Source organism: Amblyomma mixtum, chromosome 2 (assembly GCF_055824585.1).
Source record: "Amblyomma mixtum isolate Tamu chromosome 2, ASM5582458v1, whole genome shotgun sequence".
Classification (NCBI taxonomy): domain Eukaryota; kingdom Metazoa; phylum Arthropoda; class Arachnida; order Ixodida; family Ixodidae; genus Amblyomma; species Amblyomma mixtum.
The window spans coordinates 3,726,319-3,798,407 of record NC_143013.1 but is presented as its reverse complement, the minus strand read 5'-3'; the positions used below and the strand labels follow the sequence as shown (position 1 = coordinate 3,798,407).

Below are 72,089 nucleotides of genomic sequence, written 5' to 3'. Positions count from 1 at the left end.
ATGTGCTCAAGGAATTACTGGACAACCTAGCACGTGCGTTACGTGATTCAAAAGATTATTTCTTCAACACATCCCTTCAAAATTTTATAAAAACCGAGCCAAGTAAGTTTTTGAATTATATTAGTGAAAAAAAGAAAGCAGTCACAAAAATTTTGGTGGACAACACTACGGTATGCGATCCAAAGGCTATTGCTCAGCATTTTAATAGTTATTTTCAAAGTGTATTTTCTGCGCCGAGCACATGTACCGACAATAGCCGAGTGTATTATCCCGCCGAAGTGAATTTTATTACTTACCCTGGTGTCTTTTCCATGTTGCTGAACCTAAAAACCAAAACATCATGTGGCCCTGACAACATTCCAAACGCATTTCTGCGACACTATGCCGAAACTCTGGCTAAATTTCTTGTCATAATTTTTCGCGCTTCAGTGTCAATAGGTAAAATACCCGATGACTGGAGGACAGCCCGGATTGTTCCCGTTTATAAAAAAGGAGACCGTCTTCTCTTGCAGAACTACCGTCCCATATCATTGACGTCCCCATGCTGTAAGCTATTAGAACATATAGCTGCACACTGTATGAATGAATTTTTAGAAAAAAATCGCGTACTAACAAGCTTCCAGCACGGGTTCAGAAAAGGATTCTCAACGGTAACACAGCTAATTACAGTAATAAATTCATTTGCTTCCTTTATAGATAATAAAGGCCAAATTGATGCAATATTTCTGGATTTTAGCAAGGCATTTGATAAAGTTCCTCATGATAAACTAACTTTTAAAATGAAAGAAATTGGCATTCCTGATATTTTAGTGGCATGGATTACCGCATACTTAAAAGACCGCAAACAGTTTGTTGAAGTGGGTGGACGACGTTCGGGCTCTCTTCCAGTTTCATCCGGTGTTCCCCAAGGAAGTGTCTTGGGCCCTCTGCTTTTTCTTTTGTATGTGAATGATATTGTTCAAGTTGTTAACCCACCAGTGCATATTCGATTGTTCGCTGACGATTGCGTTCTATACCGAGAAGTTACAAATAAGGAAGATCAGTGTGACCTGGACAGAGCTTTGAACAATGTTTTCGAATGGTGCGACCGATGGGGCATGATTCTGAATGCTGATAAATGTGTTTATATGCCGATGACCCGATAAACCGTACGTCATAGCCACACATATAAATTAGGCTCTCTCCCTCTTAAACAAGTATCCAACTACAAATACCTAGGAGTAACCATAAGTAGCAACCTATCGTGGAACTTGCACATAAACAATATCTGCTCAGCTGCATTTCGAAAACTGTGTTGCTTAAGGCATAAACTAAAAAATGATCCTTCTAACATTAAGCTACTTTGTTATTCTTCAATAATTAGACCTAAACTGGAATATGCATGCATAGTGTGGGACCCGTATACTAAATTTAACGTAAAAAATCTGGAAAGAATACAGAGAAGAGCCGTCAGGTTTATTTTAATAAATATGCAAGGACTGACTGCCCAACCACTTTAATGGAGATTAATAAAATTGAACTACTTGAACATCGGCGAAGAAAGCTTAGGTTAGAATTTATTTCTCTCTTATTACATAACAAACTTGGCTTGGATCCCTCATCATACTTAACGCCGGCACCAACCAGACAAACTCGTCAACACCATCCCACTTCTCTAACCCCTATATTCGCTAGAACAGACACCTACAAGTTTTCGTTCTTTCCACGCACAATAACAGATTGGAATCAGATAGTTAAATCATTGTCTCATGAGTTTTAACCAATTATTGCTGTATTGTGTAGTTATTTTTTTTTTTAACTGTTGCGTTTTTGCCGTTTGATTGACTTGTTCGCCCATCCTGCTTGGACTCAGTGTCCGCAGTATTTTGTATATAAATAAATAAATAAATAAATAGGCCCCAAAAACATTTCTTACACTTCAAACGTCGACCTTACGTGTTAGGACATGCCATCGAGCCAAGCGGACGTTTGTGCCATGATCAGTGAATTGCTACATCTGCAAGCAAGGCGGAACTATTAAACAACGAAATTATTTGGGACGCTATGTTTGTTTGAGATACAGCTCACTTCAGCAGTCTCTTAAAAAGGACATTGAGGTCATGCCTTACGCTATAAGATTTGTACCAGTAATGAAGGACACCGGAATTCCGTGTGCACTTTTCCTGTTAATAAGCCTACTTAGCGTGTGAAGAAGCTGTATGCTTGATAAACATGCACAATCGCCACTTTCGGCGAGGTCACTGTTCAGAGAACAGTTCATTTTAGCTCAGAAGGTATTTGCTGCGAAAGTTCCGCCTCCTGACTGATTGCCCTTTCTTGACGTGCGCGCCTTCAGGAATATTTATGTGCGGGCAGAGCAAGGGAGTGATAGTGACATGAAGCCGTATGCCGAGGTCGCGGAATTCGACCCAGTCAAGTAAGGCAAGACGAGGCCAGCGAGGTTCCTGATATTCCACGCGGCAACAATAAAAAGAATATTCGAAGATGGCTGAGTAGCCTAAGGCATCAGTAAAGGAAGCTTCTCTGTTGCGCCCGCCGCCACTGGCTCGATTGCCGCTCACGGTTAGAGTATTGTAGTTGGTTTCTTCACTGCTTTAGCAGTTTAGTCTCCTTTCTCAAAAATTCAAAAAATTCCGTGGGGTGTGTGTGTGTGTGTGTGTGTGTGTGCGTGTGCGTGTGCGTGTGCGTGTGCGTGTGCGTGTGCGTGCGCGTGTGTGTGTGTGTGTGTGTGTGTGTGTGTGTGTGTGTGTGTGTGTGTGTGTGTGTGTGTGTGTGTGTGTGTGTGTGTGTGCGTGTGTGCGTGCGTGCGTGCGCGTTTGTGTGTGCGCGTGCGTGCGTGTGTCCATGCATCCGCGCGCTTAAGCATTTGTATGCACACGCGTGCACAGTTCGGTGGGCGCACATCCGGGCACTCACTGGCAAAAAATTGACAGACGGTTGCAGTTGTCGGTAATGCGTAGTTTAAGCGCAACTCATCACACGCCACCTGGCATTTGGCTTATTATGCTGCTAACCACTGTTGGGGTCTTCATGTGGCAGCCACCTTCAAGGGGGCGTTTAATTCGCTGTGCTACTTCGACAACCGGTTACGCCGGCTACGCCGACTACGACGCGGAACGCGGGAACGGTCGCATAATAGCTGCGGTCTGAAATGCCCCATCTACGTGCAGCCGATCTACCTGAGGTGGAATGCTGTGAATGCTGCACGTGTGCCGTTGCAAAGCGTTCCGCAAAAGAATGCGAAAACGCTAGCGAATCCTGACACCGCGATGCAAAAACTTGTTTTTGAGTCGTCGCGGAGGTGAGCGGCGAGGTTCCAGAAGTTGGAAATTTTCGCTGGGACGCGCCGCTCAGTCGCCGATTCGCTTGCATGTGAACCAACCTTAAGCCTCTCTCCTCAGACACAAACAACCCGAAGCGAGGGTTCTCGCACAGCTTCGGCCGTCACCGTCCGACCACGTTTTTTATGTGGCACTCTCGGTAAAAGAAGACGCATTACGTTCGCTACTATTGACGAGGGTTGAGCTGGGGAACACTCTCATGGTTCGGTTGCACTACACATAAGTGCCCCCGAAAGCCGAAAAGATTAGACAGTCGTCGCGGCAGCGCGGAAGTAGCGGAAACCCTAAATTTCCTCACTGTGCGCTTTTCTTTAGACTACCTGTATAGCCTCTCCAGAAGGCAGACGACTCATGTACTTACATGACTTAACACCACTTAACACCAGTGTTATAAAACGTGTTAAGCGAATGTACATTTATTTCTTCTGCTGCAAAAACGTTCTTCTCTAAACTTCACACACCAACATTGCCTGTCAAGGCATTACTTAATGCTGAGGAGATGTTTGTGTCATGGACGGTAAATTGCCGCCTGCGCAATGCGCCAAAGACCATTGTCCATTGTTTTATTCTGTGGAATGATGCTACGTTCTTCTGGGACCTAATTACGGCGAATGTACACTTGAGAAGGACATTGAAATCACACGGATTAGTACTCGTTTTTTGCCAGTGGAGAAAAACTGTGTTGTGCGGTGTGATCGGTTTATGTTGCTGTGACTGTTTAGTCTCAAGAGCCGTATGATGGACAGCCGCCGAATCACCGCGGTCATCGAAATCTTTGTTCCGTGAGCAGTGCGCTTTGGTGAGGGGAGTATATGTTGCCCTGGAAGGGCCGCCTTGCTGGCTCCCCTATCTAGATGCATGGGTGTGCCTCTCAGACTTCTGATGTTTAGGGAGATGGGGATTTGCAGGGGTATGGTGGGCTCGTATTACACAGCCTGGTGTTTTGTGGCATGGACTTACTCCGATTTTCCTTTTCGGCACTATTTCTATGCAATAAAGAAAAAATCGTCGCCGTAGCTGAGTTGGTAGGGCACCGGACGCAAAATTCGGAGGTCAAGGGTTCGGATCCTATTGGCGGCATGTGTTTTTTTTTCAGTTTAGTCATTTATCGTTAGAAATAATTACTCTTTGAGCTTCTATTGGTGAACACCACAAATTACTTTTAAAAAAGTACATCCCCTCTGCTCCTTGGTTTCGGTTATTGTTGGCTTCCCTCATGTGCGGCAGAGAGGCGGATATAAGGCACCCGTCTAAGAATGCAACATACAGCGATTCGCATATGTTCGCATATTCGCAGAACAATTGCAATGCATCCACATAACAGAAAATCACTTCATCGCAGTAACATTTCATTTCAGTAACACCTTTCTAGGCGTTTTTCACATCTCAGCGAGCGCATGTATTTCCGCATTGCCTCTTTATGTAATCACTATTTATTTTTTTAGAAATCGCACCGCTGCTACATTCCAGCCTTTCATTGCTTATTTCAGTCGCGTGCAACAAAGAATGTTCGGATTTTATAAAAAGAAAACACATATGTATATTTCTTTGTTTTGTAATAATAGTATTATGTGTGTTCTAACGCATCAAAGCGGCGCGGAGTCTATCAGGAACGCAGTAGTGGACTCCAGATTACTTACCTATGGTAAGTAACTACGGCGACTTACTACGGCGACTTACTTACCTACGGTAGATAAAAAAGTCTGGTGTGTGGCAAATGGCTTATGCCTCACCCAGCTAAGTATCTGGCTTTACTTATTAAAGCACGCTTTTTCTTTAACGAGGAGTGAATCGGAATGACTTTGGCCAGGCTGATAAGTAAACGCTTTATTTTAATTTATTTAGAGTCTAAGTGAAGCCCAATAAGAGGTCATCCGCAATGAAGCAATTTGAAATCATTTCGATGGAGTGAAGTTTTAAAGTGCACCGGAATCTTCTCAAACAAAAATTTGCATTTTGCTTCTATCAAAAAGCAGCTCCCACGCATTGGGGCAAGCGCACGTTCGCAGGAAAAACACCCCAGCCGCGGAGCCGCCATGGTGGCTGCTACAGTGTATGTACACATATACAACATTCACGTAATGGGAGTCCTGATGCGGGTTTGCGGGTCTCTCAAAATGCAAATTCAGCAACCAGAAAAGTTTTAAAACACACACACACACAAAAAAACAGAGATACAGAGACATGTTTCGGGTGTCCCGAGGTTCCGCGTTTGCGATACGGAAAGTGTCAAAGGTGAAAATTCTGTGCCCATCAATAACAAGAACGTCAAGGCAATGAGGTGTAAAACCAAGGAATGCAGCATGCACGCTGCTAGAAAGCAAGAATCTACAGCAGTAATCTCGAGCGAAATTTCGTGCGTATCGATCTTTCCTGCCTCGCGCTTACGGGTCCTGAGAAACGAGAAAGAAAATGCTTCTTTCGAAGCTCATCTATCGTTTCTTTCTTCTTTTCTCTCTCTCCTTTCCTTACGTGCAAATTTTCGGTGCCCAGGCAGTTGCACAAGAAGCGGAACTCGAACCCATCAAAACAAATCAACAAGGTGAAGCACGTGCGGTACGGCAGGTAGCAGGGAAAAGTTCGCGTAGCAACACTGGATTAATTTTTGTACCTTTAAATCATACCGCCAGAACGGTAGGTACGGCACCACAGCCATTAGCTCGTCAGCTGGAAGTACTTGAAAATGGTGAAGGAAATTAGCGCCATTTTCTTCGCAAAGCCTGCTCATAAGCTGCACCTTCCAGGCGCTCGTTGAGTGTGAGTACGGAAAAAACTTTACTGATGAGCCTCTTCGAAGCATGCACAAAATTTACGCATAGCTGGCGAGGAATAAGTATACAGTGGCAAGTGCGAAGCTAGCACGGGCGTTCTGGCCCTGGCCAACGCTGTAAGCAAGCGAATGTTTTTCCGGTAGACAGTCTTTCTTGACAAATCACCTTTCGATCTCGAGCAGGGGTCTATTTTTCACAACGCAAGGTATCAATAAAAATACGATACCCTACCTCATTGTCTAGAGTAGATATACGCCTTAAATTCGTTTATTAGTTTATTGGGGTTTAACGTCCCAAAGCGACTCTAAAGCCCCTCAGTGAAACAAAAGTAGCGAAAAGCTTTCAACTTTCCGACACTCCTCCTCTCCTAGCGCGCCGTCGAGTAATCGAGCCTCTCATTGGCTGAGGCGCCGTGGTCACATGTTAGCGCGCGCTTTTTGGCTCCGCAGCAGACGCCGGCGCCATTGTAGGGGCTTCGTTTCCTTTTGCAACACAGCTTTGGCGGGAGCGTTTCCCCAGTTTTGATGGTGTCTACGCGCTGCGGCGACGCCGAGCTTTTGTTGCTCTTGCGGGTGCAACAGCCGAGGAGGCAGTGGGAAAGGTTTTTCGTCATTCCGTCCGCAAAAAGCAATGGAAATCGCCGAAAGGTTTGGCTGCATAGGATCGGCCAGGAAAGCATTGATAATAAGCTGGATTTTCGTGTTTACAATGCGAGTGCCGCTCTTTAGCTGTCAGTCGCGTTTTTTTTTTTTTTTCTTTCTGAGCCATTGGTGTCAAGAGCGAGCGACTACAGTCTTTCTTCGCGCTTAATGCCGTTTGGCATGGTTGTAGACGGATTCGTTCGCTCGCGGGCGACGAAATCCTTGCTTTTCGTTGTTTAGCCCCGCCGTTCATGCTGCTGGCTCTGCTAGGCTCTGCAGGCGTAGCTTTGATGTATCGCGCGTTACGTGGCGTATTCGTGGTTGAAGTCGGACTCGTTCGCGGGCTCGACTCAGAACTTGCGCTTCATTTTGTTTTAACTCTGCTGTTTACGCTGCTCGCGGTGCAGGTCTAGCTTTCATGTTTCGCGCATCGCTGGACGTATTCGTTTTGTTGCAGTCGGACTCCTTTGCTCACGAACTCGGTACCAAAAGGGCGGTTCTTGCTGTTGAAGCCCCCGCTGTACATGCTGCTCGCGGTGAAGGACTAGGATTCATGCTGCTCGCACTGTTGACTGTATTTGTTCTGGCAGGGTTCATACCAAAATCGGTCGTTACTGTGCCCAGGCATAGCAACCGAACTATCGCTTGAATACTCGATATCTGCTTGGATAATACTTGAGAATGCATGCGAGGACTTCCGTCAAACATAGTTGCATACATTATTTGTGTGTTTTCAATTTTAGCGTGAAGCAACTTCCTAAACGACCAACGTTATGCTTCGAACTGGACTGAATGAATTCGAGTTTTCGTTTTTCAGCTCGAATTTTTTTCGTGCTGCTTCGACCGAAAGCGATTAATGAACTCCGGCAGTCCAGACTGCTACGCATTATGCATGGCAATTACACGATTGAAGACAATGTCCTCATAGAAGCCATTATTGCGTCTGCTGACCCAAGATGACAATCACTTAAACAAACAACATTCTAGTGGGCCGTGCAGCGCTGTAGCTGTGCGCGATGCAGCGGTTAAAAGCTTTTTTTGATTGGTGTTACTCAACCCAAACAATTAACCCTACATCAAAATTCTTCTGGTCACAACAGTGTTACAGTGCGCAACTAGGGCATCGTATTCACCTAAGTATTTACAAACAAACAGTAAGAGACTGCTGTCAGTCGGTTCCTTTTAACGTTAGCCTGCCAAGTGTCCGAGATATATAGTAACTCCGAAATAACCGCTGAGCTTTCTTGCACAAAAACAAATTACAACTGAGGGGAGTAGGAACCTACGCAGAGCCGATTGCGTGAGCAAACGCGCTTTTGAGAGAAGAATATATTATGGCAGCATCACACCGCCATCCATTCATATAAAGCCTAGGCCGCACGTCTGTTCGTACGTCATACCATTTCCTATTGGCGGAGTTAATTTTTAAATAACATTGGGCAATCGACGCCAGTCGAAAAACAACATTCCGAGGGTGTTATCTACTGGCTGTGCTGCGAGCTCGCTCGCGCATGCTATTTCCACCATGTGCACCGCAATCAAAGCGATCGCAATTCAAAAAGTCCCGATAAAGCAGTGCAGCATAGGTCGGGGCAGTTGTTTGAGTATACCTATAATTTTTTAATCTCCCATAACATGATCGCATTGCGGCTGAATCGAAGGCAGAAAATGCAAACAACTCATTCGAGCGGGCGGTCCGCTGCGCGCCAAAGCGCGAGCGTTGAGAAACAACACTCTGAGGATATACTCGGCCGCACACGGCACCTCCACCGTTTGCAACAAATCAAATCAATCGCAGTACGAAAAGTTTCGATAAATGAATCCAACGCTGCTGGGGGGCAGTTATTTGAGTAACTAATTTTTTAATCTGCCATGCCATGATCTCATTTCGAGCGAAGACAAGGTAGAAAACGCATGCGCAGTCTACTGCGCGCCAGAGGGCGAGCGTTGGGAGCGTCTGCTAGCTTCTCCCGGCCTAGGTGCCGCCACCGTCAGCGACCGTGAGGAGCCGAGAGAAGGAGCGCCGGCATAGGAGGAGGAGGGGCGAGATGTCGTTACATTTAGTTTATTGAGGGGCTTTAAGCGACTCGGGCTATGCGTGACGCCTTAGTGAAGGGCTCCGGAAATTTCGACCACCTGGGGTCCCTTAATGTGCACTAACATCGCACAGCACACGGGCCTCTAGAATTTCGCCTCCAAATAAATTCAGCCGCCGCGGCCGGGATCGAACCCGCGTCTTTCGGGTCAGCAGCCGAGCACCATAACCACTGAGCCGCAGCGGCGGGGTATACGCCTGAAATGCACTGAAGGAAACCTATAGCCTTCCCAGTACGCCTCACAGATGGTGGTATCCGAACTCGTGCATTAGTCGCAATGGAAGCTAAAAGCATTTCATTGCTAATATTAAGTTATAAATTAACGTCATATGAGCAGCGCTACTCATACAGGTCACAGAGAACCCACGCAACCTCTGTCGCGTTCGGGCCAAGGCAACTAGGCGCACAGCGTTGCCCAAGGAAAAATTGAGCAGCGTTATTCCGTGATAGTAGGGAACAAGGAATGTGTGCATGGTGGTTTGCGCACGGAATTTTAATCATTCATCTTATCATAGAGAGGGCGTGGCCGCGGCGGAGCGGCTCCGCGGCTTGATAACATGCGCGATATAACACCCTGTTGTTCTAATAGGCTCAAAACGTTCCATCGGCACGAGATCTTCGTTGAGTATCTGTTCTCGCTTCGGCGAGTGCGGCTTCGGCCGCGTATCTGTTTTTTGAGCAGCGTCCGCTCCGGCGGACGCAGTTGTTGCTGCGACGCGCGTCTTTTCTTTCCTTTTTTTCTCTTTCCTCTAATCTTTTAACTCTCCTCTATCTGCACTTGGCAGCGGTGGTGGCTTGGCTCTACCCAGTAGGCAGGCCCGTGCAATTTCCTTTTCATCCTTCTCTCAGTCACAACAACAACAACAACAACAACACTGGTTTGGTTTGGTTTGGTTTGGTCTGGTTTGGTTTGGTTTATGGGGTTTAACGTCCCAAAGCGACTAAGGCTATGAGAGACGCCGTAGTGGAGGGCTCCGGAACAACAACACTATGTCACCGAGTGGACTCGGCAGCGCGCGCGCGATGGCACGCGCTCGATCTCAACTTCTTCTCCTTCTGCCGATAAGTAATCAACTTTCCTTATTTTCCCCGCGTACTCTTTATCGTGTTTTATTAAGGCGAAAGCCTCTTTAATGGCTCATACTGTCATCCGTCCGTTAACAAAGCGTGTCACACTCGTTTAACTCGGGAACTAGAAAGGATAGAAGAAAACCAATGATCACTTCGGATAGAAGAAGAAGAAATTAACCTAGAAGCCAAGTTTGATGACTGTAGAGAAATTATTTAATTACTTATAGGCATAAATGTCGCAATGTGGTCGAAATAGCGTGGACGTCGATATAGCCACGGGAACGGTGTGACCTCACTTCCACCGGAAGTCGTCACGGCATGGTGGAAATTGCCACAGAATGGCCGGAAAAACGTCGGATTTGTGTCAAATTAGATGGAAGAATGTGTAATTATGCCTAATTAACACTTAAGATCCCCGAAAAATGATTAATTTGGGTATCGATATAGCCAAAGGAACGGTGTGATGTCACATCCACCGGACGTCGTCACGGCATACTGTCCTCGGCTTTCGCCTCTCAACACTTTAGTTGCCAAAGTGTCCTCGCAATTTTTAGCGTTGCCGAGCCCACGTTACTGTCTTACTGTTGCTTACGACTGTACTCACATTCTTTTTAGTCTTTTTACCATATACGTCGATATCGAAGTTAACCCCGGACCGAACCCCCGTCACTGTCATGACGGCCAGGATGGATGATGCTGAGGATAGGGCCCACCGCTCCAATCTTAGTTTCTTCAATCCGAAAGATGCAGCACAGGAAACATGGGATGAGTCTGAAAAACGCCAAATTAAACTCTGCAAAGATAACCTGATATCACCATTCAACCTACCGCCATCGAACGTGCACACAGGCTTGGACGCTACCAAAGTAACAAAAACCGACCCATAATTGTAGCGTTCAAAACTAAGGAATCTGTCATGTGCCAAGAACCTTAAAGGCTCTTCGTATGCAATATCTGAAGATTACTCATCAAGAACACGGCTAGTCCGCAAACGTCTGCTTAATTTGCCAAATCCGAAAAGAAAACTTACAAAATAACATATAACAAACATATATCCTTATATATCCTGCGAACTTATTAGAACATCACATAAGTTTTTGCCCCCTCTTCCCAGACAGTAGTTTCCTTCAGACGGTTGCTCCACCTCAGCCGTAGATAGAGACCACCTCGCGCTCCAAATCCCATGCTAAATATGTACCTTTCATTTACACAATCAAAAGCATTTTATCAAAATCTGATTCATTGCGCAGCCTTATTGACACCACCGAAAGTAAAATATTGGTTCTAACGGAAACTTGGCTGTATCATTCCGTTTCGAACTATGAATTATCTGCCAGTTTCTCTAATTATGATATCTTCCGCCACGATCGCGAGAACAGGCGTGGTGGTGGCGTCCTAATTGCCACCCATGAAAGCTTACTCTGCTACTCCATAAACTTCACCTCATATTTGGGAATCATGTTCATTGGTTCCGAAGCATTTGACCCGCAATTTATCATCTGCTCGTGCTGCAGGCCTCCTGACGCTGATGCCTCTTTTATCATGCGCTTTCACGATGCGCTCCAGTCCATAACCACCTCATATCCGCGCACACATTTGTTATATTTGGTGACTTTATTTTCCTCTCATATCGTATAATAACCTTGAAACAACATTAAACAAGCATACTAAAGAGATCGATTTTGTGAACTCGTGTCTCACACTTCGCCTATCTCAGCTCGTCACCAACCCGACAAGGTAGCATAGTCATTCTTCTAGCGTTCTCGATCTCCTGCTCTCTACTCATCCTGACAGCATTTCACCGCTTACGCAGCTATCAGGCTTGAGTGATCACTCGGTAATCTACGGCACCTATCACTGTCCCTTATTACGCCCTGAAAAATTAAAGAAAACATTAACGCTCTACGACAAAGGTGACTAAGACACCATCAATAAAAAAATCACGGAATTCTGTAGCCCTTTCCTTTAAAACTTTTCAAATCTCTCTGTCGAAACTAACTGGCCTCTGTCCACTGATAAAATGCGCGAGCTAATCCGAACACACATCCCGACTAAAATAGTCACCACAGGGTCATCAGCGCCATGGTTCCACGGGACGTTAAAAAGGCTACTTAGCAAAAAGAAAAGGCTCTTCCGATCTGCAAACCATTCTAATGACACGCGCGCATGGGAAAGGTATCATGCTGCCGAAAAGAACTTTCTTTCTCACGCAACGCAAGCCAAAAAAAAAAAAAAACCTCCTTCTCATCCACATTACCTGATATGCTTCACAGCAATCCCAGGCAATTTTGGCAGGCCATAAACCCAGAAGCAACCCTGTCAATATCGCTGTGCGACGAACACGGTCCACCTATTCTATCCACTCACCCGGCCGAAGCATTAAATTATACATTTTCATCCAATTTTGCCCACGAACCTGTAGGCGACATGCCTCACTCTCCTTATTTTTGATTACCATCCTATTCCGGACATACGTTTCAACCCTAAGGAAATAATCGCGGTAATCGATTAAATGAAACTAACTTCATAAGCTGGTATAGATGAAAATAACGCAACCGTTCTCAAGAATACTAAAAACGTTGTAGCCGTTCTTCTTTGTCATATCTTCCAGCAATCACTCGAGTCCGGTATTGTACCCCACGACTGGAAAGTGAGGAAAATCATATCATTGCACAAAAAAAGGCCTTCCATCGTCTAGTAACAACTACCGTCCCATCTCTCTCGTTCCCTCTAATTTAATGGAGCATGTAATTTACTCACACATCATGACCTTGCAGGCTCTCAACTTTTTTCACCCTTCTCAACACGGATTCCTAAAAAAACCTATCCTGATCTACCCAGCTGGCTCTCTTTGCTCATGGCATCAGTTCTAGTATTGACAGGAACACACCCGTGGACACCCTTTTTTGAGACTTTGAAAAAGTTTTCGACAAAGTTTCCTATCAACGCCTCTTATTTAAACTTTCACGCCTAAACCTGAACCCACTAGTATATGACTGGCTCCGAAATTTTTTTTGACTAACCGCCAACAGTTTGTATGGGCTAACAATCGCGCATCTTTCATCTCCCATGTTATCTCAGGCGTGCCACAAGGCACAGTTTTAGGGCTTCTGTTATTCTTGGTTTACATTAACGACACCAAGTAATCTATCTTTCACTGTTCGTTTGTTCGCCAACGACTGCGTCATTTACCGGAGCATCACTTATAACAGAGACACCTACCATCTGCAATGCGGCATAAAACTTGTGGAAGAATGGCGCGCAAACTGGCTAATGTCCTTAAACGTTAATAAAACAACTCTCATATTATTTCATCGTCGTTAATCGCATCCTATTCCTAACTACACCCTTCGCTGTTCCACGATATCCCACGCATCTTCATATAAATATTTAGGAATCAGCCAAACACAGGATTTCTCTTGGATCACCCACATAATGACCCTAACCAACGAAGCTAACCGTGTTCATAGTTACCTAAAACGTAACTTGCGTCTGGCACCTGCGTCAGTAAAACTGTCTGCCTATTTAACTGTTGTCCTTTCTAAACTTGAATATTCCTGCTCAATCTGGGGCCCCCAACGAATTAACCTAACCAAAACCCTTGAGTCCGTCCAGAGCCGCGCGATAAGATTCGTATATTCCGATTATACATATCATACGAGCGTAACAGCATTGAAAACAAAAGCTAACCTCTCCAGCCTTGAATACCGTCGGAGAATAGCCAGACTCTGCCTTTTCCGCCGGTTTCATCATTCCCCCTTCGAGTCATTCCGTTATCACTCCTGCACACCGTCTTTCACTTCGCATCAGTCATCCGAAAGTTGTTCATACACCTCGAGCATCCACTTCTGCGCGTCTGAAATCATTCTTCGCCCAGACTGCAAGAGAATGGGACAACCTGTCCGCTGAAGCTATTATCCGTCCTGGTCTGGAATCCTTCAAATCATTCATCACTGATCTAATTAAATGATATGTTAGCACGCCCCTCATGCAATGCCCCTAGTGGGCCTTTGAGATACTAATAAATAAATAAAATAATTACCAACGATTGACCAATGTCGAGTCGTAGCACCAGAATGAATGGTACAGTGTTACTGTGATGTGGCCGGCAGCAAACCATCAGCGCGAAGTGAGGTTGGTAGGCACACTTCACTTTGTCTGCGCCTCCACCTTCTAACATCCGCTCTGTACTGTTCTAATTTCATCCTAGGCAGTCTTCCCTATGCAAAAACAACAGGTAGAGAATAATGGCTTTGCTGGCTAAAAAAGCAGATACCTTGGACCCGAACTGTGGCAGCGTGTAAAACTTGCATGTTAGGGAAACTTATGTATTGTGCTTAGATCATGGCACAAAAGTCAGGAAAGTTTTTGGGCGGTGGATATATTTGTTCTTACTTTTTTAAGATTGTAGAATGACGAGAGTTGAGAAGTGAATTTTTTGCAAAACTTTGAAGCATACTAGCTGGCACCCTTCATCTGTCTACTCTTCACAGTTTTCAATAAATGGGCTTGTATACCACAAGACACAGCAGTATCACATACATTTCTGAGGGTAATGAAGTGTTTGCCCAGAATTCCCTGCCAAGCGCGGCCGGTTATGAGTTAGTAGTCTTTGAGAATAATATAGTTCATAAATTTACAGCAATAAATGAGCGCACTTCTCATTAAATTAGATAAGTGATATTTAAAAGCCAGGTGTTCCTGCTGTTTTTTTGCTTCGCTTATATGGTGGATTGAACGTCGTTTAACCAATTAAATGTCTCTTGTAGTCATTGAACTCTATAAACTACTCTTAATTAAGCTTTTAAGCTCGAGGGCAATTTTTTTTCCTTTCATGTTTATACCACACTAGCAAGAAAATGAGAACATTCACTCTTTGTGAAATCAACTTACGAACTTCATGAAAAAAGGAAATTGGACATTTGATCTCGTCTCAAACGTTTCACATACCATCCACGGGGTAAGAAAGTCATTGAGGAGGTTTAATTTTGTATGTTGTGGATTCATTAAACGTGGCGTCGTTAACTTGGGATCTGTGAACGCGTTATTGGAATCGGGTGTGCGGGCGGTCACAGCAAGCTAATGAGCTAAAATAAAAACCCTGTCCGGCGCCAAATGGAGGCTACGACCTCCTTCTTCGTACGGACGGGGCTCGGGAGCATAAGGGCCTATTTCAATCGACAAGTGGGAGCAAGTTTATTTGCTCCGGAAAACCTAATAGCGTGTTTCAGTGGGTGATTTGGATTGAGATTTTTAATTCTGATTCGACCGGGACAAATATCTTGCTCCTTCGCGAATTCAGAGAGCTGCTCCGGATCGACAATTGGAATACGCTCTTCAATATACTAAGTAAGGAAGTGCGCCATAATAAAATCCACCACAGAGCAATTTATTCCTTTGCACGAATTAAAAAAAAATATAATACAGTTTAGTGTAGTTTTGGGGGCTTAATGTCCCAAAGCGACTCAGGCTATGAGAGACGCCGTAGTGGAGGGCTCCGGAAATTTCGACCACCTGGAGTTCTTTAACGTGCACGGGCCTCTAGAATTTCGCCTCCATCGAAATTCAACCGTCGCGGCCGGGATCGAATCCGCGTCTTTCGGGCCATCAGCCGAGCACCATAACCACTGAGCCACCGCGGCGGCTAAAAAAAAATAATAAGACAGCACTGCAACACCAGACAATGCCAACCGGTTGCATGGCAGAAAGGCGAAGTCGGTAAAAGCACTCGCGTCCTTGTGTCACGATAGGTCGCGGCCCGGCTATAGTCCACATTGGTTGAGTAGGCGAGCGTGCCAAAAAACAAAGAAAAAGTTTCGCATGGACACCTAATTACATTATGAGTTGACAATGTGATAACATTAGAAGCTGTTTATACTTTTACTGTGCCATCACTTCCTGATGTCTCTTCCGATAAAGGCATCAAGAGGAATGAAAAGTTTATAAGCGTGTTTGAAAGATAGTGCTTTCTTTACGTTCCCTCCCCCAGAAAAGAGACAAATTTCTGACCATCTGACCCAGAACAAGAGACACTTAAGGATCACTGGAGAGGTTATCCTGGTGATCTACCTGGGCCCGCTACTCCAGCTAGACGCGGGTGATAATAATGAGAGAAAACACAGACACAAAACACTCGCGCTCACATGTACGCCCAAAGGGTTATCGCAGGGTGCTTATGAGACCCGCGTCCTGTTAGAATAGCAACCACCAGGGCTTTCGTTGCAGGTGACGCCGAATCTGCGTGACACCGCTGTCTAAGCACCTTCCTCAGGCTGAGTCTAAGGTGCTGTCAGAGAGCCAGCGCAGCCTCCAATGTTCTGCGAAATGTGAAATTACTGCAGCTGGAGATTAAGGGATAAAGATTTTCTCGTAGACCTCATGTTCAGCACAGTAGAGCTGTAAGTTCTCTCTTTAGAATTAGTGAGCGTGTCATAAGTCATTCTTGTTTTGAGCCCTCGCATGTGCAAAGGCACGTCCGTGTATAGTTCTTAAAGCGCCTGGTACCATTGCTCATGAAGCAGCAGGCGACCCTACCGAGAGTAAATACACTACAGGCGCACTGAAATTTCTGTATTTTATGTACCGGAAAGCAGTCCTTTTTATCTGGATTGCAAACTCCGTTCGGATCTTTGAGACTTACTTCGCCTCAGAGCGTTCGGAAATTTTAAATTGCGTGAGGAGCGCCTAGCATGTGCACAGATTTCCCAGAGGGGCGCTCACGGACAGGCGTTCTCTCTGGCGTCTAAAATTCACGCTAAAAGGAAAAAGTATAAGAAGAGCAGAAAAGTCTGTTTGTGTAAATAAAGTTTAAAGAAGAAAAAATTGCTTTCGTCTTCTATTCCCCAACACCACTTCGCAGCATGATTTTAGCTGCCACGTGGCGCGAAGAGTAGGCAAGTTATTGATGTTCCCTCTATCTGCGGAAACAGAAACGAAGACATTGCACAGGTGGGACCATTTCTATGAAAGGCGTTGGAAACTGGGTGTTTTGTGTTAAGACGAAGGTGCGGTTTGACCCGTTTTATTCTTCGTAAAACAGTTTACGTTGTTCTACAATGGTAGGTTTTGTAGTTTGAGGCATTCGAGTGTGAATATATTTGCTAAAGAAATCCAGTGTGCTCGGGAAATTATCTTTTTTCTCCTGCACAAAACGTTTGATTGTGTTCTCGAAGGAAGCTTGAAACGTTTCCGTGTAGCGCTTTCTGGTTCAGTGATATGGACGAAGCACTGATGTGTTTCTTGTTTTTGCGGTTGTCTGTGAGCATACCTTCCCTCAACTGAAGGCGTTTTAATCAGTGACATTGTTCTTTGCAAGCACTGTATTACGGATTTCAAGTGGATTCACCTTAGCTCATGGTCATTCTGGATTCCACATGCTAAGGCCTTTCTGCACTCGTTCAGCAAAAAGAATTTTCATTTTCTAGAACAGCGCATTTTATTTCATTACTTAGAGGGTATACCAGCCACCTATGCCAACTCCTCAGCACGTTACCGCAGCGGAATACTCTGTTCGAGGAGGCAGGAATCTGAGAAATCCGCTGTTGCAAGAAATGCTGTCTTGTGAGAGCACTCAGATTTCCTTATCTCACAACCAAGAAATACTTTTTGCAGTTGATTTTGAGCTCCACGTAAAAGAAATTACCACAAAAACCCAAATCCCCCATTGTTGGGGTTTATCGATATTTAACCGCACGCATTCCAAGTGACAACCGAAAACTTGACCGACACACCTCAGAAACAGCACACTGACGCCTCCGCATCGCAAGCAGGTAACTTCCGTGCAGTTCCAGCGATATAGCAGCTGTTTGATTTCGGTCTTTGCAGACCATATTTTGAGCATGTTCAGCCTGTAATGCGCGGCAGGCCAGAACATAGTACTATGCTTGCGCGTAACTTTGTCGAAAAGAACTGAGACGCAATGCGAAGACGATGAGCCCAGTCACTTGCGCTTGCAAAGACAGCTTAAGCTGCGCGCAGATGTCAGAAATAGTGCTGCGAAGCAGTGTTACCCTCTGTACTTGGCAGCGACGTTGTGTACACAGCATCGGAAGCGTTGATAACACTGATGCTGTCACATCCAGAGTACTAGTACAAAAAGCTGACACGTTTGTTTCACGTCGCTTGGAAGCACGTCCTGCTACAGATCCGATCGTCGCTCCTTCCTTTTGTAGCTCTTGCAAGTACATATTAGGAAAATAGTCGTTTAGAACCGGTATTTCAGTGTTAAACGGATGATTTTTATCCTCAGATCTACAGCATGACGGGACACCAGAAAGATATCCTTATGTCTCTCGAGGCTTGATCAAACTGTCTCACATTGTCCCGGCGCTGTAAATAAGGTTTATAGTGCAGCGCGGCATTGGCGTGCACCCACGGGCCACCGTCAGATGGCGCTGTGAAACTCAGCAAAAGTGCCGTTTATCGGCACTTTATACACTGCCTTCTTTATGAACGAATCAAGCTCCAATTCACAATTTCTGTCCAGATAACGATTTTTTCTCAGCATTATTTCACATTCCGGCGGCCAAATTTTTAACTATATAAACAGCGACTGCTGTAGAAGGGCTCCTAAAGGACTTCCGGCTGATATTGTCGGGTCTCACAATTATGGAATGTTCGTTCTTGCCAGCAGGCTAGCCCGTTAAACCATGCGGCAACGCCTTGGACGTTCTACTAACATATATTAGTAGCCATACTGTCACACCTGGTTGTGATTCTGTTGTGCCAGCTGGTGTTCGGCATGTTGCTTAGAGAGGTTTTTTTTCTTCTCAAGGCCTGTGCTTGTAAAATCGTCAGATCGTCACCCCGATTATGCCAAGCCATAAAGTCTTAGGACTTTTTGACCATATTTATTTATTTATTTATTCAAAATATCTTGCAGAGCCCCGAAGGGCATTGTGTAAGGGGGCAAAAACAATAGATGAAGCACAATAGGAACAATAACTTAAAAACAACGCGTGATACAAGGCACAAAGTAAAAACAATTATAAATATACAGGTCAAAACGTAACTACAAGACATATATCACCACGAGCAACAAAAATTAAAATAGTAGCAAGAATGCATCGCATGCGCCAAATAAACATCTAAAGAAAAAGCAGTAGCCATGAAAAACATACGAATGGTTGAAATTGCACAAGAAACCAAAACTCAATACAATACCAACGAGAACAAAAGGGAACCTACGACACAGAACAACCTGTAACAAAACACAATGCCGTTAAAGAAAATGTTTGTGTAGCTGGTCTTGAAATGATTGGTGGTTGCCGATAGATGCGATGCAGTTGGGAAGATCATTCCAAAGAACAATGACACGTGGAAGCGCAGATGAATTGAAGGCTAGGGTTCTTCCGTAAATGCATTTAATGCTATACTGATTATGTAGGCGGCGTGAAATGCGTGAATGATCTTCGAGGGGCAAGAGAGATGGTCTGGTGCTGTGACGATATTTATGAAGTAAGCATAAAAGAGCGATGGAGCGACGAATATGTAGTGGTTCGAGGGAGATATCAAGTTTGATCTTAGTGATGCTGGAATGGGGATGGTACTTTTGTGTGATGAAACGAGCGGCTCTATATTGTACGGATTCAAGCATGTTGATTAGGTAGTTTTGGTAAGGGGACCACGTAGGTGAAGCAAATTCTAGTTGAGGACGCATGATTGTTAAGTAAGCGACTTTTCTCACGCTATTAGGGGTGTTTCGCAAGTTCCTGCGCAGGTACCCAAGTGATCTTGAAGCTTTTGCACAGATGGATTGAATGTGTGTGGCCCATAAAAGATTATCCGTGAGGTGAATACCTAAATACTTATAAGATGATGCAACTCGCAACTAGTTCCGCAACTCGTTGCTTTAAAGTACAAGCTGGCTCTATTGTTCTGTGCACGGGCTTACCAGGCCCGATAGCCTTTGAGCAAATCGTGAAAATATTTTTTAGCCGGATGGGTGCCCACGTGATTTGAGTACGATGCTTGAAAAACAACTTCTTTTGCGCAACTACTTCTGGAACAGAGGGAGTGAACATTCAACGCAACTTTCTCATTCTATTCGAAGAGGACGGATAAAAAAGCAATAAATGTAGCTCACGGCTATCAGTTTGCGATCAGCTCTTAGCGGTGTACTCAAGTATTAGCTTATTCATAGAAATAGTATTATAATATATTAAAACCCAAAACGAGGAGTGATTCGATCGCCCACTATAGGTGAATAGGACGCCATTAAAAAGAAATGACACGAAGTATTTGTGCAGCGGTAAGTGAAGAAAAGGCATCTGCACACTGAGTGCAGTATGTCTCAGTTTTTAGTTCAGAGCTGTGTGTCTTGCTTCTTAGTTAAAGCGGCATGCGTTTGTGGTGCCTGTTTACTACTAGTGTCGCAAGCAATTATGGCGTTTCAATGTAGCTGCATTATAAGTCCTATAATTCCATCTACATTCAACTTATCCAAGTCATCAATAGCCACATCGATTACAAAGTACGGACATCTGGTTGGACTCTGAGCATAGTGCGATGACTAACGATCGAAGTCAGTAAAAGCTTCCTGCAGGTAGCAAGGATAACATCTAGTATTTTTCACGTAAAAATAATGAGATCACAGAAGATCTATAGCAAAACAAAAACTGATGATGAATTTTTATGGTGCAAGAGAATCTGCAGCCAAAGAGCGCCATGGCTCAAGTTTTTTATTCTACTCAAGGTGGGGTACAACGTAGTAAGACATGGGCTAGTCGGTTCATGGGTAGCGCAGTGTGTGTGTACACACACACACACACACAAAGCGCAGTGTGTGTACACACACACAACTGCGCTTTGTGTGTGTGTATTCGTGCCTTCTTTTGTCGTGTCGTCTTTGAGCAGTTGTGTTTCGCTCTGGGGTACAACACCGATATCCGAAGCATTTTACCCTAAAGAAGCCGTGCATCAGGCGGCGGAAGTTTGTACCCATTGAATCACCGGTGGATACCCTGTGGCACTATGGTTTAACCTCCCCCCTCCCCCCGCCCCCTCCGACCCCCCCCCCCCCCTCCCCAAAAACGGAAACTAGGCTCCTTGACATAGTTGACAAATGTATATAATGATGGTACAAGGTTATTCAGAGTTGTTAGGATTCTTTCTTAATAAAGGGAGTCGGCAACCGTACGTTGGCGTCGCAAGTAGAGCAATAGTAAAGAAAATTTTTAAACTAGTCCGAAAGCCAAGAGACTGGTAGACACTTCTCAAGAAGCGGCACCTGTTACGGCTTCGAGGCTCAGCCAGCTCAGCTGCGAAAGATTCGCCCCTCTTAGTGACTGCCCTTGAGTAGTTTTACTCATACAAACACTTACACTCAGGTATGTTGAGGTTTGTTCGCTGGGAGGTGTATGAAAGGTACTATCGGGAAGAAAAGTGCCAAAAAGAAGCGAGCGCTCGCAAAAAAACGTTCCGATGGCGGCGGCATATTTTTTTTTATCGCCGCGTCCATTCCTGCTAGAAGGGGAGGTGGTCCAAGAATGTCCCCGGAACTATGCTCCAATCCCTCGTATTAATACGCAATGCACCGCTCCGGCAGCAGCAGCGAGCTGCCGCGGGCTGGTGGAACCAAGAAAGAAAGGCAGCTTTCCGGCGGCCCACCAGAGTCCTGGCGCACGCCATGAAGCTTGCCAGCTTGGCTTCTCATCGGGCGGGCTTCTTATCTCACCGAGTCCACACGCTCCCAGAGGAGCACCGCTCGCCTTCCAGCCCGATAGGCAACTCTCGGACCGCTAGGTAACTCTGGTGACGCAGCGATGCATTTGAGCGGCGGTGCGTCCTGGGAACTTCTGTCCCAGATAATACGTCTAAGGCTCAGGATGAGAAATTAGTTTGAGGCCTGCGAGCTCTGAAACAGCGGCTGAATTGGCAGTTGTCTTTAATGAAAAAAAAAATAGAACTTCAAAACCGCTTTCGCCAACCTTGAGTAGACGTCACACATTTTCCATTCGTGCTGTTGCGTTATGTGCGCGGTTCTTTCGTTATCATCAGACTTGTACAAAAGGATGAAACGAAGCAATAAATTACTTGCAGCAAGCCTGCGCTTAATAATAATGACTAATTAAGTTAAAAATTAGAGATCACTGCGGCGACCCGCACTGGTAGAATGCAAAACATTGACGCCGCCTCGGCACTTGTCGCCTCTCTTTTCCTGTCTTTATCATTATCTTTTTGTTTGTTAATTTAGCTTTTGAATTAGCGTAATTACCTTATGCTTTAATTAAAGATCGATTTATTTACTCTGATCGTACCTTCTGTAATCTCCATCAACCATTTCGGTTTTTCAAATTTGGCGCCATGGTTGCTTTCCCGTCCACTTACTACATCTCCGTCCAGCCTATTCAAACGTCCAATGGTTTTAGCAGACAATTAACTAATTAATTTATGTAAATTAAATTTCTTGTTCAATTATTATCACCAATCAAGTACATTTCAATTTATTTCAAACTTTAATTTCACTCTTTTGCTTGTTAATATTTTGCCGTTCACGGCTGTTTTCCCGTCCACTCACTTTATCGGCATCAGCGCTATTTCGACGTTCTTCCGACATCATTTTTGGCTCTAATTAATTAACTAATCATCTTATCGACCTAACTGTTGTTGCGCAGCATCCTCGCATCATCCTCTTTCGATTACAACCCCTCGTTTAATTCTACCTCTTCTGAGAACGTCACAACTGGTGCGGACACGTTTTGCCGACATAGCCCAGAAATAGTTTCGCATTAATAATAACTTTAGTAACCGCTGTTCCAATGAGAAGTACTCTGAGAATCCACAATTACATGAGGAAAAGTTCTCTTAAATGTCAAGCTAATATTTCTATTCCAAGCAATTGGTATGCAATAAATATCCAAGTTGAGTGCTGACAGCCAAAAGAAAGGACATCCGTGGTAACAAATTTGTTTTCAATCTCCGCCCTATTACGTAAAACTTCATTTTCTGTTATTCTAACCCTTGGGATTTACTAGCCTGGGTTTGTTGAAATGATTTCAGATTTCTATCCTCATGAGACCCAAGCTGAATTTTGGCTTGTCAGCGTTACTCTACTGGCATTCCTCAATTATCGTATTTCGATTATTGTACAAAAACTATTTTGCCGCTGTAAGTCCCGCAGTTCTCCCTTTATGAGTTTTCTCCATGTTCTCTACTACAGGTCCTCTGAGTCTATAGAAAGAGGTTTATGTTTTATTGGTTTAACGTCCCAAAAGTATTCAACTTATGAGGGCCGCCGTGATGGAGGCCTCCGGATAATATCGACCACCTGGGGTTCTATATCGTGCACTAACTTCACACACTACACGTGCTTCTAGCATTTCAACTCCACCAAAATGCGACGGCCGCGGCGGGGATCGAACCCAAGTCTTTCGGTTGAGCAGCCGAGCACTGTAGTCACTGAAACACCGCGGCGGCCTGCAAAAGAATGAAACACCTGATGACGTATATTAAGTTAAACACGTTTATGGCAAAATGCGAATTGAAATCAAAACTACTAATAATCTCGTGATAATTAAAGCGCGAAAAACGTGGGAGCTTCTTGGCGGCAGCAAGCAGAAATCTGATTTATACAAATCAGCCGTCTTGAAAGGCTGTTCGGAGCACTCCTGTTGTTGCACAATCCTTGAAAAACGGAATCCTTGGGAACGCTGTGAGTTACAAAGGTTTTGTAAAGTTTGGCATTGATTATACAATTCATCTGGCAAAACTCCAAGAAAACACAAATATTCGTCAGACCCGACATAAAGAAATGTGGTTTGTACACACCCCGAGAACCTCCTATGATGAACAATCTCTATCTTATACATTACCTTCGCTGTTAAACTTACTAGACCGACAAAATTTTGATCTCTCCAGAAACCGAAACTGTCGCATTAAACGTTTTTGTCAACTTATTCATTTTGCAAGGCTAAACCATGCCTTCCTATTCCCCTAATTTTGTTCACCACTGTTGCTTATGTGTGTTGATTTATCCGTATTACCTTTTGTTGCTTCTCCGATTGATTGCCGTCTTGTTTCATTCTGTATTACCCGTTGTTTTGTGATATTTTTTTTCATTTTTGTGTAAGACTGGCCGTCATCCTGCTGTCATGCCAACTAACAAGGGGTCGGGACCTCGTCAAGCTGTTCGAGCTTTTAGTCCCGTACTCCTCCTTTTCTAATTAAATAAAATGAATGATTGATTGATTGATACTCTCTGACTACCACTGGCACTGAGGCTGCACAATTGATGCTTTTTTTTTTCTGAATTTGCTAAAGACAAATCCACATTGCACTATTTGCAGGATCGTACGAAGACATCGGCAGCACGCAAAGGGAGGAAACATTCGCTGTAGCTTTTCTTCTGAACAGCCTATAGACACTCGCTATGATTTTTCAACAAACCCTGTGGTTGCGTTTAAGTCAAAGCTAAGTTGTTTCAGTTCAGGCGAGTTCACATCCCTAGCGTGCATTTTGCGTGGATGATCCCCGCCAGAGCTAAAAGATAGAGAGTGCTACGAATAAAACCTGGTTATGTCAGGTTTTAAAGGGCGGCATGTTTGCATCGTAGCTCAAACGGGGGGAGCAATGAAATGCACAAGCCAACCAGTTGCAGAGCTGGTTTTGCAATATATACGGTCGCTATATTGATAAAATTATGTTTGAAATGTTGCGAACTATGCCATAGAAGATCTCCCATGCACAAATCCACTAAAGAGCCTTTAAGCCATCTCTACTTGATACTGTGGAAACTATGGGGAGTGTCACAAACAGCTGCGTCGCCGCACTTGAAAGAGCGCAGAGTGTCGCATATAAAGGCTGTTGACCCCACTTCACGGTTCTTTTCTTGATTTCCATCTTCTTTACGGGCACACCGGCGCTGCGAAATTGTACCTGTCTTAGTTCTTCGTAGTGCTGCGTTTTTTTTTTCAAGCACGCAGATTCCAAAAAAAAATGTTTATAAGGAATTCAGTATTTCATCCACTCCCGTTTGCGGCAATGGACGTGACAGTTCCTTTGATCTGGCAGTCTTCGCCGCATGCTGGTGTCGCTTGTCGCAGAGTACAGCTATGTTCTCTTAAAGGGGCCTGAAGTTTCCCGGCTACCGAAACCACTTGGGAAAGAAAGTGGTATTTGTTGCATTTGAGTAGATCTGAAAGATATGTAGTGTTGTGTGCGATGTTCCCCAAAACACGAAGTAAATTGCCTGTGACATGCAGTCGAAAAAAGGAGCAGTAGAAATGCAGAAGGCACAGAAAAGAGGTCACCATCTTTTCTGATACAGTTGCTTTTATTGTAAGATTCGGTATTTTTTTGGTGCGAAAGGCAGCAGAGTGAAGACAGTACTCAAAAAGTAATTGATAAGCTATTTTCGTGACTTTCCGGTTTTTAAGCGTTATCTGGGTGCGTATGGGCTCTGAAAAGCACAATAAGCAACCGTATGGTGGTGCCTGTCCTTCAGCTTTTATCAGAAATTCCGTGCTTCATCACAAAACATTTCTAAAGATCAGGCTGCTCAACCATGCAACCACCGAAAAAAAACAAAGCGTCCTCAGAACCAGTGTGAAACACGTATTGCGACTTACAGCTGCGTATAGCACGAAGATGCATTACTTCCCGCTAGGACCGCTGTAGGTGCGCCCAGACTCTTATTTCGCTGGCAGCAAAGGACGTCAGAATAGCTAAGGCGGAGAGCTCGCGTTAAGCGGCAGGAAATAGATATGGCCTTATCATTATTTCATTGATACATGAAAAAACAGCTGAATACGCGGCAGCCGGAAGGCGTAGACACAACCGAGGTTCTGATTCGACATATTTACCTAAACGTTAAATTTACTCGCTTTGCTGATCGGTGCTGAAACCGCATGAAAACCGCATTCTGGAAAGTTTTTGCACCTCAGCAGTTTTCCTTACCAAAAGGCGTCCGGCGGCTATGCCATGGTATTTTTGATATCTGCACCAGCTTCACTAGGGCCGTCCGTTGGAGAACGTTGACCACGAAAAAGCAGCTCTCTTTTCGCTTGTGCGCAGGCATATAACACTGCCGGTCAAAACTCGAGGACCATAGCGATAATACCACCAATTCACGGCGTTTTGATCTCTACCAGCTCCTCAGGAATTGTGTCACCCGGGGAGACATCCGTCGCGGTGACTTCGACATTTTCCTCTTCAGGACTTCTACAAGCTTTGAAGTTGGTGACTTACGTGTCAGTGCTCATTAGTGCCATTGAGAAATCGCTGAAAAGATTTGTTGTGTTGCTAAATTTACAGGGAGCCATTATCGGGGACAATAAGCAGCTTTTCGTCGTAGAATGTAAAGGAAATATAAAAATGTGCCCTTACCGACAGAGCTGCAAATTACGTCGCCAGAAAATCTGCTCAATTCCGTGTGAGTGAACAGCAATCTGTCTACGACTTTCCTTCAAGAGTGGACGCTGCTATGAAGCTTCATGGGTTCCGAATCGATGCCTCTCCAACGCGCACATTGCAGCGGCGACGAAACAAACTAACGGCTAATTAGAGTCTCGCTTTGATAATGGATGAGAGCGAAGTGATAGGTGTAATGTTAAGAGACTGCAAGCGAAGTGGGTGAGGGAACAAACGCGGCTTGATTACAGCCTTGTCAAAATCAAAATAAATAGGCTTGGCCAGGGCATGTGATGCGAAGGCAAGATAACCGCTGGTCCTTAAGGGTAACGGAGTTGATTCCAAGAGAAGGCGTGCACAGCAGGGGGCGGCAGAAAGTTAGGTGGGCGGATGAGATTAAGAAGTATCCGGGGGATACGGTGGGTGCAGCTGGCAAAGGACAGGGTTAATTGGAGAGACATGGCAGAGGTCTTTGCCCTGCAGTGGGCGTAGTCAGGCTGATGATGATGGTGGTGGTGGTGGTGGTGATGATGATGATGATGAGAGCCTGCCAGGGCTTTACTATGCCGGCTGGGCTCTCGTCCCTTCGTGGAGACCGAAATTCTGGGGCATTCGCTTACTCTTCCTTCCGTCCATGCAAGGCAATAATTAATTATTTGAAGCCTATATGCTTAAATGGCCATCGGCAGACACGTCGACATTTTTATTTCTTTCTGCTCTACGGTCTCAGTTCTATGGTTAAGCGGCAATAGCGCCGTCGCATGTCGTAACAAAAAACGAGCGAGAGCACATACTGTCTGAATTGAATATTATGGAGGGTTGGCCTGAGCGGTCCATAATGTGGGAACTTTATTAAGCTTTATTAGGGTTTAACGTCCCTAAGCGACTCAGGCTATGAGGGACGCCGTAGTGAAGGGCTCCGGAAATTTACACCACCTGGGGTTCTTTAACGTGCACTGACATCGCACAGTACACGGACCTCTAGAATTTCGCCTCCATCGAAATTCAGCCACCGCGGCCAAGATCGAACCCGCGTCTTGCGGGCCAGTAGACGAGTGCCATAACCACTGAGCCACCGCGGCGGGGTAAACTTCATTAAGTGTGCCATCTGTGGTAATTTGGCCCACGTGGGGTTGTAAAGGTGAATGCAGCCATGGTCAAAGAGAATTGAGACTTTTTTTTTTCTGCGCCAAAGAGTACACCAGTGGTATCACCTCGTGTCAGCGGAGAGCACAAATTCTAAATTTTTTATGGGCTGACCACAAACGCGCTCAATATCACTCTTTATTAACCTTATTATTTATGAATTCCAACGCATTTATCCGTTGAAATGAGGCAAATTCGTTAAGGAAATCCGCACTCTTTATCCAGTATTCCCTAGAAAGGCAGCTTTAACTATTTTTGTAACGTACCACCATAGGGTGCGAAGAGAACTACCTACCAACGTGATTGTTTTTTTAAAAGCTAATAACTATATTAAAAATGTTCCTGGTACCAGAGTGACTAAGGCGCACAGAACATGAGATATTGATAAGAAAAGGGAAACTGCCGATCGCCTGGCGGTGCTCCTATGGAAAAAAAGTGCTTATGATTTTATAAGTTATTCTTCTTTACGACATATAAAAGCGGCCACAGCTAATAATAATAATAAATACTTTATTCACTCCAAAGAAACAATACAAGACGCGGACGCGCCAAAGCCTCAATTGGGCTAATGTCACTTCACTGAATTGTTGTTTTTGCGGTTGAAATACACGCAAAAATGAATGCTCCTTTTAAAAAGAAATATCAAGCATACATATTTTCATACTGTCATAACCGGTTTTCTATCAACTTTTTTTTTTTTTAATGAGGTTCTAAAACTTCTCCCGTATTGATGCATCTTGTTTTGGAATCGAATCCTTTTGTTTTTTTATTTAGGCATAGACAGGCGTGAAAAACCGGAGCCAAGAACAGGTTTCTACGCATTGCAAGAGCCGTGACTTTGGCGTTGTTTATGCACGCGAACAAAATCGTATTTTCTACTTCCACATTGGCATGTAACTGGAGTTTTTCACGAGAGCACACGGTGTTGGCTCGCTTAAAGTCCAGGCAGTAAACACCTTCAACCGAGAGCAGGTTTTGCGGCTAAATAAAAAAAAAAAAAACAGGCATGCCTGTCCGAGCAAATTCCTTTTGTGTGGGGCCCGAAACGAAGCCATAGTGTGGCTGTGCTCAGTTGAAAGAAGGCCCTGCCCGTAGACGTCGCTTTTTGTGCTTTATCTTTTAAGGCTTCGCTCACCTATACTACGACGGCATTGTGCTGCGAATGAGACAGCGTAGTACCAGAGTCAGATATATTTTTCTCCCATCGATCAGAGCGCGCTGCTTTGGAGTTGGTCCAAGCAGCGCAACATAGAAGGACTTCTTTTGGATGAGAGAACCGGTAAACATCGAAAACGAAGGAAAGGACTGCCATCGTCGATTGCAGTGTTAGTCAGCATCCTTATTAGTGTTTTTCAGTAGGAGAAATAGGATTAAAAAACTTGTTGAACCAGTTTGACCATGGGGGATTATGGTAAGACATGTACTAAAACATGAGCCGTACGAGTGAGACAATAAATAAAAAAGTCATTTTCTCACCACATGTGTTCAACTTGGATGATGACAGCAGTTATGCCTCCTGGTCAAAAACGCGTTAAATTCGAGCTCTCGCCACCACATGACGTCACAGCAGACGACTTTAAACGGCCAGCACTAGAATGTGACGCTTAATTGAGTGCACAGGGCGTCATTTCAATATCAATTCAAAGTACGGAAATGTGAAAAGTTACGGAATGATATTCAATTCCACGTAGACGTGTCAAGGTCGTGTCACTTTATTTACTGCGAGCACGGGCACCGTTGCCAACCATTTTGGCCATTTCGTGGTGACGTCAGTACAAAGCTACCGTAAGCCTTGTTCCCATGCGAGGTCTTTATAGTCGTTACGTGAATTGTTTACGTAAGGAGCCGGCTTTTGAAGCAAGCTCATCCCCATACGAGTGAGCGCACTATATTTCAGTCAAACTGACGAACTCGTTTTTTCTTTTTGCCTCAACTCAAACATCGTACCCCCAAAACATGTTTCCAGCTTACGCAGGAAACACCAAATAAAATTGAAAACAGAAAACCACTTTCAACTTCTAGCATAGCCTTTCACACGAAATGTATGCGACCTCGATCTGATGTGCCCCGCTATTCAAAAACGCCAAATTGCCTCCTACGCTTCATTTGCCAAGGTTAATTAGACTTTGCTTTTTTTGTACACGTTTTAATAGGATTTTTAGGAATCAAGTTTCCATTTTATGCTGGTAGGAAAAACTAAGCAGTTTGATAAGACAAACAGAATATAAATTAATTTATCTAAGTGCACGCTCTAATTCCGCAAACAACACAGAATAACGAACGCCACGTACAAACCAAAAGCAGCCAAGGAATGATAAGGAATACAATGTTTTCTGGCGCCTACCAACGAAGCAAGTTTGAGTGAAAATGCGTTCAGCTGGACAGTACAGCAAGACGGACGTAGTGCACGTGCCAGAGCTCCGTAATTAGATGATCCTTTAACTAAATTTACCTCATCAACTTTTTAAGTCCTGACTTCGGGGGGGGGGGGGGGGGGGGTGATTATAGTGTAAAACTGAATGCAGTCAACATCACAACTGAGCCCTGTTTCTAAATATTCTTAACCGGCAATGTTTATAGAAATATCGAGCGTCAAAAATACGCATTTTAAAGCTCGTTGAGCTGTTTTTCTCGCATTGCACAATTACAAAATGTCGTCACTGCGCCTGGCATATTCATAGAAATAGTTTTAATTTCGGCTACATCATGAAATGCACAAACGACGATCATATATGACACATTAAAAATGCGAGCGACGTCATTTCAAAACTTTTCTACGCCTGAAAGCTAACTGAACGAACCTTCAAAAGTTATTTTTGACGCTGTATCGCGAACCGAATGCGATTCAGAACATATAAACAATAGGCAACGTTTCGTTATTGAGAGCATTCAATTTTTCAATGTCATCTAGTGGCCTAAAAAGAAAAACAATATTTATTAGTTCAGTTCAGTAACTCAATCGGCTAATTATTGAGTTCTATGACGGATATGATCTCCGCCTTGCTCTGTAATCCACCTGCACGAACCACACCGACGTATTTCACGCAATTTTTAAAGTAAAATCTCTAAAGGGTAAAGAAACATCATCTTCTGTAGTAAATTAGTCAATCTGTCGAGATCAAGATTGTGTTAAAGACTGTACACTTCACGAGAACGCATGCATGTGAAGCATTAACGCCAGAGTGTGAAATGCGCATCAACATTTGGAAGTATTCGGGGGCAACTAGTACGCCAGAAAGAAGGAAGCTTATTGGTGGGATAGCTTTGAAGGCAGAGAAGTTGGAGTCGAGTTCTCATCGAAGGCACTGATGAGGGTTTCTCGTAGTTTTTTTGTCGCCCAAATATCTCGTTTCGTCCTTTGAAAGCAGGCCAACCAAGCTGCAATCATAGCATCCTGTGAAGAAAATAAGCGTTAAAAAGGACATCAACGGGGAATTGATTTGAAGATTTTGGAGATAAATATGTGAAACATAAATTAGATATTATGAATAGACACACTGCGGCAAAAAAAAAGATGTGGTGCAGAACTGAAGAAAACAAAGCATATTCCCCTATATTTGTGGAACGTTTAGTGCTTAAAAGTTTGATTAAAGTCCCGAACAGTCAGTTTTTAGCTTATACAACTACAAAAATATTATTCCTTACGGGATAAAAATTCATCTTCAAGATTCTAAAACAAAAATTTGTAATCTCGGAAAATTGTTATGTACGGGCACGGAAATATTGACAGTGCTGTACATTGTTCCAATATGTAGCAAAATCTATCTTTTATAGTGTTTCCATCTCTCGCATCGAGTAGTTAAGACTGCCATAGAAAACCAGTGAAGAACGCTTTGGATGATAGCAAAATGCTAATAGCAAAAAAAAAAATGCAAGCCTGCGGACGAAAGATTGCGGATATGTCGATTGTTATAGTGCAAATCTTACAACATACGATAACATCTCACTCATAAACTCTTTGCCGCTCAAAAATGCTTTTGTCGAGAATTGTCGGGTATGGAGCTGCTAAGCTGCAGCTGAAAACGATTCGCTCCTTTGTTTACCTATTTCGTTCCTCGTATTTTGAGACGAAAAGCTATTATAGGAGGCAACCTGCGACGGCCTTAAATCCCCTCGCCCGTGCAGGTGACATGTGCGAGGAGTAAAGGAGTGCTGCGCTGCGCGTGGCGCTAGAATGCCTCTATAGTGTATACAGGGGCACTACAATAGGACATAACTCAAGAACGTAGAGCAAATGTCCCTCAAAGGAGCCCCCCCCCCCCCCCCCCCCCCCCAGCCTTTGGCGTGCAGCGATTCTCATTACATCACCGTGAATCTGTGGATAATTTCAAGTTCATCATCATCAGCTCGACTACGGCCAGCGCTAGACAAAGGCCCCTCCCATATCTCTCCAACTAAACCTGTGGTGTGCCAACCCCGGCCACCTTATCCCCGTCAGCTCCTTTATCCCCGCCCTCTACTACGCTGGCCTTCTCTTGGTATCCAGTCTGTTATCCTTAAGGACCAGCGGTTACCTTGCCTTCGCAATACATGCCCTGCCCAAGCCCATTTCTTATTCCTGATTTAGTCTAGAATATCATTAACCCGCGTTTCTTCCCTACCCCGTCCTGCTCTCTTCCTGTCCCTTAACGGTACACCTGTGAGCGGTACACTGTCATCGGTACACCTGTCAACGGTATACACCTGTCTCTCTGCGTTATCTTTATTTATTTATTAGTGTATTTATTTATTAGTTACCTGCATCGCCCCGCAGGGCATTAAAGCAGGGGGATACAGACTTCATTATAGGTATAGAACAATTATTGCAGTGCATGGAAAAATGCTTCATTAGATGTGATAGATACAATGCTCGATGGCAAACTGTTCCAGTCCCGAACAGTTCTAACAAAAAAAGAATAACGCAAGACGTCACCCTTGCAAGAAAATTCCCTGACCTTCAAGCAGTGGTTCAATCACTTTCAAATATAATGAGGTGCCTGGATATATTGTTCGCGGTTTATGCCAGTTTTCGAATAATAAATCTAATGGAAAAATTTTAATCTGATGTACCTTCTACGGTTCTTCAACTCTTTCCAGTTAAGTTTTCGTTTGCTTTCCGTCATACTAACTTGCCGCTTATAATTACCAAGAACAAATCTAACAGCCCTATTCTGAATTTTCTCTTATTTTCCTACACACGATTCCTAATTTCCTTACGATTTCCTAATTTTCCTTATCTCAAGTTAATTTAAGCGCACGCTGTGAAATAAGCCAGCCCTGGTGCAGCTTGGAGGTCTTGATTCGCTTTCAGCAGTATCGAGTAACTACGCCGATTTTCAGAAAAAAATATTTGGACACAGTTTTGCAAACACAATTGCGTGTTTTTCACTGAAATAAAAATTTTAGGTGCATCCTCACAGTAGAAAAGGACCTAAAATGTACTCTGCTTGTGACTGAACCAGACGAAACAAAAATCGACTGTACATCTGCGAAAGTCTTTTTTCACTTAAACAAAAAAAACACGGGTCATAACTACTGCAGTCCTTTCCTCTGCATCAAAGCACTGCCGCTCCCCTTTACGTCGATTGAACCAAACAAAAGGTGAATGGGTGTAATGACACCAGAGTGGGGGACTTTACTCAAACAAGTCTCTCAAATCGTAAGGGCCAGTTATCTTTTTCGCAAAAATCGCACAAGTGGAGGCACTCAGAAATAGATATTTTTAATTTATAAATACCGCAGCCTTTTCAAAAAAATTCACTAACAGGCGACGGCCGCCAAAAACTCCTCCATGGGGAGCGAGCGAACGTTTGCAGCCAGCTAATTCCAGAGCTCAATGGCCAGAGGAAAGAAGCTATGCTTGAACGCTTCAGTGCGGCAAAAGAAAACGGTGAGGTTCAGGTTATGGGAATATCTAGTGATGGATATATAACCTTATTTTTTCTGAAGCCCATTTACTCTGAGATTGCCTTTATAATCTGACAAACGGGCACATATAGTGCGTCGACACGAAAGTGCGGTTTCATTTCATTTGTTATTTTATTTATTTATTTATACAATACTGCAGGCCATTAAGGCCCAAGTGGGATAAACATACAGAGAACTCCGACGACTAGCAGGAGACGACACCAACAGCAGAATTCAGTAGGAACGATGTAGTCAATACGGAGCATGAAAATAAAACAAGTCGCAACAAACAACAGACAATAGTTAACGGTCAAGTACTTGTTCAATGGCGGAAAGCACATTTTCGGATACAAACACATGAGGGGGTAGGTTGTTCCATTCTGCTATAGTTCGAGGAAAGAAAGAATATTTAAAGTTATTGGTGTGGGCAAACAAAGGAGATAAATTATGCGGAGGACAATGCCTTGTTACTCTAGTTGTTGAAGGTTTCATATACAATGAAGGGTCAAGACGGAACTGAGAATGGTAGAGTTTAAAGCGGAATTTAATTCTTGCTAGCTTTCTCCAGTACTCTAAGGGTTTGATGTTGTTGATTCTCATTCCTCAGCTTACTTTACTTGAAAGTTTGGGAGGCCACTTTTAGGTCTCAGAGTTAGATGTGGACGCATTTGTTCTTTAAAGTGGCTCGCCATCTCATCTCTTCAACGCTGCTGGCTCTCTGCCGTCAAAGCAGCACGCTTTCTCTAAGTGAAGCTAGTCTATACCCCTAACTTAACAGAGTGAGGGGCCTCCGCACCATGGCTGATGCATTATGGATGGCATGCTAAAGCGTGTGGGTGCTCGGCGTTGCAACGAAAGCTGTACAAGATATTTTTCTCGTTGTAAATGGTGTCGAGTTCGTGAAAGACTGTGGCTGTAAAAATTTAACACACACCCGCGAAACGCTGAGGGACCAGTACCTAGAAAAATGCAATCTCAAAGAACGCCATTGAGGCCTTTGTATTCTTTCGAGACTTTCTTGTTCTTGGTCTTCTAGGCCTGCCTTTTCTTCCAAGCTACACTGCCATGTGTGCAGTGCACGCTATATGAGGTCATGTATACAATGTTAGCCTACCATTTGTCCGGTTTGTAGCACTTCGTTTTTTTCCGAAATGAACGCATCCCCCAAATTTGGAAAGATATTTTTTTTTTTTTTGGGGGGGGGGGAGGGAGAAAGACCGCTGATAATGTATTTAAATACAGTATGCCTCAGCCTTTAACGCACACACCTCATGATGGCAACGCGAAGTAAATTCTCCACTTTATATATTTAAGCGTCTGTCTCACAGCTACAGTTCGATGAAATTTTCTTGTCAGAATAAAGTTGCCGTAATTGCTAAACGGAGTAACTTTGTACCTCCCAAGTACTCCGAACACGAGCCTCAAAAATAGCCTTACTCTTCAGACCTTCTACGCATAGCCTAGTTATTGCATATTCCAGCCGAGTGGTCGTCTAGCAAAGGCATTAAATATGCAGCCGCAGCGGTGCCTCAGTGGTTGTAGTGCTCGGCTGCTGACACGATAGACGCGGGTCAGCCATCGCATTCCGATGGAGGCGGAATGCTAGAGACCCGTCTACTGTTCTATGTCAATGTACATTAAAGAATCACAGGTGGTCGAAATCATCCGGAGCCCTCCACTGCGGCGCCCCTCATAGTCTTAGTCGCTTTCAGGCGTTAAACCCCATAAACCAAACAACGATCATATATGCTACCTAGTATAATCCCGATCACCCACACTTTATTAAGATCGTGCATGACTAAATGCTGCGTGTATGAACTTTTTTATTCCACCTTTAGCTATTGCGTTTATAACGAAAATACTCCGTTGAAAACGCAAAGTGATCTTTTACTCAGTTCGGAACAAAAAAAGCCAATAACAATGGCATGTGACTTTCACATTCTTAGCGCCCTTGCATGAGAACACAACAAAAGGGACCACAGAGCAGAGCACACTCTGAGAACAAAGCCACATGGCAGAGAAACTTTTTTTTTCCAATTCCATTTTCTCAAGTTTTAGCTTGGGCACCCAAGGGGAAGCACGAATGCAGGGAGTCTCGCGTGATGTGAGCCAGGGAAAATGGAAATCTCATACTCTTTGGAAGAAAATAGGATTCCGTCGTTTTTCAATATCAAAAACCAAAAAACTGATTAAGATTACCTGACCATTTAGCCACCCGATATTTGTCAAAAGTTCCAAAGATCAAGAAGTTGCAGGAAATGAACAGAGGGTTCCAATGACATCATTTCTAAGATGACATACTCGTGATATTCGAGCTGCTTTTACCAAATAACAGCGCATGCAAATTCTATACACCGCGGAACTCTTTCACTTGCGGTTATCATACTATGCATCAGCCTACGGAACCGCAATCGATGACTGCTCAGAGAAATGTCAGCTTTCAAGCGATCTCCAAGTTTTCACACCTGTGACAGAGGATTAATCTAGCTTGACTTAGGATTAACGACGGATTAATAACGATGCCATTGGCTGAAGTGCTTTTTTTGAGTGGCATATGCCGCTTTCCTTTTGAGCTATATCTGACTTTAACAGCCTAGAAAAACGGATGCTTACAATGAAGATGCACTTAGAAGAACGTTTCAAGATTCTATAATCGAAGCAGTCTTATCTTTGTATGTAGTTGTTTGGTAGCTCCTTGTTGAAAGCGTTTTGCTTTTAGCAGAGAAACACGAAAACTTATCCTCGATTCTTCTTTTATTGATAAAAGGAAGACAAAGGGGCTTTTTTTTTCAGTTATGCTAAGTCAGCAAGTGACAGCGGCAAAAATACGCGCTTTATCAGCCTTAGTGAAATATATGTGTCAGTTATTATTATCTTGCTTGGAGTTGCGTGGAACACGTATCAATCTCTAAGTTAATGCGGTTACAACGCGAAATGCTTTCAGAAATAGTAAGCCTTGCGAAAGCTGTAATTCAAAGACAATTAAAGCCTCGTACTCGCCAATAACATCGTTTTCGTCGTACAGTTCGCTGTCGTCTTCCCTGCGCGAGGCCGCTAGCACCTCCGGGTGCCCAAAAGTGTCTCTTCGAGAAAAGTAAGCATGCGGCTTCATAACCACCATGTCTGTGCGAATTTGTCTCACGTCCTTGAGGTGTATCCCTACGCACCCCTCATGACAACTCGCCTAGACCTTTCCTCTTTGCTCAATTTTTGCTGCTACACAGTGGCTGCTGCGGCTATTAGAAAGCATTCCATCCTTTAATGCGAATCACACAGCTGCGTTTCTACAGCTCAAACGGACTCCACTGCCACGCCAACCTGTTGGAGGAACCAGGATTTTGCAGGACGTCGGGCTGTAACATGTCCAATGCCGCTAAACGAAGAAAGCATAAGGTGCGCTCACGTCCGAGCATATGAAAGGAAAGTTGCTCTTGTAGCTTCGGTCGCACGGCTGCGAGGACCCGGACACCTGAAGACACTCGCGAAACTTACCCAGGAACAACTGCTGCTTGAGCAGCCACGTCTTCAGACTGCACAATGCTTTGTTTAGTGCTGTATTCACCGGCAGCGGGAACACGGCGACCCACACGTTCAGGGTCTCGTCGATAGGTAACCCTGCTGCAGTACACAGGTCTGTAAACACTGAACTCTGAACTCTAAAAAGCAAAATAATGGCAGCAAATTATGAGAACGTTGTCATCATCATGAAGCGGTATCACCGAACCCATGTCATTTCCGACCGGATATTAAGGCGCACTAGAACGTGCTCAGAAAGCACGGGATAGGCCTACATTGTGCGTGTACCGGAATATTGCTTTAGTTGAGCTGGTCAGTGCATGTTTCATATAAGATAATATTAGTGCAGAAGACGGGGACCGATCGAGAACGAAAAGACACAGAGTAGAACCAACTACCAAGAGGCGTTTATTTTCAAACCACGTATTCTCAATTTGGATTGGAAAACGTTTATTGTCAGCACTGAGCCCTAGTGGGCATTATACTAGGTGGCTTCGAGCCCATGGCTCTTGGAGACCTTGTGAGCCCACTCAGTGGCCCGGACTTGCGTCAACGGGTCTGAGCTGGCCAGTATAGCCTCCCACCGCTCCAGAGAAGGGACTGGCAGTAGGTCCGACGGTGGCGGCGCCTTTTTGCAGCTCCATAAAATGTGGTCATATCCGGCTATCTCGCCGCATTGTTTGCAAGTAGCGTTGTATTGTGTTGGTTACACGTGTGCTAGTCTCGACGGGCTAAAGAAGGCTCGCGTCTGGAGCCGACGCCACGTTACCTCCTGGCTTTTGTCGAGCTTTTTGTCTGGTGGCGGATAGATCCTCCTTTACAGTTTAAACTGATTGGTGCATTCGTGAAATGATATGAATGCATCTCTCGTGAAATTTGGGGACTCAACCCGGCTCACTGCTCGGCTGACATAACCTCGAGCTATACTGTGAGCCAACTCGTTTCCTGTGCCGGCACCCATATTAGTTCCACCTCTCCTTGGTCCCAGTCTTTGTGTCTTAATATTCGTTCTGCCTCCTGGGAGATCATACCCCGCGCAAAATTGTTGATAGCTACCTTGGAGTCGCTAATTATGGAGAATGCTTTGGTGCTGGCCATTGCCATGGCGATAGCCGCCTCCTCCGCTGTCCCTGAGGTTTTTGTTTTGACCGAACCGGCCGTTAATGTTTCACCCGAGTCGTTCACGGCCACGACCACAAAGGAGTCGCCTCCTTCGTATTCCGCCGCGTCTACATAGGTTGTGTATTCCGAGCCTTCGAGCTTGGCTTCAAGGGCCTTTGCTCTGGCTCTCCTCCTGCCTTCGTGAAAAGCAGGGTGCATGTTTTTTGGAAGTGGTTTAATAGTGAGTAATTTTCTAACCTTGGTCTGTAATTTTGCCTGCGCGTTTCTTTCCGGAATTCTATCATGTAATCCTAGGTTGCTCAGGACCTTTCTCCCCGGGGGTGAGGTCGCAAGCCTCCTTAATTGCGCAAATATATGTGCCTCGCATAGTTCCGTGATGGTGTTGTAGATCCCCAGTTTAAGAAGTCTTTCCGTAGGAGTGCAGTGGGGCAGCCCCAATGCTGCTTTATATGCCTGCCTTATGATCCCATCTATTTTGTTCTGTTCCGCTAGCCCTAGCTTGAGGTAGGGAACGGTGTAAACTATTCTGCTTATCACGAAAGCCTGAACCATTCGGCAAAGATCTTTCTCTTTGACTCCCCGTCTTTTGTTAGCTATTCGCCTTATGAGCCTGGTTGTCATCTTAATTGTGGACTTAAGCCTGTTTATTGTCTCTGTGTTCTTTCTATTGTCCTGTATTATAAGTCCTAGGACCCTGATTTTGTCAACTCTGGCTACCGGAGTCTCATTTACCAGTACGTGAATGTCTCCTGCGTTGGTATCGCGTTTGCTAGCCCCCCGGATCACAAAGAGTCAACACATGACTACGTACATATCGTAAGCACTTATATAGGATATATCTATCACCATTAGATATGAAGTCTATCTCGAGTGGCTTGAGAATAAACATTAGTCCGTGGTTCTCTCTAGTCTGTACCTGTGTGATCGCCCCTGTGTATTGCGCTAAAACTATTTCATTGCGCATGTTGTACCTCCTTACCTGCCAACCCATGGATGGATGGCAGATAAGAGCGTCTCCTTTGAAATAAATTGTGAGTAATTGCCTCCGTGCTAGGCTTTTTTTTTGTTTACCTGTGTTGTAAATTGTCATTAAAACTCACCATTTTCTCTCATTACGGTCTCCTACACTTCTAAAATTATGTCACTTCTCTGATTTTCAGCCGCCAATCTTCCAATCGCTTTTTGCGAACTTCAACCGCAGATTTATTTACATGACCACTGTTATATCTAGACCCTAGGGCCATATGAACACCATATCAATGTTCAGCGCCACCACAGGGCTAAGGCGGTGGCAGGTACCTCCTGCAATAGCAGTGATCTTAATTACGACTGACATCCGATAGAGTGGAATCCTAAAGAAGGCAGCTCTATCGACTGCCGCTTTAGGCGCTCCGCAAAAATTAAAAAAGAAACCTAAATGAAAGCAGGCCAGGCTTGTCACCAAGCAACACTTTCGACCGGAGAAGATGGCAAAGCTTGCGAGCATCAGTCCACGCAAAGAAAAAACTCAGAAGCGCAAAGAAACCAGACTAGGCAAGGACTAGGCAAGGTATGGAATACAGAGTACGAGGTTTAAAAAACGGCACTGCATCGAACGGTTCCGGATTAATTTAAACCACTGAGGTATTCTTGACATGCACGGATATCGTACGGTGCATGAGTTTCAACTCGTGTCCTCGGTCTCAGCAGCCAAGCGCCCAAACCACTGAGCCACCGCGGCGTGAGCCCTAGAGAAGATATAACGAGACATATGCGATGGCACATGACAGCGCAAGGTCAATAAGTATGGCACAATCTGCTAGAACAAGAAAGAGCTCCGGTCTGCGAGCTGCCGCTTCATTTGATCCGTTTTTGTGATCTGCCTATAGACTGCAATCCTATAGAAGGGCACTCTATAGACTGCCTTTTTACGCGTTCCGCAAAAATAAAAGAATACTAACTGAAAGCAGGCAGGCTAGTAACCAAGCAACACTTCCGACCGTGGAAGATCGAAAAGCTTGCGAGCATCAGTCCGCGCAAAGGAAATACTCAGCAGCGCAAAGAAACCAGATAGCTGTCGCAGAGGCATAGCATGTGCTAACTAGGCATAGCATGTGCTAAGGACTAGGCAAGGTACGGTATACGGAGTACGAGGTTTAAAGAAAGACACCGCATCGGATGGTTCCGGATTAATCAAACCACTGGGGGATTCTTGACATGCACGGACATCCTACTGTACATGGGTTTCAACCCGTGTCCTCGGTCTCAGCAGCCGAGCGCTCTAACCAGTGAGCCACCGCCGCGTGTGCCCTAGAGAAGATATAACGAGAGACATCCAGTGGAAAATGCAGGCAGTGCAAGGTCAATAAACATGGCACAATCTGCTAGGACAAGAAAAAGCTCCCATCTGCGAGCTGACCCTTCATTTGACCCGTTTTTGTGATCTGCCTGCACTCGCACTAATTTTGCCCGTTTGGTAAAAGTTCCAAGTTTCAAAATAAGAATGTATGCTGTAATTTCTATGGTAGGTGGCGTGCCGTTTACCCGCGATAAGCACTAGTCTCGGTTCCGGTTCTCATACTTTCGAATGTCTGCTGGTGGGAGTCCAAAATGACCTGTGTTGTTAGGCAGTGGCTCTGACATTATCCCATGGGCGTTGGTTCCTCGGAGGCCATCTTGATTAATGTCTTTTATCCCTCCGGTTGTTTCGCCTATCACATTGGCTTTTTAACCGCTTCTGTTAACTTTCCCATAACTTTCCAATTTGGCCTTGGTAAGCCCTGAAAAATTTTTGAACCACTTTCCCCACCTGTATTCTTGCTGAACTTTTCAGTTTTGCCCCGATTACAAATATCTTGTTTTTACTCGGCCCGTAGTTTTTATTCACACGTTCGCATATCTCACCGTTTAATTCATCTCCCATCCCCCTTTCTTTATACTTGCTCATATCCTGTCGCTCATATCCTGTCTTTGTGTTTGTCTTTTCTCACTTTTTTTAGCACCTTTCCTAATACAGGCTTCCGGCCAGCCATCTAGTGCGTTTACTATCACCACTGTGCTATTTGCGCAACGTTCTGGCTGGCAATAAGCGTCCACCGCTGACCTCTAAAGTCACTTTAATGTTTTCCAATGACTCTAATTTCCGCGACAACCCAGCGTCCTCTTAACTCCCACTGTGGAGCCCACCATCGTTGAGTCCATTCTTCTTTTCCTTCAAACTGGCTTTTCGCCTCAGTTCTAGGCTTCGGGCTCCTTTCGCCTCTTTTCCTTTATCGTCGGTTACCTTTAACCAGCACTGCTGCATATCTGTTGGGTGCGGATTTCCTTCCAACTTTATTTTTGATTTCCTTTTTCTTCCTATCTGGGATCCGCCCTAGCGAAAAGACTCGTCAAGAGCGGCCTGCTAACGAGAGAGGCGTCTTCACCTCGTTGTGCTCCCTGAACGTGATGCGTCCGACGAGCACTAGCAGGCGTATCGCCTCCGCAGGCGACGGTGGCAACGATCTAGGCTGTCACACGCAGCAAGACATTGTCGAGTAGATGAGCGAGGCTGCTGATGCCGTCGCCCGGGGCTAACAGACGCGTACGTGCAGGATCATCGAGCGCATGCTGCACTCGCTGAAGTATCTGCGTACTGCCGGAAGAGGTGACAGGAAATGAGGTGTCCGGGAAAAAAGAACGCGTGGGCTCAGACCACAGAGAGGGAGGGCTTTTGAGTAGCGGGCGAGGTGGGCGATGCATTTCTTGGGCCTTATTAATAAGCACAGTCGTTTTGTCTGTCAGCGCCGCTTTGCCAGAAATGCTGCACCTGTTTCCACCGATGTAAATAGTTTTCGAAGCAGCCATGCCGACCTGTGAATATACACGCACTCTGTGTTGCTAACCAATAAGGCAAAATCAGCGCGACGCCAGCCACGAATGCTGCAGAACAGTGAGCCATTGCGAGTTTATTTGCATCACGATCATCATCGTCATGATGATGATGAGAGCACAAGTTCGTTGTCTGCCCAGCAGGTTCTCTTGTATGTCATTGGTGGAGGGGGAAATAAGTAATCCGCCTAAAAACGGTTTCAGCTTATCTTTGAATGTATTAGTGAACATCCCCCTATCCCCTTTCCGTCTTTCTTCCTGTACGGATACTCCAACAAACCGCCTCCAGCGCACCTTTCCACGACTGTGCCTTGAAAGAAAGAGAACAATTTTTGTGAATGACATCTTACTGTTATTGCGCACGTCTGCACTGCTTTTCACAATGGGATATGGAACTGGCGTGTTCGACGTCGGGGAATAAACCAGGGGATCGGCCAAAGAGTTTTGTTTCTTAACTATGCTTTCAGTGGAACAATTATTTCACTTTATGTGACTTTCACGATATCAATTTATTGTAAAAAAAAAAAACGAAGGAAGATCTTGACACGCATCAATCGTACCCTGTTACTCAAACATCTACAAATAAATATGCTTTGATAATGCAGGTCACAAATGGCATCTAGGCGAGATATATCCAAGAACAGGTGTCTTATGCTTACATGTGTGTCAGATTCCGTATTGGTGGGGGACCAGCTCTGAACAACTGCGCGTTGTGTTCTTGATATAAATGACACAAATCCACTATGCATAGCATCTGAGTTAGTTATTAGTGTGCCCTCTTCCGACTGGCGCGCGGCGGCTGTACGCGATGAAATGGAAATTGTTTTTTTAAGAAAGGAAACTGGACCAGGAGTGGTGTGAGGGCTCCCAGGGATCTATGAATGTAAAATGTAGAATGATCTTATGCATTTACAGGCATTAACTCGTTAACGCTCTCGCTTCATACCCTGTCTCCTCCAATTTTTATCCGCTCTTTGAGCGCACAAAATTCTGAGTTATCGTTATTCTTTTCAACAGTGGTCATGCAGATCAAAAGACCTATCAGCTATTCGCGTAGCACTTACGCCAGCGTAAAAGATTAAGCAAACAAGGGGAGGGAAATGAGGGGCTCGTTATAAATATGAGAAAGAAGCCAACAGCCACAGAAACCAACGGACACAGGGGATTTCTTTCTTTTTTTTATTTTGTGGTGTTGATCAATTTAGAATAATACTGAATATGTTACCGCTTAAAGCTAATTGATAAGAAAAGCAGAAGAAAAAACAACCACTGCCGCCGGTGGGATCCGAACCCACGACCTCTGAATTTCGCGTCCGGTGCTCTACCTCTGAGCTACGGCGACGGCTTTCAAGTCTTCTGCTTTCGGGGGTATTTATGTTTACAAATAACCTAACTTGAGAGTGTTCATCAGCGCCACCCGCGTTCGTAAGCGGCGGACGTAGCACATCCTGAGGTACCGCTGGTGTGACGTAGAACGTCATCTAAAGGCGAGAGTGGAAGCTGTGTGAGAACCCTCTTATGCTTCCTATAGCATCATGGCTGCCAGAACCGAGACCCTCGCTAAGCAATTAAGCAAACAAGGGGAGGGAAATGAGGGGCTCGTTATAAATATGAGAAAGAAGCCCCCGAAAGCAGAAGACTTGACAGCCGTCGCCGTAGCTCAGAGGTAGAGCACCGGACGCGAAATTCGGAGGTCGTGGGTTCGGATCCCACCGGCGGCAGTGGTTGTTTTTTCTTCTGCTTTTCTTATCAATTAGCTTTAAGCGGTAACATATTCAGTATTATTCTAAATTGATCAACACCACAAAATAAAAAAAGAAAGAAATCCCCTGTGTCCGTTGGTTTCTGTGGCTGTTGGCTTCTTTCTCATATTTATAACGAGCCCCTCATTTCCCTCCCCTTGTTTGCTTAATTGCTTAGCGAGGGTCTCGGTTCTGGCAGCCATGATGCTATAGGAAGCATAAGAGGGTTCTCACACAGCTTCCACTCTCGCCTTTAGATGACGTTCTACGTCACACCAGCGGTACCTCAGGATGTGCTACGTCCGCCGCTTACGAACGCGGGTGGCGCTGATGAACACTCTCAAGTTAGGTTATTTGTAAACATAAATACCCCCGAAAGCAGAAGACTTGACAGCCGTCGCCGTAGCTCAGAGGTAGAGCACCGGACGCGAAATTCGGAGGTCGTAAGTTCGGATCCCACCGGCGGCAGTGGTTGTTTTTTCTTCTGCTTTTCTTATCAATTAGCTTTAAGCGGTAACATATTCAGTATTATTCTAAATTGATCAACACCACAAAATAAAAAAAGAAAGAAATCCCCTGTGTCCGTTGGTTTCTGTGGCTGTTGGCTTCTTTCTCATATTTATAACGAGCCCCTCATTTCCCTCCCCTTGTTTGCTTAATTGCTTAGCGAGGGTCTCGGTTCTGGCAGCCATGATGCTATAGGAAGCATAAGAGGGTTCTCACACAGCTTCCACTCTCGCCTTTAGATGACGTTCTACGTCACACCAGCGGTACCTCAGGATGTGCTACGTCCGCCGCTTACGAACGCGGGTGGCGCTGATGAACACTCTCAAGTTAGGTTATTTGTAAACATAAATTCCCCCGAAAGCAGAAGACTTGACAGCCGTCGCCGTAGCTCAGAGGTAGAGCACCGGACGCGAAATTCGGAGGTCGTGGGTTCGGATCCCACCGGCGGCAGTGGTTGTTTTTTCTTCTGCTTTTCTTATCAATTAGCTTTAAGCGGTAACATATTCAGTATTATTCTAAATTGATCAACACCACAAAATAAAAAAAGAAAGAAATCCCCTGTGTCCGTTGGTTTCTGTGGCTGTTGGCTTCTTTCTCATATTTATAACGAGCCCCTCATTTCCCTCCCCTTGTTTGCTTAATTGGTTAGCGAGGGTCTCGGTTCTGGCAGCCATGATGCTATAGGAAGCATAAGAGAGTTCTCACACAGCTTCCACTCTCGCCTTTAGATGACGTTCTACGTCACACCAGCGGTACCTCAGGATGTGCTACGTCCACCGCTTACGAACGCGGGTGGCGCTGATGAACACTCTCAAGTTAGGTTATTTGTAAACATAAATACCCCCGAAAGCAGAAGACTTGACAGCCGTCGCCGTAGCTCAGAGGTAGAGCACCGGACGCGAAATTCGGAGGTCGTGGGTTCGGATCCCACCGGCGGCAGTGGTTGTTTTTTCTTCTGCTTTTCTTATCAATTAGCTTTAAGCGGTAACATATTCAGTATTATTCTAAATTGATCAACACCACAAAATAAAAAAAGAAAGAAATCCCCTGTGTCCGTTGGTTTCTGTGGCTGTTGGCTTCTTTCTCATATTTATAACGAGCCCCTCATTTCCCTCCCCTTGTTTGCTTAATTGCTTAGCGAGGGTCTCGGTTCTGGCAGCCATGATGCTATAGGAAGCATAAGAGGGTTCTCACACAGCTTCCACTCTCGCCTTTAGATGACGTTCTACGTCACACCAGCGGTACCTCAGGATGTGCTACGTCCGCCGCTTACGAACGCGGGTGGCGCTGATGAACACTCTCAAGTTAGGTTATTTGTAAACATAAATACCCCCGAAAGCAGAAGACTTGACAGCCGTCGCCGTAGCTCAGAGGTAGAGCACCGGACGCGAAATTCGGAGGTCGTAAGTTCGGATCCCACCGGCGGCAGTGGTTGTTTTTTCTTCTGCTTTTCTTATCAATTAGCTTTAAGCGGTAACATATTCAGTATTATTCTAAATTGATCAACACCACAAAATAAAAAAAGAAAGAAATCCCCTGTGTCCGTTGGTTTCTGTGGCTGTTGGCTTCTTTCTCATATTTATAACGAGCCCCTCATTTCCCTCCCCTTGTTTGCTTAATTGCTTAGCGAGGGTCTCGGTTCTGGCAGCCATGATGCTATAGGAAGCATAAGAGGGTTCTCACACAGCTTCCACTCTCGCCTTTAGATGACGTTCTACGTCACACCAGCGGTACCTCAGGATGTGCTACGTCCGCCGCTTACGAACGCGGGTGGCGCTGATGAACACTCTCAAGTTAGGTTATTTGTAAACATAAATACCCCCGAAAGCAGAAGACTTGACAGCCGTCGCCGTAGCTCAGAGGTAGAGCACCGGACGCGAAATTCGGAGGTCGTGGGTTCGGATCCCACCGGCGGCAGTGGTTGTTTTTTCTTCTGCTTTTCTTATCAATTAGCTTTAAGCGGTAACATATTCAGCATTATTCTAAATTGATCAACACCACAAAATAAAAAAAGAAAGAAATCCCCTGTGTCCGTTGGTTTCTGTGGCTGTTGGCTTCTTTCTCATATTTATAACGAGCCCCTCATTTCCCTCCCCTTGCTTGCTTAATTGCTTAGCGAGGGTCTCGGTTCTGGCAGCCATGATGCTATAGGAAGCATAAGAGGGTTCTCACACAGCTTCCACTCTCGCCTTTAGATGACGTTCTACGTCACACCAGCGGTACCTCAGGATGTGCTACGTCCGCCGCTTACGAACGCGGGTGGCGCTGATGACCACTCTCAAGTTAGGTTATTTGTAAACATAAATACCGCCGAAAGCAGAAGACTTGACAGCCGTCGCCGTAGCTCAGAGGTAGAGCACCGGACGCGAAATTCGGAGGTCGTGGGTTCGGATCCCACCGGCGGCAGTGGTTGTTTTTTCTTCTGCTTTTCTTATCAATTAGCTTTAAGCGGTAACATATTCAGTATTATTCTAAATTGATCAACACCACAAAATAAAAAAAAGAAAGAAATCCCCTGTGTCCGTTGGTTTCTGTGGCTGTTGGCTTCTTTCTCATATTTATAACGAGCCCCTCATTTCCCTCCCCTTGTTTGCTTAATTGCTTAGCGAGGGTCTCGGTTCTGGCAGCCATGATGCTATAGGAAGCATAAGAGGGTTCTCACACAGCTTCCACTCTCGCCTTTAGATGACGTTCTACGTCACACCAGCGGTACCTCAGGATGTGCTACGTCCGCCGCTTACGAACGCGGGTGGCGCTGATGAACACTCTCAAGTTAGGTTATTTGTAAACATAAATACCCCCGAAAGCAGAAGACTTGACAGCCGTCGCCGTAGCTCAGAGGTAGAGCACCGGACGCGAAATTCGGAGGTCGTGGGTTCGGATCCCACCGGCGGCAGTGGTTGTTTTTTCTTCTGCTTTTCTTATCAATTAGCTTTAAGCGGTAACATATTCAGCATTATTCTAAATTGATCAACACCACAAAATAAAAAAAGAAAGAAATCCCCTGTGTCCGTTGGTTTCTGTGGCTGTTGGCTTCTTTCTCATATTTATAACGAGCCCCTCATTTCCCTCCCCTTGTTTGCTTAATTGCTTAGCGAGGGTCTCGGTTCTGGCAGCCATGATGCTATAGGAAGCATAAGAGGGTTCTCACACAGCTTCCACTCTCGCCTTTAGATGACGTTCTACGTCACACCAGCGGTACCTCAGGATGTGCTACGTCCGCCGCTTACGAACGCGGGTGGCGCTGATGAACACTCTCAAGTTAGGTTATTTGTAAACATAAATACCCCCGAAAGCAGAAGACTTGACAGCCGTCGCCGTAGCTCAGAGGTAGAGCACCGGACGCGAAATTCGGAGGTCGTGGGTTCGGATCCCACCGGCGGCAGTGGTTGTTTTTTCTTCTGCTTTTCTTATCAATTAGCTTTAAGCGGTAACATATTCAGTATTATTCTAAATTGATCAACACCACAAAATAAAAAAAAGAAAGAAATCCCCTGTGTCCGTTGGTTTCTGTGGCTGTTGGCTTCTTTCTCATATTTATAACGAGCCCCTCATTTCCCTCCCCTTGTTTGCTTAATTGCTTAGCGAGGGTCTCGGTTCTGGCAGCCATGATGCTATAGGAAGCATAAGAGGGTTCTCACACAGCTTCCACTCTCGCCTTTAGATGACGTTCTACGTCACACCAGCGGTACCTCAGGATGTGCTACGTCCGCCGCTTACGAACGCGGGTGGCGCTGATGAACACTCTCAAGTTAGGTTATTTGTAAACATAAATACCCCCGAAAGCAGAAGACTTGACAGCCGTCGCCGTAGCTCAGAGGTAGAGCACCGGACGCGAAATTCGGAGGTCGTGGGTTCGGATCCCACCGGCGGCAGTGGTTGTTTTTTCTTCTGCTTTTCTTATCAATTAGCTTTAAGCGGTAACATATTCAGTATTATTCTAAATTGATCAACACCACAAAATAAAAAAAGAAAGAAATCCCCTGTGTCCGTTGGTTTCTGTGGCTGTTGGCTTCTTTCTCATATTTATAACGAGCCCCTCATTTCCCTCCCCTTGCTTGCTTAATTGCTTAGCGAGGGTCTCGGTTCTGGCAGCCATGATGCTATAGGAAGCATAAGAGGGTTCTCACACAGCTTCCACTCTCGCCTTTAGATGACGTTCTACGTCACACCAGCGGTACCTCAGGATGTGCTACGTCCGCCGCTTACGAACGCGGGTGGCGCTGATGAACACTCTCAAGTTAGGTTATTTGTAAACATAAATACCCCCGAAAGCAGAAGACTTGACAGCCGTCGCCGTAGCTCAGAGGTAGAGCACCGGACGCGAAATTCGGAGGTCGTGGGTTCGGATCCCACCGGCGGCAGTGGTTGTTTTTTCTACTGCTTTTCTTATCAATTAGCTTTAAGCGGTAACGTATTCAGTATTATTCTAAATTGATCAACACCACAAAATAAAAAAAGAAAGAAATCCCCTGTGTCCGTTGGTTTCTGTGGCTGTTGGCTTCTTTCTCTTACGCCAGCGTAAGCATTTTATTCTTTTGTGTTCAAAGTTAGCGAATTCCTCTTTGTAGTAGTGTCTGATGCGCGAACTTCGTGGAAAGTGATTTCTTTTTAGTTGGTCTTAAAAAATTATGATATTCGTTAACTGACATGTCTTGGCTTTTTAGTCCCATAATACAAAAACAAAAACGCTTTCGAATGCGTGTTTGAGAAATAATAAATACAAACGTTTAGCACTGCATTCGTGGGCCGAGATACTGCGCCTCGAAAATCCTAATCTTGTTTTAAGCAAGGTTCCCCAAACCGGCCATACAACTCCCAGTGATTTTATTTATTTATTTATTTATTTATTTATTTATTTATTTATTTATTTATTTATTTATTTATTTATTTATTTATTTATTTATTTATTTATTTATTTCAATTCACGGAACAGTTCACGCTCTCGTCTCGCGCCGCGTGTCGGCTCTGCTGCTTCAGCTGACGATCGTCAGTCTTCTCGTCTCGCGCCTCGCCTCGGTACTGCTGCTCTGACTGCTGATCATCTTCCTCTTTACAATTTATTTATTTATTTATTTATTTATTTATTTATTTATTTATTTATTTATTTATTCACTCATTCTGTGGAGTCGCTTGACTCCAAGCAGGAAGAGCACAGATACAAATAAAAAACAAGATATGCACGAGCGTCATGCAAGAGCAAACGATGATGCGAAAAAAGAAACCAAAAACACAAGGGTTTCACATACAGAAGGCTCTCAAATGATCAACAAACGTTTCTACATTCGGGATGTTCACTGCACACTTCGGCAATTCATTCCACTCTGCAATCAATTTGAAAAAAAAAAATGAGTGTTTAACTGTGTTAAGAGTATGCACGAAATTCTTGCAGGATTTTTCCATGGTAAGCACGCTAAGCACGCAATCAGTAAAGCGATAAAATTACATGGTCAAAGATGCGACTAGTCTTCTAAAAACAGCATGTGTTTTAATTGTGCTCAAAGAAAACTACCGACCTGAGTGTTCGAGAGTATTCGTGAGCGTTCGTGGGAAGTGCTCCTGTGGAGTAATACCCATTAATGGCTCATTGTCGTTAATCTTCGCCAGTTAACGAGTCAAAGGAAGGCGCATGCTCATGGTACTGCCTGGAATGCAGAAATGCACCCGTCGAGTTCATGACCGGCGTTCCGTAAAAGTAATTTCTGGCCCTTCGAGTAAGATTGTTTAGATAACTTACCATCGATGGCGGCATCGCATGTGCTTCCCGTTGAAGAGTGACGGAGGGGGATTTTAGCAATAAGCATTCATAAAGACAACAGTCATGGCGATGACAACACATCGCATACGCACATATGATGCTGATTCTCCCCGCTATTCTGTAGAGATTCGATGCTGAGATCTTCTTTCAGTTCGTAAGTTGCCGCGACATTCTACGCCTGCCATACATTCTTACCGTTGTTTCTTGTGAAACATCTTCGAAAGGCGGCGCCGAAAGACAGTTTTGCTGCTGTGGTGGTTGCCGTGAAACAATATCCAAGCACATCACCGCCGCTAATGTCACCGTGACGTTCGGCACAAAGCCGATCGTAGCATCGAAAATAACGGTGCTGTCACACACTCTTTCTTATTGACTACGAGCAAAACCCAGCCTCTCCTATTTTGGACCCCGATAAGAGGTGTCCGCGAAACCTGACACACTGTGAGTAGCCGAGGGAACCGGCACAGAGCAGGAATATACAAAAAATTGATGCATCATTGTGTCTATGAAACATCAGTCCCTGGAAACGCGAGTCATCTGAAACCGTTTGTTGTGAAGCTTTCCTTGCATTGCACTGCCAGGCTTGGTTCTGTCTCGGAACGCGCACTCTACTAAACCTCGTTTTGATTCCACTTGCACGACTTGATTTATTCGCAGGAGCGGTAGAGCTCTCGCAGATTGTATTCGCCTAGAACGATTGTGGGAGATGGGCTCAAAATCCGCTGGTCATGTTTCAGTCCCCGTGTTTTATTTACTTTTCATTCAGGCAGTGTTTTCATGTCTGAAAACATATTCCTCTAATATGAAGCTGGTTCATTTTAGTGAACCTGTTTTTCGATGGACTAATCATTTCTTTTTTCAGTGGTGACACGGTCGAGTCAAAGTTTACTTACAGGCAGAGCAGGAGTGACAGGCCGCCGAAGCATGGAGAAGAAAAACAAGTAAGCTTGTTTATTGTTAACGATCTGGAAGTAAACACGTATTTTAACTATTTTTTTCTCATAACTTGTGGAAAAAAATTTGAGATTTGACCAAGAGTTCTGCCAAGCTACTACTTACAGTATCTAGAGGTATTTCTAGAGGTATATCAGAGGTATTGCGGGGAATGTCTTCAATCGCAAAGTTTCAATGAAATTTTTGTCAAGCCATATTAAAAAAAAAAGTACCACGTTTGTCCACATGAAGCGGGAGTTATTGAAACGGGAGGACAGGCCGTATCGAATGCGGCTTATAGCGAAGGCTGTGACCAGAAGGAGGGTGTTCTTTTCATGCATGCCCTTTCGATGGCCAGCAAACCGTCGTATCATTCGGACGGTGTTGAGGGCACTCGTTCGAACAGTAGTAATGGTAAGGGTAGGGCGCTCATCTCGCTGAAGCCAGAGGCCAACGACGTATATGAGTTGGTGCTCCGTGTTGGGCGGTTATGTATTTGGAGGTCAGTGCGTTCCGGCGATAAGTAGTTGTGGCCATGGACACGGATGACTTGCGATTTTTCTGGGGCACAGTGCATGACACTTGAGGTGACAAAAGCTTGCATTGTATGTATCACGGATTGGAGAGCGGCTTCATTATCGGCCAGCGAAGCAGGGGTGGAGCAGATGGTGATGTCATCAGCGTAAAATGTGCAGCCCATGCATGTGAGGAAGTATAGAGGTTGCGTTCTAGCCTGGTCGTCAGGATGTTGGAAAGGAGTGGGGTGATGACTGAGCCCTGGGGAATGCCTTTATTGGGTGTGATGAAAGGGGATGAACGTGTGGAGCCGATACCGATGGTGGCTGTGTGGTTCGATGAGAATGCAGTGATTTATAGAAAGATGCGGGGCCCCCACTTGATCGAGTCGAGTGCTTTCAGTTTGGCGTGATGGGAGATATTATCGAATGCGCCTTTAAGGTCCACAGTGAGCAGATAATCTCTGCCATGGGGGAGGCCATTGAGGACACATGTTCGAGAAGGAAAAAGATATTTCGGGTATAAAGGCCTGGCCGAAAACTGTGCATGTAAGATGGATAGAGCTGGTGTTCATCGATGTACTTCGGGGGACGAGTATGCGGGAGGAATTTTACGCTTCAAGAAATGACTAGCCCCAGTAGCCACTCCGCGGGTGCTTAAGGATGGCAGCACCATATAGAAGCGGCCAAGAAAAGCTGTTGCCGTATGTCGCCATTGTCTTCTAAAGCTTTTTTTTTCTTCTTTCTCCTCTTTATTTATCTCTCGGTCTTTATTGTAAGAGTTTTGGTAACGAATGCGTTTCGCTAATTTTGTTTGTTTGTTTTTTTCTGCCAGTCAGTTGTGCATTTATCAGCAATCTAGAAGTTTAGAACTTGAACACAGTCTACGTTATTCACCCCTAACGGCGCGACAATCCGTAAAAACACAGCTTGTGGTCGCCCCAGATCGCCGTTTTTTGGTACATGTCTTTTATAGGAAGTTTCGCAACTGGTAATATTAAAGAGCTCTGAACTACATTAACACTAACGAAAAGTTCACTATCCGCAGCATTCTTATATATGTGATCGCCATGGCTTCGAAGTAGTCATTGAGCGGAGTGGCATTTCTGACACATAGCTGGTTATATAGCTTGATCCGAATGTAACCGCAAAACTGCCTGCGTTTCTGCGTGTCTGCGTGTGTCAAACATGCAGTGACACCCTGTATGATGCAGTCCTGCGTTGACGCCTCGAAATAGTAAAATAGCCCGTCGCTGTTTCTTAGGCCGTGGGGGTGCAAATGACAAACGCAGTGACACCACTCAGCTTTTCAAGAGCATATCCACCTGTTCATAAAAACCACGAAAACGTACAAGACTAACTTGGTTCGGAGCCAAACAAGCGAACATAAAGAAGGAAAATATGGTTGGTTGGTTGTTGGTTTATGGGGTTTAACGTCCCAAAGCGACTAAGACTATGAGAGACGACGTAGTGGAGGGCTCCGGAAATTTCGACCACCTGGGGTTCTTTAACGTGCACTGACATCGCACAGTACACGGGCCTCTAGAATTTCTCCTCCAAAGAAATTCGACCGCCGCGGCCGGGATCGAACCCGCGTCTTTCGTGTCAGGAAGGAAAATATGACACGATGCAAGATATCATTGCAAGCAATGCGATGCTGTGTTTTCTTTACAAGAACATACCGCTAGCAGTATATGGCTGCAAACAGAATATAGTGACTAGTTTTTTAGCCGTTATCCGAGGTAAGCCAAGACGTCAGAATGCACAAGTGGGTAATAAAAGTGCCTTAAATGGCCTGCTTGGACAAATAGCTGTGCTGTCACTTAAAGGCTGCAAACTATGTCAAAGGCGCGCCATCTTAGCTGCTCCTGAACGATCATATACTTCCCCTACGCATATGCGCAGTTTGTTTTAACTGAAGACAAGTATTAAAAGAAAAGCACAGAAATATGATCCCAAATTTGAGCAGAATTTTACTTTTTCTGCTTCCTAGTAGACCTGCTAAAGCGAGGAGAACATTGAAGGCTTGAGTACTTCTTCAACGTTACAAAGTCGCTACAAAAGTATGTATCCAAATTACTTCGATAACTCAGTTTTGAGTGCACAGGATAAGAATATTTTATGACTTCAATACGTCCACCTATCACTTTTAGCCCTAGAAGTAAAAAGTTAAACGGAAGGAATTCGCTCCTTTTCTGCCAATATACCTAAAGGGCACCGCTTCCAGTTACCGTTACCGGAGGCCATTAACATTCGTCAGACCTGACAGGGTAGTAACAACATAACCCGCACCTTTACTTCGTTACTCAATATTTTTTAGAAACCTCACTGCTTTGAAGCTACCCTCCCCAATCGCCGTCATTTCTCACGGCTGTCTAGCGCTGCCCGTGTTCGTGGGAAAAACCACTTTCGCGGAGCACGCTGAGCACGGCATATTCGGTTCACGCGTTGCGAATAAATCCCCTCCTTCGAGCAGAAGACACTGGAGTGATGAGACAAAAGAAGCTACGCGTGAAGAATGACTTACCTTCCCGGAGAGATATGCCGAATAGCTCTGCGGTCAGAAGCAGAGCTAAAAATTGCGGGCTTCTGTTTTGCGTGTTTCGTGCCTCTCTACTTGAAAAGAACGTTCTATACTTGTTACTTCTGTTTTGTTTTCTGCGCAATATCTTTTATCATTCGTATTTTAAATGAAGTCCTTGAGAGCGTACTTCAGCGATGAGTTCCGGCATATGTTCTCCCTCATGAAGGATGGGTGGTGTAAGATCCTTTTTTTTCGTGCGTGTTCGTCAGTGCGTGAAAAATTGACCCACACAAAATACTTTGCTCCACTCTGGGTAATGTTTATGCGAGCTCCTAAAAAATAAACAGTCCAGTGACTTTTCTCAAACATTGTGAAGACGAAAGCATATACAAGGAACAATTTATTCTTTTTCCGGTCCACGCTAGTATGCACTGAATGGGAAACGGGATAATGGAACAAGGACAACGTAAAATAAGCGAGGCCATACCGCGGGGAGGAAATAACATTTCGGCTCGCATAATGAATACGAAGACGAGTCCCGTAGGAGTGGATCCGCATGCTGCCAAGTAAACAACAGGAACACGGTAGTACTCGCCGATGTTTCGCACGGAAGGTATACAGCGTCAGCTGGAGAATCTGTTTACGTGTAGGCGTGACAACGCGGCTCAGAGTCGATGCAATACGTATATATGCACTGGACACGTGCCGCAGTGGTGCGGATGTTACTCAGGATGCGGATCTTGTGCCTGCATGTGCCCTTTGTCGTTTCTTATAGACACTTCCTTCGCTCCTATCTGTTTAGCACATCGTCTCTCGAGGAGTCGATGGTAAATCGAGTTCCTAGCTGGGAGACAAATCGACTTTCCAGTCTGCGATCTTGCTTGTACACGCTGCGCGGATTCGTGTTTGCGTCCTCTCCTGCACGTCTGGGCCCTAGAACTTGAGTTTTATATAGCCCCGGAAGTTTCACTACTGTTTGTTCCTTTCTGCGTTTTATATTTTACAGGCGCATCGAAACAGTGGATGAGCAGCATCCTTTCGCCCTGCCTACTTTCAAGAATGGCTTTTATCGTGACCTTCAGGTAGATAAAGATGCTGCAGAGATAAAATGCGCCGCTTTTAATCTCCTTTAGGCGGTCTTCCTTTATTTCTTTCACTCCCTTTCCTCTCCCAGCATATTTTCATTGTCGTAGTAGGGGCACATGCAATACAGTGACAATAATATCTCAGACAGAAAAATTTTGTTTTCGATTGCATGCTTTATATTATTCCTTAAAGACAGCAGCATCGAAAGTCCTCCGGCGTTTTGTATTCGATCGCTGATGTACCTTACCTTTTTTTCCTTATTTCGCAATACACTCTTCAAGGCCTTTATTTTTTGGGGGAACTTTGCACGGACTCGCTGTATATGCGTTTCGCGTATCACTGTGGCAAACGTCCACCCAGCCGGTTATTGTTAACCACGTCTAGTCAAGCCTTCGGCAGTCTATAGAACCAACCTAGTGTAATGGAAGAAAAGCAGGGAGACAAATTAATTTCTTCGGATCAATTGCACCATTCCCTCAGGCAAAAGAGGATAAGATAACATGTAGACTAACTGTCCTGACTGAACTCTCCGGTAGCAGTCGCATTTCCCTACCGTACAAACAATTTAAGCTGCGTTTCAGCGCTCTTGTTCACCGTTAAGCGAGCTGAAAGTTCTGGCTCCCGCAGCCGCGTCCCTGCCTAAGCTCCCTGTTCATACAAAAAGTCACGTACTGTACGTAAGATATTAATGTATACTTCCTGAGCGGCAAAGGATATCGGAGCGGTTGCTGTATGTTTTCGTGTAATAGGTCGCTCGCGCCTGCCGCCTACCCTGATGGAGACTAGCGCTCATATTGAGCGGTGGGCGCTTCTGATATATGTGATCCACCTTTCCTCCTGATTGTACCACCTGTGGCGTGCCCAGATCCATACTTTTTCACTACCTTTGGGAATTTCCTTCCCCAAAGGCAGTACCCCCCATCCCCAATCCCACTCATTCTTCCTGGGAGGCTGCTTTACGGACCGCTCAGCCCGCCGTCCTGAAATGGTTGGTTGATCGGGCTTTACGTGAAGCACAAGCCCGTGGACTCCTGGACCAGTAGGGCACCACGCTGGAAGGTTTTTTTTTTTTGTGTAGTAAAGTTGTTTCCATCCATCCATCCATCCTGAGCGACAGTAGCCCTCTACCGCGTGTGGAGTACGGGAGAGCTATTAGACCGAAACATTGTTGTCGAAATGCTCGCTGACAGCGTTTCCCGGGTGCATTTCCGAACATAGTATATCTGACAGCCCGACGTAATTTCATTCACGATTCGTCCACTCCGGGATGCCTTTTTGCGCGTGCCCCGCGTAAAAACTAGATAGCTGCTGCAGTTTAGCCGAAAGCGTAAGCGCTAGCTCCATCTTTTGACTCTATATGCCGTTCATCACTAACATGAAGTTGGTTGGCAGACTGTTGCTTTCTGTGTCGAAGAGATGTATGGCATGTGCCTTAGTTTATAACAAAAACTAGAGTGCCGGCCCAGAAATAGAATTTAGCTGGTTGGACTGCACAATTTGTACCCGTTAGAGAGAATCGAAAATCAAAACAGCATAACGTTATTGTAAATGTAGTTCGCAAATGGTAAATATTCAGTGTGGTAAACAACGATTTAATTTCACTGCTTGTTATTAAGAAGTAAATTAGAAAAAAAAGAAAGATAAATAAAAGACTGAACAAAATAATTGACCATTACACTCTTGATAATTCTCCTCATCATTGCTAGCTGCTGCATATTGTCCTTTTGTAATTGACGCATTTTGCTTTGTATGCTGCCGCCAGGCATGAATGTATGAGAATTGTTCTTCTGTTTTGGGAGGATTACAACCAGCGTTCCATGATGTGAGAAATGTGTTGGCGCGCATTTAAGTGCTTCTCGTGCAGCGTGTTTGCGGGCAGCGTCCAAAGAGCATTCGGCATCTGTTCGACCCGCCGCATGCTTGTGGCACCGGCCTCCCGCTTGCGTGCAGAGTTGAGAGCGCGACTATCCACCTGGGTTGCATACATGACCCTCCCGCAACACGACTGATGTGCTACATCGCCGCTGACGTTTCTAAGATCACTGCGGTGGCTGATTCAGACATTTCTAGACGAAATTCGTACATTTTAAGATGTTTTCTTTGACGGAGTTTCAAGGCGTTGGCCAGCGCCTTGTTGAGACCTCGCGCCCCATTTACTGACGACCAAGTTGGTGTTAGGCACGGGCTGCGTTCCCGGGATGGTCATGTGATCACGGTCACGTCCGACACGCAAGCAAGGGAACCTCGCTTTAGCAGCTAGCGCTGTAGAGCTTGACGCTCGTACAAATGAAATACGAAACTTCTGGCACTCACATTATTCCTCGTGTGAGCTAATGGTTATGAGCGAAGAAAACTCTAATCAGCAATGCTGATACTGTAGCAACACAGCCATAGTCATTAGTGAAGCTACTAATCATAAGCCATAGTCTGCTTAACCTCTTTCACTTTTGCCGTATTTTTTGGCATTCACAGGCTCTGTGGAAAGCGGAAGAGTTCAAGCGGAAACCATGAAAGAATCCTTAAATACTCTTGGTAACGTTACAACTAGACGTAACGAAGACAGTCTTGCGCAATCAGGAGAGGCAACAAAAGTTTTGTGAAAATGCTCGGCTTTTGCTATTTGCTTTCTTTCACGTCAGTGATACCACTTAACGTTAAAAGGAAAGAGTAAATGTTGGCGCACAATAAATAATATTTCGCTGTAGACAGTTGGCCGAGAAACTGTGGAGTAAAAGTAAACTACTTAGAGATCGGTAGCGTCTGCTGGCACAGTGGGCGGCACTTTAATATCCCTCGTGTTTTCACAGTAGAAGCTCTAGCCCTTGGAACAGCATCCTAGGTAACCCGGTCTGCAGAAGAAAAAAAATCAAAGCATTATTTCTCATTTTGGAAATAACTCGAAAAGACGCAGACAGCTAAACGCAAGTTGTCTTTTATAAGATGAAACGCGCTTTTAAGGGTAACTGGCTTGGAAATTTTATTCGCTTTATTTTCTTTTCCGAAATCATTACTCTTCACCGCGGTACTGCAAACACAACTGCTAAAATTCTTGCGTGCTTCTTCTTGCTTTTCTGTCTGAAACATTCTTTCATGCCAAGTCTGTCGCTAAACTAAGACTTTAGACAAATGGACAAAGTTTCGTAATTTTAGGCCCTTTTAACAACCACTAATGCGAACCGTGAAATTGAAGGCTCAGTGTTTACCTTCCCTTACATTCTTGAGCCCAGACAGCAAAGAGTGGTGAGTAACATCACAAAGCTTTTTTCCACCCCGGCGGGCCTCGAAATTGCTAAACGTAATATCAGTGCGACAGAAACAAATGGAGACAAACAACGAACGTTTTAAAGCAGACATTTTTTATTTCAAAACGAGTGTTCGCAGGGAACGAAAAGAAACGCAATCGAAATTCTTGCCATGATTCTGGAGCCGAAAGCAGCGTCCAGTGTCTCCAATCGGCGCCACTTGGAGGGTGAGTTTGTAGTGGGAAATCTTGTATCTAAGAAAAAATCTTCTATCTTCTACTATTGTAAACACGCAGAGGCGCGGATCCGCAATGTAATTTCGCAGGCTTTGGTACTTATATCTCCTTCCCAGCATCGTCACCATGCGTTCCCTCAAAGCCGGCAAAGAAAAGGGCAGGTGTTCGCTTTTAGGATAAAAAATTTCGAACAAAACTGCATCCTGTCGCCATAAACGGCAAAGTACCTCCGAGTGCCAACCTCAAAGGTTGCTTGCTGAGGAAGTTATGACGAGGGAGACTCACTCTATTTCACCAATGCACGTAGGTGGTGTTCATTTTGAAACCTAGCTCCTTCTGACATCTGGAATCTCAATATTATCAGTAGTCAACGAACAATAGCTGCGGGGCACTACTGAACGATGCGATTACTTTCCAAGTAATCAGTTCTTCTAATGATTTCGTTCGACTAATCCAATTTTCCTGATGCCGTCAGTTCCCCTAATACGGATAGCTGCACCCCCCCCCCCCCCACACACACACACACACACTCTTCTTTTAGTGCGATTGGTTCTGATTACGTTTTTGTTTTTCGGAGCATTCCAAGTTTAAATCTTTATCTGCTCGTTTCTGTTGTGCAGTCTCATATTTTTGCCTCTAGCTCTAATACTCCCATTTCTTCTCCATAGATGAATTTCTGAATTTTTTTTTAGCCAGCAAGGTTGAAATTTAACGAACGCATTTCTGTTTAACGTCACTTCTTTGTATTCTTAGTATCGAGCGTGACGTCATGAATTCGTGTCCCTTGTTTGGCCTGGCAGCTGCCAAGGCTTCCGCGTTTTAATTATTCGTTGTTTCTGTGTCTCGTTCCGCTCTGCATTTTGTAATTAATCCGTGACACGTAAAGAAATAAATTCCCTTGAAGCCAAACGGCGCCTTGTTTTTTGTGCAGTTTATACGGCGTCGCTGCAGGTAAATCCCAGAAGAAATTTACTCCATCTAGCCAAACAACTTCCTCGTCGCGAACTTCTCTCTCTAAAAAACGCGGATAGTATAGGTTAGTCGCAGCGTGGTCGCAGCGCACAGTTTTTAAGTTTATGATGGAGTCAGAATATCTGAAAGGCTGAAATGGTTATATTTTACGGTCTAAAGTGCTTTCTAATTCAAAATCGAAGACCTTTTCAAGCCTACAATTAATTCTTAGTACCTCGACACTCGCTTGCAATTCGGAAAGCTATAAAACGTCTTTCATACTTTCGCTGCGTACTCGGACTTCCGTTTGTGATTTAAAAATAAAGCGCTTCGTTGGCAGTCAAACACTGGACCCTTGATTATCATGCTGGCTTGGTACCACATCAACCATAATCCCTCTTTTTTGTCCTTTACGTACGTAACTGGCTTTGTTACTCAAGACTGCCATGTCCGTTACAGCGACCTGATATCTGGAACCGAAGAAATTCAGGGAGGTAAATAAATGCGCGCATAAACGAGAGGCAATCATTCGAAATCCTGATTCCACGCGCGTAGGATGCCAGTAACACTAAGTACCCTGCTACAAAAATGGATGTTCTCGGCCGTGGCGGTTTTGAGATGGCGACGTATCATACGACCCATTCACATTATACCACAAATTTTTAGAAAGTTAACCAAGGACACCAGAAATTTTTGCGTATCCGCCATCTTTAATAAACTTGATGAAATGCTGTATGGCCAAAATATGAATTTGAAATGTAGAGAATAAGTAAGTTGTGTTCAGTTTGTTTTTCGAGAAATGAATTGATTTTTGTTCGTTGAATGGAAAGATATTTTATTTGTGCTGAATGTTTGCCCAAAACCAATAAGGTTGTTACTTATAGATATTTTATATCTTCATTAAGCAATGTCTCACATTCCATATGATAGCCTAATAAACATAATTAGCTTAGACTGACCAGCAGGCTGTTTTCTGTGCAAGTTATTGAGAATAAACATTCAGTTCTTTTGGTTAAGTGTTGCTCTCCTGTGTCGCCATTGAGAACTTGGGCGATGAGTTGTGTGCCACAAAGAATTCAATCCACTCGAGCCTGAGTCATAAACACGACCTGCGTCCTGAGGAATTCGGTGTCCCCAGAAATGTGTCGCATGCAGTAACGTGGCCCAGGAGGATCTCTGAATTGGTTGTGGATGAATTATATCGATGCAAAACAGCTATCGCTTTCACCTCTCCGCGAATAAGGCGAAGTCTCAAGACTTAATTTTGCTTTGAAAAAAATACTGATTTATAGCCGGTCGGTCTGGTGTGACTGTTATTGTTTTGAAAGTGAGCATTAAAGGCATTATAGTCATTATTATTAATAACTGGTATACCATTCGAGCCTGCGGTTGATAGCCCTGCGTATAGAGAAATTTATTCGTGAATAACTCTCTGAATAACAGCTCTTTAACCAAGTTCTTGAAACAACTCTGGTCAACACATCGCACTGTAAAAAGCTTCGATCTGCAATTTTTCCTGACTACCCTCGTAAAATATCGTAAAACACAACATAGTCGCTATCCCAGTACTATCGTATATATTTATTTTGTATTATGTGTTGTGGCATGTTGTGTTGCGTTGGGTTTAATGGAACTTAAGGAAATAAGGCCATCATGCGCCAAACGCAAGGTTTGTGTGTTTGCATTGCTGAAAGGAACTAAAGTGATTTAACATCTCACAACTTCTTCAGAAGCTTTTCTTCCTTTAGAAATGTAAAAACATTTTGTGAAAAGGAACAATCGGGTATGCTATTCGCAAGGCTCAAACACAACAAACATAACTTACTCTTTGAGAAAACTCACCACGCTGCGCAGGGCTTGCTTACAATACAGGCGATCATTATTTAAAACCTCTGCACACACAAATTGAACTTTCGTAGTTTCCGAACAGCATTCTCTTCTCCTAGCGGCGTGTATATCACGCCCGCCATCAGCATCGAACAGCATAAGCGTAATGCTTATAAAAGCTACGCTGACTAATGATCGCTCGATCTAGTTCGATGGTCGGCTGCAAACACCATGTTATTCATAAGATTGTTTTTGCCCAGGTACAGAGCAGAAGATATTAGACTTCGAGATTAAATGGACCGAAAGCTTCTAGGAAAGCTACTTTACTTTCAAATGGAACTAGCGGACAGTGAGAACTATTTGTATCATGAAACGGTATTCCCTGCGATCGATTATACTACGTTCGTAGCCCGACACAACTCAATTTCAATAATCTGCAGCTGAGCGCTCGTGTGCCAACATTGCAATTTTCGGATTAGGTAAACACTTTTCCCCTTGATAGTCACTTTTTACGAACTTTGCTCCAAGACCACAGTAGAGGATGCGAAGCCTTCGCACTACGTCCTATGCTCATTTTCACTTTGTGCAACATGTGTCGATCGACATTTGAAAATTGTACAAAAAGTACTGTATTGATACATCTAGTCATAACAATAAAATAAGAAATTGCTATGCTGCCTTGTCATGGGTCTCTTAACAACAAGGCTGCTTGCTTTCCTGGGCTGTGCTTGCAGCTACTAATTATCAGGCTCCGCATGTGATATACCAAGTGACCAGAAATAGCGTAAAAATTGCTGTTTTCTGTAATGTTATTTCGGTTTCGCAAGTCTTCCACCCTAGTACCCACTATAGAACAGCGATTTTTCTAAAGAGCGACAATAATTTCTGACCACCCAATCACTACTTGCATAGAAAATTACTATGGGGACCATGTAGAAGCGCCAACTTTCTGCTAGGAGTATATCTCTTCTGCGAACGCAGTTCTTGGGACAATTCAAAGATTTCTGGCCTGGCCACGTTTAACGTCGAGCCCGCTAGCGTAGTTGGAAAAAAAAAATATAAAGCGTTAGTTACTTCCCTGTTTCCAATCTGGCCACGCGCGTGACTAGTAACTGCGACCAGTAACTTCACACTCTCGCTCTCTAACTTGCTATAATAATATAATTATAACCAGTTGTAATGATAACCCGCAAGAACAACAGTACATGTCTACTTGCAAAACACCTATAAATAAAACAGCCCAAAAGATTTTTACTGCATTCCTTTATCTGAATCGGCGCAACTACAGTTACGCGGAAGTATTTGTCGGGCAGTGAGAGATTCAAATTCAAAATTTATATTCAGACTTATTTCTTACAGTAAAAAAAGTAAAGAGTGACGCATTGTAAGAAAAAGCTGAAAAGGCGCAGCTTCACAAAGTCACAGCTTTCTTTCGCTTGGCAGAGCCAGACAGCATTGCTTTATGCGGATTACGCATACATTAAAGCTCATCACACGAGACTGTTAAGTTGCTGTGATATATCCAGAAGACCATGACGTTAGTCTTAATTTTTTTTAGAGGAAAATTTCCAAGTCGACTTTTAACAACATAATAAATACAAGATATATTGTGAAGTCATCATGCGAATACAAAAAAAAACTATATTGTAGCCATATGACTCGTGTAGCCTCTGTTGCCGTATGCCTGCCCTAAGGGAGACGTTAGAAAGCATTTTGGTACTTCAGAATAATTTATCCATGATGTTGGGTTAGTATCAATAGTACAAAAGAAATAAAGCCCCAACTACTCAATCTTCCATTTAGTAGTGCAAGAATCCATTAACAATGAAATGTAGTGAGGCTACCAGGCCCTCCGTTAACTTTGAAGGGCGCAGTTGCAGGCTATTTGTTGAAATATTTCAAAACCAAGAGTTGCTACAACATCTGATGAAAGAAGTGCACACAACAATGCGGGAGAGACAACTGAACATTCACTGAACACTGCAGCAGCTTTTAGTAATGAAGCGCACGCGCGCACCCAAAAATAGCAGACAGGTAATAACGAAAGCTTTCAAGGAAGGTCAAAACCAAAGAAAGTTTTTAATTACCAGCTCATCTGACAAAAATCCCGCACGTGGAAGTAATCACCGAAAGGCACACCATAAGAGGTACCACGACTAAAGCGTTATTTTTTGGTGGTGTAGAGAGAAGGCATCACATGGGCTGGCGGCTGCGTTCGCATTTTTATGCGTAGCATAATGCAATCACTCAGTTCAGCCCTTGGGCGCGGCCGGGCAGCCACCAAACCACGTGATGTGACGTCACGTCGTGACGTCACGTCACCAGATTACGTAAAGAAGGAAAAAAAAGAAAAAAGAAAAAATGGAAAACAAATAAAAAACAAAAAAGAAAAATGAAAAACAAAAAAAAAAACAAAAAAGAACGGCTGAGCATGGTAGCGGTTGCCACCGTCCCCATTTCAAAGGGGGCGCTCCTATCTATCCATCCATCCATCCATACGTCACGGAGGAAAAGCTGCTGAGAAAATCGAGTGCCGCCAAGCAAAACCTCGCGCAAAAAGACCGCCCAATATGCAACGCATTCTTGGCTTAACCAAGCTAAGCCTGGGCATTTTTTTTTTCTTACTTGTCCCCTCTCGCTTCAATAATTTCTGTGACACTAGGTTTTGTGTAGCAGCGCAAAGTCTGATTGTTGATTTTTGGGTGCACACGCGCGCTAGATATATAAAAGCTGCGGTGCTGTTCGGAAAAATGCTCATTTCTCAGTGCCGCATGGTTCAGTCTGCTGTCGCCCTGTGTTATCGTAGTTCTTCATTACATTTGCTCGCCCAACAAAAGGAGAATTTCAGCACTGCAGAAAAATTTATCCATGACGTTGGGTTAGTACCGTTAACATGCAAGAAATAAAGGGACAACTATTGAGTCTGCCGTTTATTACTGCAAGAATGCATTAACAGTGTTATGCACTGAGGCTACGGGGATCTACATTCATTTATTAGGGCAAAGTTGCGGACTATTTCTTAAAATACTTCGGAACGAAGAGTGCTGCAACAAAGGATGACAGAACAGAACACGACAATTTGGGACCTACAGCAGGATATTTACTGAACACTGCCGCACTTTTAGAAATCAAGCACACGTGTGCGCCCAAAGTTATTTGACAGCCAAGAACGAAAGCCTGAAAATAAGCAAAAACCAAAAGTTTTTAAACAGCAACATCTGACAGAAGTCCAGCATGTCGAAATCGCTGAAATGAGCAATATAGCAGCTACCATGAGGAAAGTATTAACAACTCTTCTCTTGCTGTAACCGAAGGCATAGCTCGGGCTGGCGGCGGCGTTCATATTTTTTTTTTTCTTACTTGCTTTCTCTTCCTCCAATGACTTCTGTGCAACTAGGTTTTGTGTATCAGCGCATTGCTTGTTGATTTTTGGGTGCACACACGTGCTCGATACACAAAAGCTGCGGTGGTGTTCGGTAAATGCTCATTTCTCAATACCGTACTGGTGTTTCTCTTTCTGTCGTCCAGTGTTGTTCCATTTCGTTTCGTAACGTGTACTATGTTAGACCATGTCTTTAACTGCTGTTTCGACCAGGGCACCTTTCCTAGTAGAATGCAAACTGCGAGGGTCATCGTAATTCATAAAGGAGGGGATACTAACAATTTATCCAATTACCGTCCGATATCTATACTCCCGTTATTTTCCAAATGTTTAGAAAAGCTGTTACATAGCAGGATTCTAGGTTTTTGCGAAAAGCATAAGTTGATCACACCCAGTCAGCATGGATTTAGGAAATTACACTCCACTGAGACCGCTCTTCTTACACAGAAGGAGCTGATTTTAGAATCTTTCGAACACAAAGAACTAACACTAGGCATTTTTATAGATTTTTCTAAGGCATTCGATCGCGTTAATCACGAAACCTTATTACTAAAACTAGACAGATATGGCTTCCGAGGTTGTTTTTATAGTATCATTAAATCATATTTAGAGGCCCGATTTCAGCAGGTTGTGATTGATAGTTGAATTGAAGAAAATAGCGCCAGAGCATGCAGACCACGAAAAGACAAGGACGAGACACCGAGTTTTTCATCCGAGTTCGAATTCTTAGATGCCGCCCTTAAATAATCTTTGTTAACTTTTTTGTTTTAGTTACCGCTTCCTCATGTGTGCTCGCTGTGATGGTCGCTTTGATATCTTTACCTTTCCTGCCCTCCTCCCTCTTTTTCAGTGAAACTTCGCCATATAAAGGCGCTGCCTGGTTTCAATAAAATTAGTTGTGAGTTAGCGCTTTGTGTCTCGTCCTTGTCTTTTCGTGGTCTGCATGCTCTGGCGCTATTTTCTTCAATTCAAGTATGCACCAACTCGCCCAAGAAGAAGTGTTAATGTGATTGATAACACACTATCTGACCCCAAGCATATTGCTGCCGGCGTACCCCAGGGTAGCATACTCGGACCGCTACTTTTTAATCTCTACATTAATGATATTGTAAACATTGACCCTAACACAACTTTTGTTATCTACGCTGATGACACCAGCCTATTTTTCAGGGCACCATGTGTATCGAGTCTGGAAGTAAATGCTACGAGGTGCCTACGTTCGCTACACCACTGGTCACTTTCCAATTCGCTGAATATCAATATAAGCAAAACAAAAGCTGTGCTTTTTAGACCCCGTAATAAGTCTGTTTCTGAGTTAACGTTATCACTCGGTTCATCAAAAATACACGTCTCCTCTTCCGTTAAAAGCCTTGGTGTCACATTCCACGAGAACTTATCTTGGGATGTTCATGTTGATAATACAGCTGCCAAAATTTCAAGAGTAGTAGGTATCCTCTCCAAGTTTCGGTACTACTTTCCACAATGCATAAAAAAACTTTTGTACGACTCTTTGTTCACCAGTGTTATAACTTATTGTTTCTTAGTCTGGGGTACAACCACTGTCTCCAATATTACAAAACTCCATGTACTAAAGAAAAAAGCAGTTCGTGCAATTAACAACATTCCAAATGATGCACACACCAAACCTGTCTTTGAGGCATTACACATTGTACCTATTGTGCAATTGTACTCTGTCCTGCTGCGCAAAAAGTACACATCAAATATTAATCAAGGAACTGCATTCCTCGCTGATTTGTCTAGACTAACATGCAGAGAACGCCCCTACAATACGCGCATCGGAGACAACTGGTATTTACCGCGAACGCGAACTAACTACGGCAGACAAATGCTGTCCTACAATATCCCGTCCATTTTAAACAATTTGTGAAAAACTGTCATTTGTGAAGAGTAACAGCATATAGTTTCTTTCTTTAGTGTACTAACTCAGCCTGCTTTTATGCCTTCCCTCTTTACGTGATATGTTTGATGGTTATGTGTTTTTTGATGCCCTGAACGTGTTCATTTTCGATACAATGTGCTTTTGTTTTAAATATGTCACAGGCATAACATATAATGTACCGTTGTGTGATTGTGAGTTTTTGTGCACAATGTAGTTGCTGTAGGGGGCGGGGACCTCCGTCAAGCCTCTATAGGCTTTTTGTCCCCGCTCCCCACATCCTTGATGTGAAAATAAACCTGATTGATTGATTGATTGATTGATTGATTGATTGATTGATTGATTGATTGATTGATTGATTGATTGATTGATTGATTGATTGATTGATTGATTGATTGATTGATTGATTGATTGATTGATTGATTGATTGATTGATTGATTGATTGATTGATTGATTGATTGATTGATTGATTGATTGATTGATTGATTGATTGATACTCTCCAAGCCTGCATCCACACAAGCAAAAAAACTCCGGTGGTGCCCTGTCTATTCCTCGCGTGCCATCACTGCGTCTAGCCAGTACCGAGGGTGACGGAGGAAATGATTACAACATATCGGAGAAATGCAGCTCATGGCATCCAATACTGCATAAATTGTACGCACTTTTTTATTTGCTATTTGGAATAGATGCACAGCGGCATCATTCGCTGTGCTTCTCCAGCGTTAAGGAGGGGAGGGGGGGGGGGGGGGGCTACTACCCAAGAAAGCCAACTTTTGATCCTCACAGTCTATTATGCTGCAACTTAAAAGTTGCAAATAGATATAACTCATGACCATTTGTGCCAAGTTTTATAACTCTAAGTTGATTCTAGTGCATGTTACGCATTTTAGGAAAGAAAAATGAGCCTAGCTTATAGGAAAACTATCATTTTAAAATAAATCAAATTCTCTAATTTTTGTCCTCCGAGGTATTAGAAATCACATGAGCAGGAGGATGTACAGTCATTTTCTGAATTTCAAACTATTCTTACCGTAAGCGCATTACGTGAACATGAGTTCTGCTTTCTATGTTATTGCTGATCTTTAAATTCTTATAATTATCAATGCCAGAAAGCATTAAAACATTAAACCCTACAGCCCCATTCGTCACAACGATTCCCCACAGTATAGGCGTACTAAAGGAATACAGGGTGTGTCCTAAAAGTAATGAGACAAGTCGCGGCGTGACGCGCGCATTCACTACATCGGGAAACCGCTTTTCGGGAAGGAGGGGGAACCTTCAGCTTCACAATGCAAACACCTGAGTTGGCTTCCAGCAGGTCAAGTGAGTGGACGTGTTCGAACGTGTACCCCTGTTTCGTCGCTGCGTCGAGGAAACCATGGAGCCAAAGTTGAAACAGCGCTATGCGGAGAAGCTTTGCAGTAAACTGAGTAAATCACCTACCGAGTCAATCGACGTGATCAAGACAGCATATGGGTTAAAAATCGGTTAAAACGGTCGTGAAGACGTTCACCACGAGCAACGGTCCGGGCGCCCGTCGATGACTGTTACAGACGGTAATGTTGACTGTGTGGTCCTGAACGTCTTCACGGCCATTTGTAAATGCTTTGTGCCATTCGAACCCTTGCGATCTGGACACTGCATCATTACCACATGCCGCCAAATGTCTTGGTAGGTGCTTTGTTCAGTTTATTGCAAAACTTCACCGCGTAACGCTTTTCTAGCGTTCGCTCCATGGTTTCCTCGATGCAGCGATGAAATAGGGGTACACGTTCGAACACGTCCACTCGCTTGGCCTACTCGAAACCAAATGAGGTCTTTGCATTGTGAAGCTGAAGGTTCTCCCTCCTTCCCCCAAAAGCGGTTTCCCGATGTAGCGATGTAGCGCATGCATGTGCCACGCCGCGACTTGTCTCATTACTTTCAGGACAGACCCTGTATATGTTGCATATAAAAGAATAGCCGGCAACGGCCCCGGCTTGAAGCAGGATTTGAAGTTTTCAGAACTAGCCAGTTTATTTTCGTGACCTACAAAACTAAAGAAAAAGACCCTAGGTGCGTGTTTACTACCTTCCTTGTCTCCTCGGCGCTGTTCGCCAGATAAAGCAAGTAGCTTCCGCTTCTTCTCTGCCGCCTATGACGACTTGCGTTCGTGCATGGGAGAGGCATGCCTTTCGCATTTTTTTCCACGTGCTTGTTGGTGTGTCTTCCTGCAGCAATGTGGCGGCGGGGGTTAATGTGGAAAAAATGATTCGTCCCTCACGGACGTGCAACTGTGAGTACATGACATTGAAGTGCCAGCATTCGTCAGCCACCATCACCTACACGCCACCTCTAGACTTCTACAGTGTAGATCATAGAGAAGCCTTGGAAATAGATCCTTTATTATGCTACTAACGAAGAATACAGTAACCTGAAAACAGTTTTTTTTTTAAGAAAACCATAATTTCTCCCATGTTTCTCTTTATAAGTTGTTGATGAAAGAAGCTCAAGTCACAACCAGACACTTGCAGACAAGCACCTATCCGCACCTCAGTTTAATGCTCAAGATACATGTAACGATATACCAGAACACATGCACATTCTAGCCGCCGCGATGGCTCAGTGGTTATGGTGCTTGTTGTGTCCCCATATTGCTTTTGTGTGTGTGCGCCCCCTCCTAACGACCACTCGCATTCCCCTCCTAACGACCACTCGCATCCTCCTCCTAACGACCACTCAATCCTCCTCCTAACGACCGCTTGCCCCTCGTCGCACGCTGTCGCCGGATGCCCCCCCACGGTGCGCCCCCGCACCCTCCTCCTGTTCTGGGAAGCCACTCCCTGCCGTGGACGCTTCTCCACTCCCTCCTTTCTTCGGGCGGCCAGTTCGGCTCCTGCCTCGGTCGACGCTGGTCGCACCCTCATCGGCTTTAAATAAACGAAGTCTTAAAGTACCGTGTGCGTCTTTCGCTGCATTCAACACAGCGACCGGACACGACAGTGGCGACGAGAAAGTGGATTCGACCCGCGCTACGCAACGCTATTGACAAGCCATGGCTACGCGAGGGTTTCCCAATCAGATACCAGAGTTCAACGGCTCATCGTGGTCATCGTGGGTTGGACGCCTTCAGTTCTACTTTGAAGCTAACAACATCACAGACCCAGCCTTGAAGAGGGCCAACCTGCTGACGCTGTGCGGGGAGCAGACCTACGATACTGTCTGCGCCCTTATTCAGCCAAGCACACCAGCGGCAGTGTCTTACGACGACATCGTAAAAGCGCTGCAAAAGCACTACGACCCAAGGCCATCCGAGGTCTACAGCCGGGCTCGCTTCCAACGACGAGATTAACTGGGAGGAGAAACTGTGAGCGCCTACGTAGCCGCGCTCAAGAAGCTCGCTGCCGACTGCAATTTTGGAACGCTGTCGACAACAGCTACCGGGCAGGAGGGAGACGCAGCTTCTTCTGCTAACACCACCATGCTTCCCTTGGACGTGATGTTACGCGACAGATTTGTGTGCGGACTGAGTGACGAGTCACTGCAGCAGCGCCTGTTCGCTGAGAAGGACCTCACATTCAGCAAAGCTTACGACATCGCCGTTCGAGCGGAGAGCGCCGGTCACCAGCAGAGAGGGATTCGCCGGAACACCGAGCCGGTACACCAGACAAGCAACCAGGTGCGCAAGCCTTCTGTTGTTGTAAAATCGGTCAAAAAGGCACAACGCTGCTGGCGGTGTGACGACCAACACAACCCCCAGGGATGTCGATTCCAGTCAGCCACGTGTAATTTTTGCCACAAGCGAGGGCATATCGAAAGAGCATGCATTACGAAACGGAGACTTGCCAAGATAAAGTCACCTTCCCAGCCTAATCACAGCGTCAACGCCTCAGAGAATACGCCGCTATCTGATCTCCATGGAACAACATCAGCAACACCATCTGTGTTGTACGACCTGAACACCATGAATCTCGGCACGCGACCGAAGATTTTTACAGAAGTAAGCGTACATCACCAGCTGATTAAGTTCGAGGTGGACTCCGGCGCAGCCTGTACTCTGATCAGTGAGGACACGTTCCGAACTTCATGGCCATCTGACGCACCCGCCCTGCAACAAGACGACACGCACCTGCGAACGTGGTCAGGACAGAATCTGCCACTATTGGGCTCTGCCAACGTGCAGGTTAACTACAACGGCCAGACCCATACGCTACCTCTGCTTGTTGTGAAGGGCACAGGATCAAGCCTTCTAGGGAGAAACTGGTTTTCTCCACTAGGCGTGATGATATGCGGCATACACCAGACGCCGAGCCAGAACATGGTTGAGCAACTGCAAGAGAAATACGAAAGAGTATTCTCGGAAGAGATTCCAGGAAACGAAGGGCCCCCGGTCACACTGGAGTTGTTGGACAACGCGCAACCCAAATTTCTGAAGGCCAGGCCGGTGCCGATTGCTCTCCGAGATTCAGTTGAAAAAGAGTTGGACAAACTGGAGCAGCAAGGTGTCATCGAGCCGACGCAGCATTCAGAATGGGCCACACCACTTGTCGTAGTTCGCAAGAAGAACGGAACCATACGCCTCTGCGGAGACTACCGGAGCACCGTCAATCTTGCGACTAAAGCGTCCTCTTACCCGCTACCGACACCTGAAGAAGTATTCAGTGTACTACGTGGCGCAAGAGTCTTCAGCACATTGGACCTCACCCAGGCGTATCAGCAGCTGAAGGTGAGCGAGTCAACTGCTGAATTATTGGCAATTAACACACTGAAAGGCTTGTACAAAGTCAAGCGACTGCCTTTTGGCGTAGCTGCAGCCCCGGCCATATTTCAAAAATTCATGGAGACAGTGCTTCAGGGCATCCCAGGAGTTTGTGTCTACCTTGACGATGTCATCATCAGTGGCACTTCCACTGAAGAGCATGCAGTGCGCCTAGAGCTCGTTCTCGAAAGGCTAGCAAACGCTAATTTGTGCATAAGCAAATCGAAGTGCTGTTTTGCGGTGCCAGAGGTGCAATTTCTGGGACACCGAATTGATGCGGAAGGCATTCACCCTACCGAGGACAAAGTGCGAGCGATCACAGAAGCACGAGCTCCAACAAACAAGCAGGAGCTACAGGCTTTTCTCGGACTCTTGACGTTCTACGACCGGTTCTTGGAACAAAGAGCTACCGTGGCCAACGACTTATACCAACTCCTTCGGAAAGATGTGACATGGACATGGTCGCCACGCCATCAGCAGTCATTCGATGCCCTGAAAGACCTGATTCGAAGATGTACAGTCCTCCGCCACTACGACGAAAGGAAGCCTCTGCTTTTGGCTTGCGACGCATCACCGTACGGAGTCGGCGCGGTTCTATCGCAAACTGACGAGCAAGGAAGGGAAGCTCCCATCGCCTTCGCCTCACGTACGTTGTCGCAAGCAGAACGCAACTACGCGCAACTTGACAAAGAAGGGCTAGCCATCGTCTACGCGGCGACACATTTTCACCAGTACATTGCCGGCCGGAAGGTGACCTTTATAACCGATCACCGACCGCTATTGGGCATTCTGGGACCACAAAGGCCTATGCCACCAACTTTGTCTCCGCGAATGACACGTTGGTGCATCAAACTCTCAGCGTACGACTACGATCTGGTCTACCGCAATGGGAATAAACATCAAAACGCCGATGCGCTGAGCCGCCTGCCACTAGACGCAACTGTTGACGAACCCTTTCCACCA

General features: G+C 44.8%; 9 non-coding genes across 9 annotated transcripts; all 9 read left to right on the top strand.

Moving 5' to 3' along the window:
- The first annotated feature begins 43,435 nt into the window (after nucleotides 1–43,435).
- TRNAS-CGA (transfer RNA serine (anticodon CGA)) lies at nucleotides 43,436–43,507 on the top strand. Its single transcript has one exon. It is a non-coding gene; the product is annotated as a tRNA-Ser (tRNA).
- Nucleotides 43,508–44,413: 906 nt separating this feature from the next.
- Nucleotides 44,414–44,485, top strand: TRNAS-CGA (transfer RNA serine (anticodon CGA)). The gene has a single exon. It is a non-coding gene; the product is annotated as a tRNA-Ser (tRNA).
- Nucleotides 44,486–44,902: 417 nt separating this feature from the next.
- TRNAS-CGA (transfer RNA serine (anticodon CGA)) lies at nucleotides 44,903–44,974 on the top strand. Its single transcript has one exon. It is a non-coding gene; the product is annotated as a tRNA-Ser (tRNA).
- Nucleotides 44,975–45,880: 906 nt separating this feature from the next.
- Nucleotides 45,881–45,952, top strand: TRNAS-CGA (transfer RNA serine (anticodon CGA)). Its single transcript has one exon. It is a non-coding gene; the product is annotated as a tRNA-Ser (tRNA).
- A 417-nt stretch (nucleotides 45,953–46,369) lies between these two features.
- TRNAS-CGA (transfer RNA serine (anticodon CGA)) lies at nucleotides 46,370–46,441 on the top strand. Its single transcript has one exon. It is a non-coding gene; the product is annotated as a tRNA-Ser (tRNA).
- A 418-nt stretch (nucleotides 46,442–46,859) lies between these two features.
- On the top strand, nucleotides 46,860–46,931 carry TRNAS-CGA (transfer RNA serine (anticodon CGA)). The gene has a single exon. It is a non-coding gene; the product is annotated as a tRNA-Ser (tRNA).
- A 417-nt stretch (nucleotides 46,932–47,348) lies between these two features.
- Nucleotides 47,349–47,420, top strand: TRNAS-CGA (transfer RNA serine (anticodon CGA)). Its single transcript has one exon. It is a non-coding gene; the product is annotated as a tRNA-Ser (tRNA).
- Nucleotides 47,421–47,838: 418 nt separating this feature from the next.
- TRNAS-CGA (transfer RNA serine (anticodon CGA)) lies at nucleotides 47,839–47,910 on the top strand. Its single transcript has one exon. It is a non-coding gene; the product is annotated as a tRNA-Ser (tRNA).
- Nucleotides 47,911–48,327: 417 nt separating this feature from the next.
- On the top strand, nucleotides 48,328–48,399 carry TRNAS-CGA (transfer RNA serine (anticodon CGA)). Its single transcript has one exon. It is a non-coding gene; the product is annotated as a tRNA-Ser (tRNA).
- Nucleotides 48,400–72,089: the final 23,690 nt, after the last annotated feature.